This window comes from Pristis pectinata, chromosome 4 (assembly GCF_009764475.1).
Source record: "Pristis pectinata isolate sPriPec2 chromosome 4, sPriPec2.1.pri, whole genome shotgun sequence".
Lineage (NCBI taxonomy): Eukaryota > Metazoa > Chordata > Chondrichthyes > Rhinopristiformes > Pristidae > Pristis > Pristis pectinata.
In genome coordinates, this window is record NC_067408.1 from 15095019 (window position 1) to 15167107 (window position 72089).

The 72089-nt window shown below is 41.6% G+C and overlaps 1 protein-coding gene and 1 long non-coding RNA gene across 3 annotated transcripts; both read left to right on the forward strand.

Annotated features, from left to right (window-relative positions):
• The first annotated feature begins 10470 nt into the window (after positions 1 to 10470).
• atox1 (antioxidant 1 copper chaperone) lies at positions 10471 to 23075 on the forward strand. Of its 2 annotated transcripts, none has more exons than XM_052015111.1 (4): positions 10471 to 10569; positions 13066 to 13141; positions 15469 to 15624; positions 22385 to 23075. In XM_052015111.1, exons 1-3 carry the CDS (start codon positions 10510 to 10512, stop codon positions 15591 to 15593), a joined length of 261 nt encoding a protein of 86 aa, XP_051871071.1. In that variant the 5' UTR covers positions 10471 to 10509; the 3' UTR covers positions 15594 to 15624; positions 22385 to 23075. The 2 variants fall into 2 exon arrangements, with proteins under 2 accessions (XP_051871071.1, XP_051871072.1); XM_052015112.1 differs by having other exon boundaries at positions 15469 to 15612.
• Positions 23076 to 33597: 10522 nt separating this feature from the next.
• Positions 33598 to 36307, forward strand: LOC127569844 (uncharacterized). The gene is made up of 3 exons (XR_007956252.1): positions 33598 to 33721; positions 33865 to 33932; positions 36196 to 36307. It is a non-coding gene; the product is annotated as an uncharacterized LOC127569844 (long non-coding RNA).
• Positions 36308 to 72089: the final 35782 nt, after the last annotated feature.

The window sequence follows — 72089 nt, forward strand, 5'->3', positions numbered from 1 at the left end:
TCCGCATCTCAGAGTCATACTTGAAGCAAAGCTTCCTCATACGATCATGCACCACTTCCATGTTAGTGGCAATCCTGCATAACCCCTGAACATCAAGTCCATCAAAATAACTCACTTCCCTAGAATTTTCCTCAATAATGCTTTGACAACATTGGATTGAAGAGCCACTTCAAGGTTTTTACACTACCTTGTTTGCGGTTCACAGTGCTAGTAGGCTCAAATGTGTCCAGCCCTACCACAACGTCATCTTCCTCTCCTCACATATCATTGTGTTCCTCTGGTCTGTAAATTTTCCTGACCCTCAACAATATTGTTTGCCTTAAAGAACAATTGCACATGGCCATATACAGGGTAAATAGCTGATTCTTCCTGGGTTTTCCATAATCTTACATGTCCATTTTTTGCCATACTTATAAGCCATTTCTCTATTCAGATAACCTAATTTCCAGTTTTATCACACTGGATACCCATTTCCTATTACTGTCACAAGCAGTAAAATTCCATCCTCATTGGCAATGATGTATCTGTAGGATCCTTTGATGCGGTTGCTGGTATTATTATTGGTATTGGTATTGGTATTGGTATTGAACTTGATTAATTATTGTCACTGGTACGGAGGTACAGTGAAAAACTTGTCTTGACTACCGTTCGTACAGAATAATTCATAACACAGTGCATTGAGGTAGTACAGGGTAAAAAACAATAACAGAATACAGATTAAAGTGTCACAGTTACAGGGAAGTGCATTGCAGGTAGACAATAAGGTGCAAGGTCAAACAAGGTAGATTGTGAGGTCAAGAGTCCATAACATTGATTAAGGGAACCGTTCAATAGTCTTATCACAGTGGGATAGAAGCTGTCCTTGAGCCTGGTGGTATGTGCCCTCAGGCTCCTGTATCTTCTGCCTGATGGGAGCGGAGAGAAGACAGAATTACCCAGGTGGCTGGGGTCTTTGATTATGCTGGCTGCTTCACCAAGGCAGCGAGAGGTAGAAACAGAGTCTATGGAAGGGAAGCTGGTTTCCATGATGCGCTGGGCTGCGTCTACAACTCTCTGCAGTTTCTTGAGGTCCTGGGCAGAGCGGTTGCCATACCAAGCCATGATGCATTCAGATAGGATGTTTTCTATGGTGCATCGATAAAAGTTGGTGAGTGTAAAGGGGGACATGCCAAATTTCTTTAGCCTCCTGAGGAAGTAAAGGCACTGCTGAGCTTTTTTGGCTGTGGCGTCTACGTGGTTGGACCAAGAGAGGCTATTGGTGGTGTTCACTCCTAGGAACTTGAAGCTCTCAACCTTCTTGACCTCAGCACCATTAAACAGGTGCATGTTCACCGCCCCCTTTCCTGAAGTCAATGACCAGCTCTTTTGTTCTGTTGACACTGAGGAAAAGATTGTTGTCATGACACCATTCCACTAAGCTCTCTATCTCCTTCCTGTACTCCGACTCATCATTATTTGAGATACGGCCCACTACAGTGGTATCATCTGCAAACTTGTAGATGCAGTTAGAGCAGAATCTGGCCACACAGTCATGAATATATAGGGAGTAGAGTAGAGGGCTGTGGACGCAGCCTTGTGGGGCACCAGTGTTAAGAATAATTGTGCTGGAGGTGTTGCTGCCTATCCTCACTGATTGCGGTCTGTTGGTCAGAAAGTCAAGGATCCAGTTGCAGAGGCAGGTGTTGAGTCCCAGGTCTCGGAGTTTGGTGATGAGTTTGCTTGGAATTATAGTATTGAAGGCAGAGCTGTAGTCAATAAACAATAGTCTAACATAGGTGTCTTTAATGTCCAGATGTTCCAGAGATGAGTGTTGGGCCAGGGAAATGGCATCCATTGGCGTCTGCGGTAGGCGAATTGCAGTGGGTTGAGGTTGTCTGGGAGGCTGGAGTTAATGCATGCCATGACAAGCCTCTCGAAGCACTTCATGATGGTGGATGTCAGAGCCACTGGTCGGTAGTCATTAATGCATGTTACCTTGATTTTCTTAGGTACCGGGATGATAGTGGTCTTCTTAAAACAGGTGGAAACCTCAGATTGAAGCAGGGAGATGTTAAATATGTCTGCAAATACCCCTGCCAGCTGATCAGCACAAGATCTGAGCACACAGCCAGCGACACCATCCGGGTCAGATGCTTTCCTCGGGTTCACTCTGCGGAAGACTGATCTTATGTCCTTGACGGTGACCACGGGTTCTATTGCATTGGAGGCTATCAGGGTGGGTGGTGACAAGCCACTCCCTTTCTGTTCAAAACATGCATAGAATGCGTTAAACTCATCAGGAAGGGATGCGCTGTTGTTAACTATGCTGCCCGACTTAGTTTTGTAGCCCAATATAGCATGTAAGCCCCGCCACAACTGGCAGCTGATCTGGGACTCTATTTTGAACTATTATTACTCAGTGTAGACAGAGCTACTAACAGAACATTCTTCACTGAGGGCAGGTACTCTCAAAATAAAGAACAATGTCTAGTAGATTTTCTTTTGAGATTCAAGTGTAGTGCCCAGATTATTAGAAAGAGTGCATCCTGTGAACCACAATGTACTGTGTCATCCAAAAAATGAACATTATCTATCAGCAGATAGTGCTTGCAAAGCAACTCAATCACACAATATATTGTGCTTTTGTGGGAAATAAAACCAGGAGTGTATGTACTCAAACTTTAAATATGACAGTATAATTTGAACAGAGAGCTAACAAAAACAAACGGAAAATACTGGAAATACTTAGCAGATCAGGCTGCATCTGTGTGAAGAGAAACAAGGTCATTTTTTCAGGTTGTAGACCCTCCCCCAACTTGAAACGCCAACTATACTTGTTTTTCCACAGATATCGCCTGATCTGCTAAGTATTTCCAGCAATTTCTGGTTCTGTTTTAGATTTCCAGCATCAGACGTTTTTTTTTTGATTTTCAGTTAACAAAGCATGTTGTATTGACTTTATAAACATAGAGTATGAAGTAGTTATGTTGAAATTTTATAAAATGTGGTTAAATCTCAAATGGAAAGTCATACCAGATTTTGCTCGCTGTGACCAGTAGTTCCAAAACACATCATTAACATTCAGGCATTGAATCAGCATATGTCCAGAATTTATGTAGACATTCTGTGAGTCTGGGATTATAAAAGATCCTTACCACTATACTCCAAGGTGCACAGCAGATGAACTCCACATAAAGTCCAGTGGTTGAGTTCAGTATTTCTGGGATTCCCCAGCTCCTTACTGGGGTATCACCTCTCAGATCCAGTATTATCTGACACAGGGATGAACCCCCTCTCATTTCTGTGGAGATTCAAGTCCTACACATTAGGAGGCAGAGGGGAAAGGAAGTTATTTTCACATTAATTATTTCATTGACATTTTTAGTTATTTCTGCACCTTTATGTATTTTTAATTACCATTAATTTATAGAACATTTGGTGAGTCCTATTTTTAAAAATTATTATCAGATTAAACAGCTTTTAAACTTCTTTCAAAGGCTGTCAAAGATATTTCCAAGGCAAGACCTCAGCACTACTCCACTGGTCCCTTAGTCATTGCTCAGACCTTGTCATCCCACTCAAGAGAATAGAGGGTCAGCAAGAATGGACCTCCACATCTGGCCAAGTGCAGGCTTTCAGAACTATGGGAGGTGATTCTGGGCAGCAAATTGGTTCCAGGGAAATCTGGCCCATTGCATTCAAGCATCACACAAAATGAAGATTGCAGTGGCTCCAGGTGAGATTTTACTTGAATGTTATCAGTAATGAAAGACTTCAGTTACGTATATGAGGAGTCTGGTGAAGCTGGGGTTGCTCCCCTTTGATTATACCAGAAGGGAAAACATTTGCACATGTCTTAGTGAAGAGCAGGGAGTAGGAATATAAGGAAGTCCTATATACTCTCTCAGGTCTCATGGCCCTATTTCGATAGATTCAGGGGAGATAGCCTTGGTGCCCTGGTTAATATTTAATTGTCAAGGCAACAATATTAAAATTGCTGGTCGTTGCTCTTTGTAGGAGTTTCCAAAGAGACAATTGAATGCCGAGTTTCCTTCAGCACCTCAAATCACTTCACTTTGAAATGCACTGATGTTGTGGATGCCGTCCTTTCTTTCAACTTGAATATCTGTATCCCTTATCACACCAGCAGCCATGATCCCAACACTCTTATCTGCTGATAAATGAGAAACAGCTGCTGGTGGGGGAGAATGTATAGGGGTGCTGACAAGAAACAGAGAGTAGGCATAAATGGGTCTTCTTCTGGTTGTCAAGATGTAATGAGTGCTGCGTTACAGGGATCGGTGTTGGAATCTCAACTTTTTACAATCTGTATTAATGATTTGGATAAAGGCATTGAAGGTATGGTTGCTAAATTTGCTGATGATACAAAGATAGGAATACAAGTTGTGAAGGGGATGTAAGGAAGATATAATGTAATATAAGTAGATTCTGAGTGGACAACGATGTGGCAAATGGAGTATAATGTGGGAAAATGTGAATCTTTGGCAGGTAAAATTTAAAAAGAAGCATGTTATTTAAACAATGAGAACTTGCGGAGTTCTGAGCTGCAGAGGGATCTGGGTCCTACTGCCTGATTCACAAAAAGCTAGTTTGCAAGAACAGCAAGCAACTAATAATACTAACAGAATGTTATTGTTTACTGGTAGGGGAATACAAATGTTGGAAGTTTAGTTTCAGTTATGGAATGGGCAGATTGTCTTATGAGGAAAGGTTCAACTTGTATCCACTGGAATTTGATGGGAACTTGATTGAAATATTTAAGATCCTGAGATGTTTTGACAGGGTGTATGTGGAGAAGATGTTTCCTCTTGTGGGAGAATCCAGAATTTGGGGTCAAGGTTTAAAATTAAGGACACACCCATTGAAGTCAGAGATGAAATTTTTTTTGGTTTAAGGTTTTGTGAGCCTTTGGAAGTCTCTTCTTCAAATGGCAGTGAAAGAAGTTTTTGCATATTTTAAAGGCAGCGTTAGATATTTTCTTGATGAGCAGAGGGGTGAAAGGTTAAGAGGGGTAGACCAGAATGCAGAGTTGAGGTTACAATCAGAGTGACTATGCTCTTACTGAATGACAAGCAGTCTCAAGGGATTGACAGGCCTGCACCAACTACTATTAGTATGTTTGTAAGCTACACTGCCTAGGCATGCCACCTGCAACAGAGAGATCTTCAGAGAACCTGTTACACAGGAATGATGCTGACAATGATGTCAAGGTTACCATAATTGGGATCGTCTGCAGTGGCCACCAATGCATTACCACATAGCTATTGAAACTGTACTTGATAACTCATTCACCTTCTTTCCGCTGAACAGCAATAGAAACATGTTTGATTGCCTAGTATTGCAGATTTCTTTAAGTAATGGTGCAGCTTACAAAAATCCCACCCCACTGACAATTTAAGCATCTTTCATTTATTACTTATTTGAGCCTTGATAATTGTAATACAATTGTTCTTCTTTCTCTCTTCTCTTAACCATTATTTACATTGCTATGGATAATTCTCACCACTATCCTTCCACACTCTATTCAGGGATCCACAGTTGTCAGGTTCTTGAACCGACCTGAAAAACTCTAATTTTACCTCCGACTATATTTCCCTCAACTTGCACTAATGTTGTTGTGTCTATTTTTGTTTATTTTGTTGCGTAAGGTATGTATAATTTATGTTAATTTAAGTTTATGTAATTTGTGTTTGTCATGCTTGTACTATGCTGCTGCTGCAAAAAGCAAATTTTCATGGCATTTATACCCTGGGTCTGTATGCCCATGACAATAAACTTGAACTTGAATTTATGGGTACCTGCAACCTGAGTTATGGCACCAGCTAAGAATGATTCACACAGTGTAAACTGAGAATCAGACTCTGTCTATTTAAAACACGATGATGCTGGAGGAAATCAGCAGGCCAGGCAGCATCTGTGGAGAAAAGCAGGCAGTCAACGTTTCGGGTCAGGACCCTTCTTTAGGACTGAAGATTGGAAAAGAGGAAGCCCAATATATAGGAGGGAAAAGCAGAGCAGTGATAGTTTTATGGGGAAGGGGGGTGGGGATTACCTAAAGTGGGAGAATTCAACATTCATGCTGTTAGACTGCAGGGTTCCAAGACGGAAAATGAGGTGCTGTTCATCCAGTTTGTGCTTAGAATTCTGGCACTGGAAATCCCCACAAACACCCCCACCACCATGCTTCTTCTCTTCTTCCTTCTCCTAGCCTTTTTTTCCCTCTCTCTTCTTACCTTTGACCCATCCCCCGGTGGATCTGCTCTCCCCTCCTCCCCCGCACCTGCCTATCACTATCTCTTACCTGCATCTACCTATCACCACCCTGTGCCCACCTCACCTCCCCCTTTTTGTCCACCTATCACTGCTCTGCTTTTACCTCCTATATATTGGGCTTCCCCGTTTCCTGTCTTCGGTCCTGAAGAAGGGTCCTGACCCGAAACGTTGACCGCCTGCTTTTCTCCATGGATACTGTCTGGCCTGCTGAGTTCCTCCAGCATCATTGTGTTTTTCATCTAGATTCCAGTATCTGCAGTCCTTTGTTTCTCTGTATATTTAAAGCTTGTACAGTTCAACTACTCACTGGTACCCTGAAGGAACTCATGATACTGTCACACAAAAAAGTTTTATGTGCAAAATTATCGCCTTTCAGTAGGTGAAACAGCAGGTCTCTGCTGCCCACTGCAGGCTACACATGTGCACAGCTATTTGTGGATTCAGATAAGCCCAGAATCAGCAAGGCAGATTTATAAAGTTGCAAAGAAGTGTATGAGATCTCCAGATATATAAACATGTAAGTTGATGGAAAAAGCATTGAGAAAATGCTAAACCTACTCAAATCCTTTGTGGACTACATATGGATTAGCATGGCCAGTTGAGGGACCACTGATTTCAGAAGAATGCCAAGGTGATGATCGGCAGTGATTTACTCAAATGATACCAAGTATGATAAATGTTAAGATGAAAGAGAAACATGGTCTTTTTCAATAGAAAGAAGAAGGTTAAGCATCAAATTCTCATGTAGTATTCCAAACGATGAAAGGGTTGGGGCAAGGAAATTAGAACTATTTCAGTAATTTGGATTTGGGATTCTGAAATAAGTATAGGATTACTTAATGAATGGGGAACAGGTAGGAATGAACAAGTCATTTTCAGGTCATCTGGCTGTTAGTGGGTGCTACAAGGTTCAATAGTGGGACCTCAGTTTTGTTTCATAATACATGTTAATGATTTTAATGATTGAGTTCAGCGTAATGAAGCAAGGCTGAGAAGAAAATAAACAAGAAGATATATTGGTAATTGGCAATTGGTTTATTATTGTCACCTGTACCCAGATACAGGTGACATTCCAAACATAAGTACATTGAGTTAGTACAAAGGAAAAATGACAGGATGCATAATATACTGATACAACTACAGAGAATGTGCAATACAGGTAGACAAATAACATGTAAGGGCCATGACGAGGTAGATTGAGATGAAGAGTTTATCTTTATCGTACAAGAGGTCCGTTCAATAGTCATATAACAGTGGGATAGAAGCTGTCCCTCAGCCTGGTGGTATGTGTTTTCAAGTTTTTGTATCTTCTGCTTTGTTGGAGGGGAGAGATGAGGGCATGACTGGGGTGTGAGAGGTCTCTAAATATGTTGGCTGCTTTCCCAAGGCAGCCAGAATTGTAGACAGAGTCAATGGAGAGAAGGCTGGTTTCATGACAGACTGGGCTGTGTTCGCAACTCTCTGCAATTTCTATTGTAAAACACTGGTGCTAATGTAATAGATTTTCTGGATGATTGGATGTTATACATTACACACTTTCAATTAGTCAGTTTACATGTTAAGGGTTTGCCCCAGGTTATAAATGCCCAATTTACACACAGCCCCAACATACGTTCGGGCTCCCTGCAGGATGGGTCTGCCGGCTGCTGCATAGCTGCAAACAACTTCTGCCGCTTGGGAACTCTGTTCAGGCAATGAACAGTTCATAGGAAGGGAATTCAGCGGTAACCTGGGGAGGATCTCCACATGGTATTACAGTAAATTTCCCATTAACCTGTAGGGTTTCAAGGGTGCAATGGAACCAGGGTCCTGGTGCATTTCAAGGGTGCAATGGGAACCTTGTCCCGTTGAGTTTCAAGGGTGCAGTGGGAAACTTGTCCCAGTGAGTTTCAAGGGTGCAAAAAGAACCAGGGTTTCAGTGAGTTTTTAGGGTGCAATGGGAACCAGGGTCCCAGTGAGCTTCTGGAGTGCAATGGCAACTAGGGTCCCAATGAGTTTCTAGGGCTCAATGGGAACCAGGGTTCCAGTGAATTTCTAGGGCGCAATGGGAACCAGTCTCCCGGTGAGTTTCTGCAGTACAATGGGAACCAGGCTCCCGGTGGGTTTCTAGTGTGCAATGGGAATCAGGTTTCCAGTGAGTTTCTAGGGTGCAGGGGAACCAGGGTCCCAGTGGGTTTCCAGGGTGCAATGGGAACCAGGGTCCCGGTAATGAGGTTCTGGGGTGCAATCAGAACCAGGGTCCCGGTGAGTTTCTAGTGTGCAATGGGAATCAGGTTCCCAGTGAGTTTCTAGGGTGCAGGGGAACCAGGGTCCCGGTGATGAGTTTCTGGGGTGCAATCAAATTTAATAAATACTTTGGATCTATCTTCACGGGGGAAGACGTAAGAAATCTCCCAGAGGTAAGGATGGACAAAAGGCAGAGGGTGCCAGAGGAACTGAAGTGGATTGACATTAGGAAAGAAATGGTGATGGGTAGACTAATGGGGCTGAAGACTGACAAATCCCCAGGTCCAGATGGTCTGCATCCCAGGGTACTAAAGGAGGTGGCTCTAGAAATTGTGGATGCATTGGTGATCATTTTCCGATGTTCCTTAGATTCGGGGTCAGTGGATGTTGTATACCTCCACTTTCAGAAGGCATTTGATAAAGTGCCGCACAGGAGATTGGTGGGTAAAATTAGGGCTCATGGAATTGGGGGGCGGATAGGAAACAAAGGGTAGGGGTGAATGGATGTTTCTCAGAATGGCAGGCCGTGACTAGTGGGGTGCCACAGGGCTCGGTGCTGGGACCGTAGCTGTTTACGATCTATGTTGATGATTTAGATGAAGGCATTGTGAATAACATCAGCAAGTTTGCTGATGATACAAAGTTGGGTGGCAGTGCGACATGTGAAGAGGAAGTTAGGAGAATTCAAGGTGATTTGGATAGGTTGGGTAAGTGGGCAGATACTTGGCAGATGAAGTTTAATGTGGATAAGTGTGAGGTTATCCACTTTGGGAGCAGGAACAGGAAGGCGGATTATTATCTGAATGGTGTGGAGTTAGGTAAGGGGGAAATACAAAGGGATCTAGGAGTCCTTGTTCATCAGTCACTGAAAGTGAATGAGCAAGTGCAGCAGGCAGTGATGAAGGCTAATGGAATGTTGGCCTGTATTACAAGAGGAATTGAGTACAAAAGCAAAGAGATTCTTTTGCATTTGTACAGGGCCCTGGTGAGACCACTCCTGGAGTATTGTGTACAGTTTTGGTCTTCAGGGTTAAGGAAGGATATCCTGGCTATAGAGGGCGTGCAGCGTAGGTTTAAGAGGTTAATTCCAGGGATGTCGGGACTGTCTTACGCTGAGAGGTTGGAGAGACTGGGATTGTACATGCTGGAATTGAGAAGATTGAGAGGGGATCTGATTGAAACATACAGGATTATTAAGGGATTGGACAAGATAGAGACAGGAAATATGTTCCAGATGTTGGGGAAGTCCAGGACCGGGGGCATGATTTAAGAATAAGGGCTAGGCCATTTAGGACAGAGGTGAGGAAAAACTTCTTCTCCCAGAGGGTTGTGAATCTGTGGAATGCACTGCCTCAGAGGGCAGTGGAGGCCAATTCTCTGGGCACTTTCAAGAAGGAGCTAGATAGGTTTCTTATAGATAGAGGAATCAGGAGATATGGGGACAAGGCAGGAACAGGATATTGATTGTTGAGGATCAGCCATGATCTCAAAATGGCAGTGCAGACCCGAAGGGCCGAATGGTCTACTTCTGCTCCTATTGTCTATAATCGGAACCAGGGTCCCAGTGGGTTTCTAGGGTGCAACGGGTACCAGGGTCCCTGTGACTTTCTGGGGTGCAATGGGAACCAGGGTCCCGGGGGGTTTCAAGGGTGCAGGGGGACCATCCCCCACCCTCGGCGCCGAACCCTGGGAATCCCGAATAATCGGACGGCGGATTATCAGCGTTTACTGAACCCCAACACTCCCGGTGCCGGGGCAGGACTGCAAAGACACCCAGAGCCCGAGGACCATGAGGCAGAGGCTGAAGATGGTCGCGAACAAGAGGAAAGGGAGGAGGAGAACGACGGAACCCAGCCCGGACCAGCCCTGCGTCCGACCTGAACCTCCAGCTCCCCCGGGGGCCGGAGGGCCGAACCGCCACCGCTCCTTGCGGTGCGGGACTCGGAATGCCCCACGTGATCGGCGTCCACGCCTGCGCAGCGGACTCCTCACGTGACTGATCCTTCGCGCATGCGTGGTGGGCTGCACGCTGCTGGTAACGGTTGGCGGCGAAGCGGGGCGGAGATGTCGGTGAGGAAGCGCCCCCCCCCCCCCCCCCGGCGGACAGTTCACGTTGGTGGTCAGGGCCCGGGTGGAAGTGAGGTTTTTGGTGCTGGGGTTGTAGGCTGAGGTGGCTCGGCGAACCTTCGGGGCGCACGGAGCGGCCCAGGACTGGGGGGGCGGGGCTTACTGTGGCCGGGCCGTCGTCAGGTACTCGGTGCCCATGTCCCCCGACCGACCCCCCCCCCCCCCCGACGGGCCCCCCCCCCCCGACGCCCCCTCGACCGACCCCTCTCCCGCCCCCCCAATGTCTCCTGACTAACTACCCCCCCCCCCCCCCCCCCGGACGGGTGAAGACCCTTCTTCGGGACTGGAAAGAAAGAGGGCTGAAGCCAGAATAAAAGGGGGGGGAGGGGGGAAGAGCACAAGCTGGTGGGTGATAGGTGAATCCAGGTGAGAGGGTGAAGGTAGGTAATTGGGGGAGGGGGTAAGTGCTAGATGGAAGGGGCAAAGGGCTGAAGAAGATGGAATCTGATAGGTTAGGACAGTGGAACATGGAATAAAGGGAAGGAGGTGGGGAACCAGAGGGAGGAAGGTGTGAGTGATGGGCTCGTCACAAGCACAGGGGAGCAGAAAGAGAAGGGGTAAAGGGGCCAGAGGGATAAGGAAAAACAAAGGCGGGTGGGATGTTGATGCCGTCAGGTTGCAGACTATCAAGACAGAATATGAGGTGTTGTTCCTCTAATCTGTGTCTAGTCTCAATTTGGCAGTAGACGAGCCGTGGACAGGCCAGTGTCGAAATGGGAACTGGAATTAAAATGGTTGGCCACCAGGAGATCCTGGCTATTGTGGCAGATGGAGCGAAAGTGCTTGATGATGCGATCCCCCAAACTCCTCACCGATGTAGAGGAGGCCACACTGGGAGCACCAGATACAATAAATGACACCGATGGATTCACATGTGAACTGCTGCCTCATCTGGAAGGACTGTTTGGGCCCTGAATGGTGGTGAGGGAGGAGGTGTAGGGACAGGTGTAACATTTGGGACAGTTGCAGCGATAAGTGCCTGGAGGGGGATCGGTGGGGAGGGACGAGCAGACCGGGGAGGGACGAGCAGACCAGGGAGTCATGGAGAGAGCAATGCCTTTTGTGACCCTTTGTATCGTCAGACCAACCCCAACCTTGATATTGCCAGATCAAACCCCTAAAATCTCCTGATTGAGTCCACTCCTTCAACTTCCCAGATGGAGCCCCCCCCCCGCCCCACCCTGATGTCCCCAGACCGAGCCCATACCCCTCTCTTGATGTCCCCACTCAAGTGGATTGGCTATGGTTGTTTTGGATGGTAGGGGTATACTTGTGGGGACAAGTGGCATTCTCCTGCTCTTACTTTCCTGTTGTGCTAATTTCCCCACCATGTAATCCCCCAATCCACTCCTCCATCTCTCACTTCCTCTGCTACCCCACTCATACTGCATAAACCAAAGTTGTTGTGGACATTGAGGAGGATGGTAAAAGATTTAGAGAGGGCATGATTTTGTTGATTTCAGCAGGTTTCAGGAGGAGATTTAACAGAATGGTTCCAGGGATGAGTGTGTTAATGGCTTAGCAAACTATTTTTCAGGGAAAGTTAGGGATCAGAAATGAATGTTGACCAAGCTGGCAAAGTTTTCAAGGTTCAGAGTTGTGGCCATTGTCAAAAAGCGAGGTGATGTGGGAAAAAAAATTCCACAAGGTGTGATCAACATTAGTATTGGTTTCTAAGATGAAATAGGATGGTGGATACAGATTTAATAGGAAATTTGTTAGTAATCTGAATATATTCTTGAGAATGAACTACAGAGCAAGAGCATGGGAACAAGATTAATTGGATGCCTTTTTGAAAGCTGGCACAGATCTGAGATGTTGACTGGCCTCTCTTGGAGTCAAACAGTTCAATACGCCAGATCAGCTGACCCACTTCTTAACCTGGAAAGGCTGTTCGACTTGCCTGGGCCAAATACAGAGGCCTGTCTCACTGCACCCTGGAATCTGGTGTGGTCCTTGCAGACTTTGGGTAGAGCAATGAGAACGCCTTAACCTAAACTGCCTTGGACAGCTGGCAAATGAGGGACAGTGCTTTACATAATTGTGTTTTGATAGCTTTTAACTGTCTCTGGTATTCCATTCAGAGTCCAGTGGTAGAGTCAAATGATTTTTAGCATCCCAAATCTGTCAGTAGTCATGAATTTCTATATGCGTGGAAGTCTAGGATTTGCTCCGTTTTCATCATCTAAGCACTAAGGGCTTTGATCAGAACTACCAGCAAAAATCAGCATGACTTGATGTGACTACTCTGCATTGGTCCTCTTCAGGCTTCTGAGGCCGTGTTTTTTTGAACTTGAAACAACATATGGAGATGTACTTTGTTTTTTGATCTGATCTGTTACATAATTTGACAACCTAACAGTCAGAAATTGCTCTTTAAAGAAGCCCAATGAATAATTAGGAATGGTGATTCTTAAATCTTCATTTAATCTTCTGCAGAAGCACGAATTCTTTGTGGATATGACATGTGAAGGCTGTTCTAATGCAGTGACTCGAGTGCTGAATAAAGTAGAAGGTGAGCTGAAGGTTTTCACTCTTGAAAGCTGATTCAAGCATAGAAGATAATACTTCAATCTCGTTCATATTCAAATATTTTGATTTGGATGTTAATCTCTGAGGAATCAACCAGATGTTCAAGATTACTATTCAAATTTTATCTGTCGAGAAAAATATAAAATCATAAACTAATTGATTCTTACATTATGAGGGACACCAGTTGGTCCGTCTTTTATTAATGTGTGGCTTGTTGTGGTAACCATGACAAGATTTATTCCTTCTGTTAATTTATGCAGGAGTCAGTTTGACATGTTGATTGCTTCTGTTGTGAAGAAAGACTTGCTGAGATCAGTCCTAAATTTTGCCTTCACTGCATAGGAAAAAAGCTGAAGTGGACTCCTGTCCTTGTTTTTCCATTCAGTAAGATCATGGATGATCTTTTACCTGAGCTGCACTTTCCTGCACTAACCCTATATCTTTTGGTTCTTTTAATATCTAAAGATCTATTGATATCTGTCTTGCAGTTAAGTTTGTAGTCCCAAGTTGTTTTGTAATTTTCCAGATTTACCTTTCCCATGCTGCTGTTGTTCATGCTTATTAAATTACCTCACCTATCTCCCTTTGGTGCTGAAAAACCCTCATTTCTTATTACTGCAGCTTCTCTTCATTTGCTGAGTGGCTGAGTTTTGCAGTGTCCTTGCACAGCATTGGTTGTTTGATTGTCTCCCTAATGTCTTGATGAACAGAGAGCTTTGACAGCATTCTAATTTTAGAGGTTACCATTGAAGGAAGGGGTGAAGTAGGAATATTATCACCTCCATATATTCTCTTGTATTCTTTTGCATTTAGAAGAATGAAAGGAAATCTCAGCAAAACCATATACAAAATTCTTAAAAGGTTTGATAGGTCAGATGCAGGAAAGAGATTCCCCTGGACTGAGAAGTCTTGGACAAGGAGCCACAATTTCCAAATTATGCGTTGGCATATCGAAATGTGATAAATGTTTTCCATTTGAATTCTCTACCCTGAGGGCTGAGGGGACTTCCTACTCTTGTTTCTCATGTTCTTAAGATGCTGTTGTGCGTTGAATGGATTAGGCTTCCAAAATCAAAAATGACACTGTGATTGATTGTGTGTGAGAGTACCTTCCATGCACCATAACCTGAATCCAAACTCTTATTCCATCCTGAACAAAAAAAACAAAGTTGGAAGAATTCAGTGAATCAAGCAACATCTATGGAGGCACACAGTGTAAGTCAATGTTTCAGGTTTAGACCCTGTATCAGGACTCTGCAGCACTTAATCCTGATGCAGGGTCTCAACCCAAAACATTGACTTGTACCTTTTGCCTTCATGAATGCTGTTTGACCTGCTGAGTTCTTCCAGCATTCTGCTTTTTTGTTCTAGGTTCCAGCATCTGCGGTCTTACTTAATCCTGTTCATTCATTATCTCTGTGGTTGATGACCAGCATTGGCTCTTGGAAATTTAAAATTCTCATCCTTGTTTTCTGCAGCATCCAGCCCTACAACCTCAGATCTCCATGCTTCCCCATTCTGACCATTTCTGGCATTTCATATTTTCCTTCTAGGTGGCAGCAATGTCTTTGTCACCTGGGCCCTAGCCGCTGGAATTTATTAAGGCCTCTTAATCCTTTGTTCCCCTGTGCCTTCTTTGACCAACCTTTTCACCCCTCCTATCTCATGTGGAATGTTATCTAATCATGCTCCTGTGTAACTCCCAAATATTGAATTTAGGTTTGTCTAATTAAGCTTTTAGCTATTGGGAAAGATAACTAGGCTTTCTACTCAAAGCAAAGCATTTTATCTTTGTAGTTGTGCCTAACCTGTGCTTAAATTAATTTTCATTTTCTTTCTGATCACCTTACTTAACTGGATGACAAAATTTTGTATTTGTTAGGGAATGTCTGGAATTTGACTTGGCAAAAATGAAAAGATGCTGGTACATGTCCAAATTAGAAAGGTGTTGATTTAAAGGTTGACTTTTGCATAATTTTGCTGTTCTTGTGTTTCATTGATTCTCAAGGTTGGGCTTGGGTGTTTTGTTGAATTGAATCAAATGGTCACGGTTGAGCAGGATGTTTTTATACATTTGCCCATCCCAGCTTCTCCCAGCACTATAGAATGGCACTGCATTGTTTAGCAGTTGAAGTTCCTGACTAATTTATTTTAGTTATAATAATATAGTTCATTTAATCTGCTCTGTCAAAATGAAGGTGTGTGTGTGCCAGTTTTGAAATGATCATTCCTTCCTTTAGAACTCTTTTTTTCAAATAGCTAAAGTACAATGACCTGCCTTGATCATTGTTTTTCTTTCATTTATTGCAGGTATACAGTTTGATGTCGATCTTCCCAACAAGAAAGTCTTTGTTGAATCTAACCACAACGTAGAGATGCTGACACAGCTTCTGAAAAAGACAGGAAAGGATGTACAATATATTGGAAAAAAGTAGAGCACTTATGGTGGTTAAGGTAACTGAAAAGGTAACCACACAGCATACGTGAAATATTCACAGCTCTGTTCATGTTTCTGATACCTAAACTTTCATCCACGGATCTACAGACACTTGAGTCATAATTTTCACAAGTTATTTTTTTAATAACTACATTGTTAGTCTTTCCATGGGTAGAAAGTAGAATTGCATTCATTGATGTAAAAAAAAGTTTAGACTGTGTAAAATGTAACTTTGAGGGAAGTGATTATTGCTGCAGCCTGTCATATCAGTGTCCTGATCCACTCTAAACTAACATTCTACATGCCACAGACATGTCAACTGAAAGTGAGCAGCCTTGCACATTTGGTGGGATATAGAGGAGCCAGTTGGGGAGAGGTCCAGAAAACAGAAGGACAAGAGAAGGCTGGATTGCACGATTTGCCAACACACACCTGTAGAAATATGCACAGTTTGCTCATTTAAAATCTTGAGTAGAACTCATTTGCATTGTTAGCTGGAGCAGCAGTTGAGGTGCTACCAAGCATTGTTGCTTGGCATGAAACCCATGGATTTGGTGGATTTGGAATGATGGGGCTTTCTGGCTGCCGGGTGGTTGGGACAAACTACTTGCTTTATGATGTGTAATTAACTCTGAGATAATTGGAATTACTGAGTGGATTGAAACATTTGGTATTCTCAGCATCACTCTCAAAGGTACACGTTATTAACCTTTCTACATAAATTCCATTTACTATAACCACAGTTGTCTATCCCTGTTTTCAAAAGACAGGTTATATTTTAATTTGTAGTACTAGTGTAGATGAAACATAAGATATTTTGGTTAATTATTTACTCCCGTGGCATTGTCTCCTCTTGAAGTTTGTACAAATAACTACTATTTAGGATGAACTTTAACAGTAAAATTTGGAAGGCCATTTAACATGGGGGTTATTGTAGCCTGATTTGAGCTGGATTTGTGGATATTTTAATTTCACATTTTGTACTCTTGTTTATGGTCATGTCATGTACAATGTTTTTAATTGACAGTGATTGGAGGCTAAATGCTAATTTGACAAATTGAAACAATTCTAAGATTATAGTTTTCTCCCCCCTGCACCCCCAATGAAAAATGAGTGATGGCTAATTTTGTTTACCAGCCCTTATACAGTAGCTTGCCAGGTTAAAATCATTTCATCTCAATTGTTTTGACTTTAGGTAGGATTTAAGATTTTATCCAAAAATAACAAAGAAAACATCCTCTAAGACCTACTTAAATGTTTATTCCTTTACATCTTTGTAACTCCATTATATACTTCAAATCAGGAATTTTGGTTTAAGAATGTGGCTTTCAAAATGTGATTATTTGTTCTTGGAATACTGATTAATCACATTTGTTTGTGGACATCTATTAAAATATGGTAGTCAGTGTGTGATTCTAATAACTTGGTGGTGGGGGGGAGAGCAGACCCTGGAATCATTAAAACACAGGTGCCAGTTGACAGCTTTAAATATGCAAGTATTTTTATTGCCTTTGCCAGTTTAGTTGCACTTTAATATTGAAACCAAAAGTCGATGCATTTGCCCAAGGCTTCTTAATAACTGAGAAAAGCCAGCTTTGACAAAGATTAAGAATTTTTAAAAAAACTGAACTGAACAAAAGATAAAATCTGAATAATTCATGCCTCAGTGATAGGAATGAAATCAGGACACCTTCTGATAGAATACTGCAGCTGTTGGAAGGAACAGGGTTGACAATGGAATGAGCAAATGGAGGCTTCTCTTTGGAAAGCCCCCGAAGGCAATTGCTTGAATGTGCTTATGGTAGTATGTTAATTTTGTAATGAATGTACAGTATTCAGTCACCATGCTCCTAGAGGATTAAACACAAAGTATTTCTTAATTACAGTGTCTACTTAATATTTGATCCAGATTCAGTTCCTTTTTAAAGATGTAAGCTGACAGGGCACCACACATGTAAATAACCACAGCTGGCTTTGAGGGCCAAGTTACCTGGAAAATTTAATGGATCACATGATACAAACCTTTGATAATCAATACTGGTGTGTGTTTATAATGTGTAGACAATTACTTTCATAAATCTTTCCATGTTGTAACATTTTAAGAATAAGTATTAGCTTTCATGGGAGAAAGGGCTAAAATGCATGACAGCCCATGTCAGCCTGTAACTGAATCTGCTCCCTCCAGCAAAAACCACTGATTGACAGCTTTACTGTCGTTGTGAAATATAAGATTTTAAAGGGAATTGACGGGGTAGATGATGAAAGGATGTTTCCCCAGGGAGTGGAGGAGGGGGTGTTTCGGAATAAGAGATTACCCATTTAAGACTGATGAAGAATTTCTTATGTTAGAGAACTTCAAAGCTCTGAAATAACAGAGCTGTGGAGGTGGAGTCATTGAATATATTCAAAGCAAAGATTAAAAGATGAAACTACAAAGAAATGAGAGGCAATGGGGAGAGAGCAGGAAGTTGGTGCTGAGACCAAGATCAGACCAGTCATTGAATGTCTCGATGGGCTGAGTGGGCTGCTGCTTTTACAAATGGACATAATTAGTCAAGTATGAATCACATTCGGGCAGCTTTAATAGCATAACAACACTGTTTAGAATCGTCACTCTGCACCGCTATGGTATGTTGTGCAATGGTGAGTGGTGCAGAAGCCACACAAGCCTTTGGCTCCTACGGGATACTGAGGAGTACATAGGCAAGAGCTACAGGGAGGCAGTCACTCCGAAGCTGGAGGAGGCAGGTAGCTGGGTGACTGTCAGGAGGACAGAGAATAAGCAGGTAGTGCAGAGTACCCCTGTGGCCGTTCCCCTCAATAACAGGTATACCGCTTTGGTTACTGTTGGGGGGGACAACCTACCTGGGGAAAGCCATGGTGACCAGGTCTCTGGCACTGAGCCTGGTCGTGTGGTGCAGAAGGGAAGGGGGGGAGAAGAGGAGAGCGGCAGACAGGAGATTCTGTGGACATGAAAGAGACTCCCAGATGGAATGTTGCCTCCTGGGTGCCAGAGTCAGGGATGTCTCGGATTGGGTCCACAGCATTCTGAAGGGGGAGGGTGAACAGCCAGAGGTCATGGTACCTATTGGTACCAATGACATAGGTTGGAAAAGAGATGAGGTCCTGAAGAGGGAATATAGGGAGTTAGATAGGAAGCTGAAAAGCAGGACCTCAAGGGTAGTAATCTCTGGGTTGCTGCCTGTGCCACGTGCCAGTGAGGGTAAGAATAGGATGATTTGGCAGATGAATGCGTGGCTGAGAAATTGGTGCAGGGGGCAGGGTTTCAGATTTGTTGATAATTGGGATCTCTTCTGGGGAAGGTACGACCTGTAGAAAAGGGACAGGTTACACAATATTCTTGCGGGCAGGTTTGCTAGAACTGTTGGGGTGGGTTTAAACTAATTTGGCAGGGAAATGGGAACCAGAGTGATAGGTCAGAGCTTGGTTCTTTTACTGCACAAGTAGATGCAGAGTGTAGAAAGACTGTGAGGAAGGATAGGCAGTTGAAAGTGCAAAATTGCAGTCATTTGGATGGGCTGAAGTGTGTCTACTTTAATGCGAGAAGTATCAGGAACAAAGCTGATGAACTTAGAGCGTGGGTAAGTACGTGGAACTGTGATGTACGTGGAATTTGGCTGTTGTAAGGGACTTGGTGTCACAGTTGTAGAAAGGGAGTATGTCCTGGAGGAATCATCCACTGAGTCAGTGTGGGTGGAAGTCAGAAACAGGAAGGGAGCGATCACTCTATTGGGAGTATTCTACAGACCCCCCAGTAGCAGCAGAGATGCTGAGGAGCAGATCAGGAGTCAGATTTTGGAGAGGTGCAAAAATAACGGTTGTTGTTATGGGTGACTTCAACTTCCCTAATATTGATTGGCGCCGTCTTAGTGTAAAGGGGATAGATGGGACGGAGTTTGTTCGGTGTGTACAGGAAGGATTCCTGATACAGTGTGTGGACAGGCCAACTAGAGGAGAAGACGTAGTGGACCTGGTACTAGGCAATGACCCTGATCAGATTTCAGATCTCTCGGTGGGAGAGCATTTTGGAGATAGTGACCATAATTCCTTGACCTTTACCGTAGCCTTGCAGAGGGATAGGAGCAGATGATATGGGAAAGTATTTAACTGGGGGAGGGGGAATTATGATGCTATTAGGCAGGAACTTGGGAGTGTAAATTGGGAACAGATGTTCTTGGGGAAGTGCACAGCGGAAATGTGGAGGTTGTTTGAGGAATTCGTGCATGGGGCTCTGGATAGGTTTGTCCCATTGAGGCAGGGTAAGGATGGTAGAGTGAAGGAACCATGGTTGATACGAGATGTGGAATATCTTGTCAAGAGGAAGAAAGAAGCTTACCTGAGGTTTAGAAAGCATGGATCAGACAGGGCTCTGGAGAGTTCCAAGGCAGACAGGAGGGAGCTTAAGAATGGACTAAGGAGAGCTAGAAGGGGGCATGAGAAGTCCTTGGCAAGTAGGATCAAGGAAAACCCCAAGGCGTTCTAAACATATGTGAAGAATAAGAGGATGACTAGAGTGAGGGTAGGACCAATCAGATAAAAGAGGAAACATGTGCCTGGAGTTGGAAGAGGTACAGGAGGTCCTTAATGAATACTTTGTTTTAGTATTCACCAGAGAGGGAGACCTTGACATTTGTGAGGGTGGCATACGACAGACTGATATACTAGGGCATGTCGACATGAGGAAAGAGGATGCGCTGGAACTGTTGAAAAACATAAGAATAGATAAGTCACCAGAGCCAGATGGGATATATCCAAGGTTATTACGGGAAGCTAGGGAAGAGATTGTTGCGCCTTTGGCGACGATGTTTGCGTCCTCACTGGCCACAGGAGTAGTGCCAGATGATTGGAGGGTGGCAACTGTTGTTCCTTTGTTTAAGAAAGGGAGTAGGGATAACCCTGGGAATTACAGACAAGTGAGTCTTACTTCAGTGGTGGGCAAATTACTGGAGAAGATTCTTAGAGACAGGATTTATGGGCATTTAGAGAAGCATAGCCTGATTAGGGACAGTCATCATGGCTTTGTGAGGGGCAGGTCATGCCTCACGAGCCTGACTGAATTCTTTGAGGATGTGATAAAGCACATTGATGAAGGTAGAGCAGTGGATGTGGTGTACATTGATTTTAGTAAGGCTTTTGATGAAGTTCCTCATGGAAGGCTTATTCAGAAAGTCAGGAGGCATGGGATCCAGGGAAACTTGGCTGTGTGGATTCAGAAGACAGAGGGTGGTGGTAGATAGAGCGTATGCTGCCTGGAGGTTGGTGACCAGTGGTGTTCCGCAGGGATCTGTTCTGGGATCCTCTGCTCTTTGTGATTTTTATAAATGACTTGGATGAGGATGTGGAAGGGTGGGTTAGTACTGTAAGTTTGCTGATGATACAAAGGTTGGTGGTGTTGTGCATAGTGTAGAAGGTTGCTGTAGATTACAACAGGATATTGACAGAGTGCAGAACTGGCCTGAGAAGTGGCAGATGGAGTTCAACCTGGATGTGTGAAGTGATACACTTCAGGAGATCGAATTTGAAGGCAGGATACAAGGTTACTGGCAGGACTCTTAGCAGTGTGGAGGAACAGAGGGATCTTGGGGTCCACGTCCATAGATCCCTCAAGGTTGCTACGCAGGTCGATAGGGTTGTTAAGAAGGCGTATGGAGTGTTGGCCTTCATTACTTGGGGTATTGAGTTCAAGAGCTGTGAGGTGATGTTGCAGCTCTGTAGAACTCTGGTTAGACCACACTTGGAGTATTGTGTTCAGTTCTGGTCGCCTCATTATAGGAAGGATGTGGAAGCTTTAGAGAGGATGCAGAGGAGATTTACCAGGATGTTGCCTGGATTGGAGAGTATGTCTTTTGAGGATAGGTTGAGTGAGCTAGGGCTTTTCTCTTTGGAGAGAAGGAGGATGAGAGGTGACTTGATAGAGGTGTACTAGATGATAAGAGGCATATATCGAGTGGACGGTCAAAGACTTTCCCATTGCGACAATGGCTAACACGAGGGGGCATAGTTTTAAGGTGATTGGAGGAAGGTATAAGGGGGATGTCAGGGGTAATTTTTTTTTCACTGAGAGTGGTGGGTGCGTGGAATGCACTGCCAGCAGAGGTTGTGGGGGCAGATACATTCGGGACATTTAAGAGACTCTTAGATAAACACATGAATGATAGAAAAATAAGGAGGCTATGTTGGAGGGAAGGGTTAGATAGATCTTAGAGCAGGATAAAATGTCGGCACAACATTGTGGGCCGAAAGGCCTGTACTGTGCTGTAGCGTTCTATGTTCTAAACGGTGGATTTTGGGAAATTGTTTGGGTGCCCAGCTGGAAGTATTAGTTTTTGTTTTTTTTCTGTCCTCCCTTTCCACTCTAATCTCCTCTCTCCTACCCAAATCCCCTCCCAGTTTCAACTTCTCGCCCATGTATAGATTCCTTGCCTGTTTTCTGCCATATGATCTGTCTTTTGATTGCTTATAGCTTCCTGCCTCCAATCCTCTACCCCTCAATCTTTTGTTTCCTACCCAATTTACCCTCCCATTCCTTTGTTATCCTTCTCCCTCCTATTCTCCTGCTGTTCTCTCCGATTCCCAGATCCTGCCCTCCTCCTCCCCACTCTGATTCCCCTGTCCTCTTAATTACCCATTCTTCACTCCCCCTCTCCTGCCACCATCAATTCACCTTTCCTGTAAGGCACTTCCGTCTACTTGTTATTCTCATGATAACTTAAATTGACACTGCAGCAAGTGAGCTTTGTAATGCTGATTGCATTTCTCTACTTTCAGGAACACTAGCCAGATGGGTGAAATCAAAGTGCTTTTCTGGCAGCAGATTCAATTGAAGCAAATTACAGGGCAACAACAGCTGGATTCTTTGTGAACATAATTAAAAGCTTTAACTCTAATAATTATTAGCCTCAGACTGAATGGAAAGCAAAGTGCTGTTTGGATTGTTACATTGCTGAAAATGCCTTCATTTATAATATGTTTGAATAGATCTATAATTATTTTATTTTACATTCATTTACGCAATAAATAAATGTCTGTCTCAGTAACTGGTAAAGTAACTGCTATGAGCTTTGCCTCTTGCTTTTGTCTTAATCATTAAATTATTAAAATTGTTGGAAGTTTCAGCATGTTGTAACTCGCATAGCAATTGTTCTTTGTCTTGCCTACCTGATGATATCAGCAGCTTCATATAATTGGTGTCACATTCTGTACAGATGCTGAAATATGCATTTGGTATTATTTCAAAGTTCTGTCATTTACATCTTTTGAAAAATTGTAGCCAACATATACTCTAATAGTGCAACCTTCATAGAAAAACTAATCAGGACTTCAAAATCCCGAGCTGACTAAAAGAACAGCTCAGGCGTACTTTTAATGTAAAATGGTTGGGATCATTGATTGGAATGCTGTGGTGTTTGTATTGTAATGTGTGTAAACAAAATCCACTGTATAAAAATGTAGAAATTTGGCCACGTGTGTGTTGAGGGTGTAAATGATGATCTGCCTGTGTCTCATTGAACTATAGCAATTTACAACACAGGAGGACACTACTCTGCTGATTGTTCCCATGATGGTCATGAAAGAGCTCTCCATCCTTCTCTTGATCCTTAGCCTTGTAGATTACAGCACTGCAAATAATCACCCAAGTACTTGTTAAATGTGATGAGGATTCTGCATTTTATCCTATGGGAAGAATTCACACTGACACCGTGATCTTGCTGCAAACATTTTTCTTTTGCCCTTTTAAAGTTACCAATTACTTTAAATCTGCTCCCCTCATTCCAGCAGAGTGGAGGTTAACAAATGTAATTGCTCAACATAATGATCAAGAAACCATCTCTTATACACCACATGATTTCATTCTCTTCTCTATTATGGTACTTATACATAGACTAAAGACCCTCTTGGTTATTGTTTGCCCTTGTTACATGCACATCTAATTCAATGTATACCATGTCTTTCATTACCACTGTTGTTTATATAACTCTACCCAAGGTGAAGCACATTGCCATAAAAGTTGCAAAATCAAGTTAATTGCAGGTTCTCAGAATACTCAACAGAAATAGCAAATGCTGCAAGTATTCAACAGGTCAGTACGCATCTGTGGAGAGAGAAACAAAACTTTTTGAGTCAATGAGTAAAAAACTGTACCTGATGTGCCGGAATGATTAAGTAAGTTGAAACTTTGTGTTTTAAGACTTAAAGAAGCAAGTATCTGGTAAATATCATTTTGGATTTGGTTGCGTTCTATTGAGAATGAGAGTATGTTTGGGCAGTTTTCACTATTGGTTGCAGTTTTTCTGGTGTAGCTCTGGATAACGCAATGCAAACTTGGGCTGGGATTTGATTATACCATAGTTTTTAATTCATGAAGTATTCTATGTGTTCTGCTCACTGTTCTGAATGGAGAGGAGCTTGAACTATTCCATTTTTCCAGTCATAAAGTCCAAAAGCTTGGCAAAAATCTGGCACAGAGTGAAGTAAAAAACAGGAAGATTAATCAGAAAAATAACACAACCATTAAATAAAAAATCCTGTGCAGCTAGTTGTGTTGGTGCTGCAAGTTTTATGGCTGCCATGAAGACCTGTCTGTTCTACTGCATTCAATTTAGTCAGAATCAGATTTATTATCACTGACTTGTATGATGTGAAGTTTGTTGTTTTGTGGCAACAGTACAGTGCAAAGACATAAACTTGTTATAAATTATGAAAATAAATAAGTAATGCAAAGAAAGGAATAATAAAGTCATGTTCATGGACCATTCAGAAATCTGATGAGAGAGGGGAAGAAGCTGTTCCTGAATCATTGCATGTGGGTCTTTAGGCTCCTGTACCTCCTTTCCGATGGTAGTAACGAGTATTATTGTTCATTCATTGATTCATGGAGTGATACAGCACAATTTGACCCAACTCGTTCATGCTGACCAAGGTGCCTATCTAAACAAATCCCATTTGCCTGCATTTGGCTCATATCCCTCTAAACCTTTCCTATCCAATTTTTAAATGTCGTAAATGTACCTACCTTTACCACCTCCTCGGGCAGCTTGTTCCATATACCCACCACCCTCTGTGTGGAAAAACTTGCCCCTGAGATCCCCTTTAAATCTGTCTCCTCTAGTTTTAGACTCCCCTATCCTGGGAAAAAGACTGTGGCTATCTATCTATGCCCCTCATGATTTTGTAAATCTCTGTACAGTCATCTTCGCTCCAGTGAAAACAGACCCAACCTATTCAATCTTATAGCTCAAGCTCTCCAGTCTGGGCAATATCCTCGTGAATCTTTTCTGCACCCTATCTAGCTTAATCACATCCTGCAGCATGGTTGTTGCAGCTGTACAAAAATTTGTTTGGACTGCACTTAGATTATCATGTATACTTGTGGTCGCCATGCTATAGGAAGGATGTGATAATAATAGCGCAGAAGAGATTCACCAGGATGTTGCCTGCAATGGAGGGCTGTAGTTATAAAGAGAGATTGGATAGGCTGGGTTTATTCTCACTGGAACGGAGGAGATTGAGGGGTGACCTTGTAGAGGTTTTATAAAATTATGAGGGGCATAGATAGGATAGATAATTAGAGTTGTACCCAGAGAAGGGGGAGTCTCAAACTAGAGGGCACAGGCTTAAGGTGAGAGGGAAGAAATTTAAAGGAGATCTGAAACTTAAGATTTGTATCTGGAATTAGCTGCGAGAGGTGGTGGTGAAGGCAGATACAATTAATATTTAAAAGGCATTTGGTCAGGTACGTGCATAGAAATGGCGTAGGGGGATACATGCCTAATCCAGGCAAATAGAATTAGTGTAGATCGGCACCATGGTTGGCACAGAAGAGGGTGGCTGAAAGGGCCTGTTTCTGTGCGGTACAGTCCTATGACTACACCAAAACCTGCAGGAAAATATTGTCTTGGTGATGAAGGACTAAGGGAAATAGAAAAACATGTCATTGGCCAAAATAAAAGAAATGGAATTCAAAAATTAAAAGCTAGTGTTGGTGGGCCCAAATCAGATACTATGAAGATCTGAATAGATTGTTTTCAGTAAATACCGAACCAAGGCTTGAATACAGCGATCTTGATGCACAGTTCTGCACATTCAATTGAGAAAAATAGTGGAGGTCTTCTGGAGAGAAAGGAGACAACAGAAAGCCAGCCAGAATAGAAAACATGGTAAACTACAGCATATGGTCCTTGAGGAATTGTAGCAGGCACATGCTTAAACACTCATGGCAGAAGTCTACTGAAACGGTGAAAAGTGTCTTTGGATTCGTCCATAAAAAGTGGGTAGGAGATTCTGCTTTGATAACAATTGGTAATCCAAGCACAAATTGTACTCAAAGCGTGGCTAGCTTTCAACTTCTTGCTCAAAGTTGGTGGTATACAAACAAATCATGCATGAACCAATGCAGTCAATCAGAGTGTTAGAACACTTTCATTACATGAAAAGTTATTCTTTAGATTAATTTCTGGAATAAAGGAATGAAAGGCTGAATTGGTTTGCCCTGTACTCATCTGATTAAGATATAAGATTAAGTGGACTTTACACCATAGATGCTGAGATGACGTCTCCTGTGTCATGGGGAATTATAAAACTAGGGAATAGAGTTTCAAAAGGGGTCATCCATTTTAGATGGAGATGAGAGGGAGTTGTTGAATATATTCAAGGTTGAGAGTGACAAATGTTTGGTCTTTCGGGGCATCGAAGGCTGTGGGAGCAGCAGGAAAGTGGAATTGAGGCCAATATCAGATCAAGTGTGATTTTATTGAATGGCAGAGCAGGACTTATGTCCTCCAGTTCCTATTTTCTTAATATGACGGCACGGTAGCGTAGCGGTTAGCGTGACGCTATTACAGTGCCAGCGATTGGGGTTTGATTCCCGTCGCTGTCTGTAAGGAGTTTGTACGTTCTCCCTTGTGTGCGTGGGTTTCCTCCGGGTGCTCCAATTTCCTCCCACATTGCAAAGATGTATGGGTACGTTAATTTGGGTTTAAAATGGGCGGCGCGGACTCGTTGGGCCGGAAGGACCTGTCACCACGCTGTAAATAAAATTTAAAATTTTAAAAAGTTTAATTTAAAAAAATTTAATTCTGCAATTGATCCAGACTCATGGGTTTGAATCCAGCCATGCAGCTGGGGAATTTAAATTCTAACAATTAAATATGAAAAATATGGAATTAAAATGCTTTTCAGAACAATGTTGATCATGAAGCTACAGAACTGTCGTAAAAAGCTACCTGGTTCACTAGTGTCCCCCAGGGAAGGAAATCTGCCGTCTTTACCTGGTCTGGTGTATATGCAACTCCAGACCTAGCAACGTATTGTCTCTTAACTGCTTCCTCATTTTGGGAGCAGTTAGGAATGGCTAATAAGTTTTGGGATTGCTAATTATGTCCACATTGCATGAACGAATACAAAGAGTGGTGTTGTATCATTACTGCTGAAAATTTATTTAGTACAAAAAAAAGTGGTCCATCACCTGTGAGTAATATTAAGTGACAATGACAGTACATATCTGCACAATATCTCTAACACTGCTGGTGGTCTGTGCTAGCTATTAAAAAATATTTTCAAAACTTTAAAAATATAAAAATGTCTTTGCACATAAAATAAGATCTATTTTTGTTTTAAACGAAAGCACCATCAAGAGAACACAATGGCTCAATTCATAAATATCCACTAATCTCAATCATTCAATCCAGTGTGCATTCTTTCAGTGTGATGAATTTTTAAAGATTGCAGAAATGCTTTTTACAATTTATGTATATTGTACTAAAACTTTCTTGTGCTATGCAAGTTTAGCCAATTTCTGTAAATTCTCTGATCTACTATTTTCAATCCAGTGCTGATAGGCAACTAAATTGCATTCCCAAATTCAACATTTAGTGAAGTATGTTAAACCCGAATGTAAGATTTCTTTATTAGTCACATGTACATCGAAACACACAGTGAAATGTACCTTTTGCATAGAGTGTTCTGGGGGCAGCAAGTGTTCAAGTGTCGCCATGCTTCCGGCACCAACATAGCATACCCACAACTTCCTAACCCGTACATCTTTTGGAACGTGGGAGGAAACCGGAGCACCTGGAGGAAACCCACGCAGACACCCGGAGAACGTACAAACTCCTTGCAGACAGTGACCAGAATTGAACCCGGGTCCCTGACGCTGTAATAGCGTTATGCTAACTGCTACACTATAATTCTGCAGTTGTTTATTGTTTTGCATTTTAGTGTAAAAGTTCAGAAAAGTTCAAAGCAATTTTGATCGAATATTTCCATAGTAGTGGTGTTACTAAAAGCAAAATTTTCAAATTGAGATTTTATAACAACCTCCTTTGGTACAACTTTTACTGAAAACTACTCTTTGTGAACTAACTCACTTTTTCAGTTTCTGTATATAAATAACTGAATCCCAACTACAATATTATTTAGAATACATGACAAAATTGAAAAAGACCCATTATGAGTCATTTCTAGTAGTTCATGTAGAACCTGCCTGTAGTATATAGAATTCAGAAAAATTAGAAATTATCTCAAAAAAAATGCAAAATTCTTGAAGGGCTTGAAGCGTTGAGAGGTATGTACCCTGACTGGAGAAGCAGGAACCAGTCTGAGGATAAGGTTTGCAATTTTGGATTGATCTAAGGAATTATTGTGAAACCTTGGCATTTTTTTTATCTCAGAGTTCTGAGTTTATTCAATCATTGAGTGTATACAAAATTGGGTGCTCGATTTTTATACTGTAGTAGAATCAAGGGGATTGGAATAAGGTGAGAACATGGAGTTAAGGTAGACGTTCACCACAGTCTTATTGAATCATGTAACAAGCTGGAGGAACCAAATGACCTGTAACAACTACACTACAGGTCCTTCCCAGCTCACAAGCTCCCAACTTATTACAGCCCCTACATACAAGTGAGCATTTGGGAGACTGGTGGGATGGATTTGCTGGCTACTGCCGGGCTGAAGGCATCTTCTGCTGTGTGGGAACTCAATCCGCAGCCACATTTCTGATTTGCAAACTGTTTGGGTTACGATTAGTTCACAGGAGCCAAACCCTGCCGTAACCTGAGGAAGACTTGTGTCTTCTCATGTCTTCCACTGCTCACTTGCCTTCCCTTAAGCTGGGTCTGTTCGTCCCTCTCACTACTTGTGTACTTTCTTTGCAATGGTACACATTGGCCTGTTTTTGGAGTTGGCTGAAGGTAACAATAGCATTCCACCCTATCCTCATTTTAATTTACAAAAAAAAGAATTTTGGTTACTTTAGAAGTTTTATTTTCCCTAGGGGTTTATATTCTTAATAATCTTTGGCTGAGATTATTATCAGCAAGTACTGGGATGCTCATGGCATTTAAAAACTAGTAAAGTTGTAAATAATAAAAAAAGAAATTTAAAAAAAACTTAAATCAATCTCTCTTCCACGGACTGAAAATCCCTATTCAAGCGAACGAGGTCTCCAATCCTATGTCAGGTAAATCGCAGAGATTATTCTCCAGTGTATTGTTGCAGAATTTAAGCAAGATTGGGCTCCACCACTGGCCTCTATTTGAAGATCAATGACCAATAGACACAGAGTGGGCATCCATCACTCATAAGTCTTGTAGTGGAATGGCTGAGTGTTTCCCATGAAGTACCCACAGTCAGGGAGACTTAGCTGAATAATTTGATGGGGATGGTGTTGGAAGAAAGAAAATAAACACTATATGGTTTCAAAATGATCTGATTTTATGTTATTTACTAGCTCATATTGTGATTAATGAGCATACTTTAAGCGTATGTTGCACTGTTGAATGAGACATCAAAATAAGGTTCCACCTGCCTTCTCAAGAAGATATAAAAGATCTCATGACATTATTTTGAGTGAAAACAATGTGGAGTTATCCTCTATGTCCCAGCCAATATTTATCCTTCAATCACCAACATTAACACAGGTTATCTAGTCATTTGCACATTGCTTTTCCTGGGAGTTGCAATGTGCAAATTGGCTACTGTAAAAATTAGTACAGGATAAACACTACTTCATTGACTGTGATAAAAACAGAAAATGTTGGACGTAGCCGGTCAGGCCATACAGGAGACCCTTCGTCAGTTCTGACCTCTGGTCTGAAACATTGACTTTGTTTCTCTTCCCACAGATTTGGCCTGACCTGCTGAATATTTCCAGCATTTTCTGGTTTTGTTTTTAAATTTCCAGCACCAGCAGTTTTTTTTGATTTTCACTTCATTGACTATGAGGTGCTTTAAGATATCACAGCTTAAATTTTAGCTGATGGAAATTCTAATTAGTTTAGATCATGTTTAGATCTCAAGCAATCCTGTATAAATACCAGTCTTTATTCTCTCTGTGCATTTTTTCTGGATTCCACAGGGATGATTCGTCAGATGCAGAAAATATGCTGCAGCAGGTCTTCCAAGGGAAAGACACAAACCATTCCTATTGAAATAAGTCCAGATTTACACAGGTCCACTGCAAGATCATTGACCTCCCACAACACCACCCTCCCGCCCCCCACCACCATCCCTTCCACAACCTTCACATTTTTCCTTTGAATCATTTTTCCAAGAGCTCTGCAATTTGACATAAGAATACTTTTGGAAGAATGGAGGATGATGGAAGTAAATCAAATTATGAGTTGGAGAGAAAAAAATGTAAGTGATATTCATTTGAAACATGATATCTTCTTCAAGCAGTTAATTGGTTTAAGGAATGCATGGCTCAGAAATGTCAACAGCAGCAGGATATGTCTGTTGTAGAAACTTGACCAAGTTTAACCAAAGTTGTCTGCAACAGACATCTTGCAACCACTTCAGTGAGCACATTGACAGATGAAGATCTCTTATCAAAAAGTATGTCTGTTGGCCATGAAAACTATCTCATTGTTCCTTTTTTTTTTGCACTATTTTTTTTTGTAATTTATAGTTTTTTAAATGTCTTTGCACTGTACTGCTGCCACAAAACAACAAATATCACGTCATATAAAACAGTGATAATAATTCTGATTCTGGTGATTGAAATAGTTAGAGCCAGGAGGTTCGCCTGCTGGTGGTTTATGGGGATCACTATAGCTAGGGCAAATAACTGAAAGAGGAACTGTGTCCAGCTTGATATTACATGCAAGTAGGAATTCAATCAATATTCAGCCCAATCTTACTTTGTTTGCTTACAACATAATATTCAATACACACAATAATCAATGTACCATCAAGAGTATGCTTACGTTTATACATGGAACTAAATAAAAATGTATAAACATGCCTTCCTTATTAAAATGCTACTTGTAAACTTTTCTCACAACACCAGTAATTTGAATCCATTTTATGAAATGCTGACTTTAGCACTTACAATGATTCCTGCTTATTCAGTACCCACTGACCTCATCTGTTTGAACTAATTGGAATCACCATCAGCTAAAATTTAAGCTGTGATAGTTTGCAAATAGCATGCTTCAGAGGCACTATACTGAGGCTGCATTTCCTGTTTCCATTCATCCAGATGTAATAGATTACAGATAACATTAGGAATATGAATTTGGGTTGAAACAAGAGGAAATGAAGTTCAGAGAACATCAGTTTATCCCTGACTAAACTCACTTTAATGACATATTAAAACAATTAGCCAGAAAACACATCTGGGCACGGCAGAATAAGTGCCACTTAATAATGTTAAGATGTGTTGAGATGTTATTAACTGCAAATCATTTTGTTGTGAATACAACTTCCAGTGCCAAGGGATAAATCAATAATCATCTAGAATATAAAATGATGTGGAAATGCCTGTAACTGAAAACTGTACTGAAAAATATACTTGGATTAACATCAAATGAGAAAAAAGTTCTTTGCTGGCTAAAGTAAGGATAATATGCATCCTTGCCAAAGACCTTAGTTCTCCATGAGTCAATGTCTACGAAATTTATCCCCTGCTGTTATATTTCTGTTACAACTTTCCCCAGCCAAATGTTAATGTACAGGTGTTAGCTACTGGTGTTAGCTTCTGCTGTCCATTGGTCTTCGAATATTGTTCATAATTTATTTTGAATATCATAATTTCCATTATATTTCAATTTTCTTACATCCCCTTTAAGTAAAAGGTATACCATTGAAGAGTTTAACCGCAACTGACAGATTACCAAACTGTCAGTGATTCATGCCAATTGAAACTGAGATGCTAGATGCTGTTCAAATATACCAAATCATGATTTTTGTCAAGCTTGATCATCTCCAATGCCTGTATGAAAAGTAAGAAATTGAAGTATTAAGTGGTAATCACTTCTGTTAGTAGTTCTCTACTGCACGGCAATCATTCTATACAGGCAATCATTCTGGCCTCGAGTTAATTATAATTTTGTGGTGTTTCAAAAATATTACATTGAAATATCTCTACAATTGCTGCAGAATATTCACTGATCATAAACTAAATACCTTGTTCCACTTCTCCATGGATTGTCGCCTTGTTGTGGTGGAGAAGCTTGTGTGGTCCTGAGATCCTGAGAGCGATTCCATCTGGAGCTATGCTCCTGGTAGGGTCATCCATGGCGGTAAGGTTGATGGTGAGGTCCCTGACAAAGAACAATCCAACCAAGACCTCAACAGTGGAACAGGTGGACGAAGTTACTTCAAACTCAACGGCTGTGAAGGCGGATGAAGGCTGCAACAAATCCATCAGCTCCAATCGTCGTGGTTTCCATGCTATTGGAATCAGTTGGTTGATTTGTGAAGTATCGTGTGCTTTTTGTAGTGCAGCATCAAGTACACGTCAAACAAATACATGCACAGGCGTCTTTGCTCTGTGGGCTACTTCCAAATAGATCAACAGAATGAAGGCCATCATCCTCAACCTCGAGAGATAGCCACGACCTTGTTCCATTTCTATACCCCTCATCAATCTATGCTTCAAATTAAACAAAACTGTTTGGAACTTGGTGTCCTATTTACTGCCAAGCTGAGCTTCCAACCCATATTTTCTCCATTAAAAAGATCACTTACCTCTGGCTCCATTGCATCACTTGACTCTGTATTTAGTCTATTTCTCAAAGTACTGGTTGGGTTCTGCCGACAGTCTTTTGGCTCTAAAACTCATTACAACCTTGGACTAATTTGGAGAAAAAAATCTGAGTTCCAGGGATGAGACAGCTTGATCACTCTTGACACCAATGCAGTATTTGATTGATTGTGCCATGAAGGACTCCCAGCAAAATTGACGTCCTTTACAATCAGGAAAGACAACTTTCTCCAAGATAGAGTCATATCTCACACAAGAGTGGTTGTGATTGTCAGTGGCTGATCATCACAGCCCAAAGTGGTGGTAGAAGCAGCACAACAGTGGCATTTAAGAGGCATTCAGGCAAGCACATGACCATGCAGGGAATGGGACATGGATTATGTGCAAGCAGATGGGATTAGTTTAATTTGTCCATTGGCATGGACACTGTGGGCCAAAGGGCCTGTTCCTGTGCTGTACTCTTCTATGTTCTATGTTCTAAGACATCACTGAAGGGAGTTCCTCAAGGCAGTGCTCTGGACCCAACCAGTTGCCTCATGAGTGACTTCCATCAAGGTGAGAGATAGAAATGTTCACTGATAATTTTATACTATTCAGTTCCATTTGCAAATGATTTAGTCTGTCTTCATACAGTAAAGCCTTGACAACATTCAGCCATGGGCTGATAAATGTCAGGTAATGTCCGTGCTACACGAGGACCAGGCAATTAGGGATGGATTAAGTGATGGCCTTGCTAGCAACCTGTGCATGAGTGGATAAAAAAAGCCTCTAGTTTCTCCATGATTTGTTTTTTCTAATGCCCTCTGCTGGCAAATGAGTATCAAACCTTTCTGGGTCAAGATGAGAAATCATATTGCAAGCTTGTAAATAGCTCTGAAATAAACAATAGATGACTCATCGAGAGCCCACAAGAAATTATAAATAGCACATTATTTAAAGTATGAACAGCTATTACCAAAAAACATGGTTTCTGGAAGCATATTGAGCATGATATATTGATTTGAGAATATGATATATTGACTTTAAGTGTACTTTTGCTTAGGACATCAAATTACTTTTGAGAAATGGTACGAGGATTGCTCTAGGAGAAAGGAGATGTCTGGTGAAATTTGACAAAGGTAGGTTTTAGTTTGATCTGCTAGAAGAGACTGCAGACAGCTGTGTGAACAGATACTAATTAGAAATAACCTCACCAAGTATCGCAAAGTAAAGATGTGTGGGCAAGTGACCAGAAACACTAACTGTATTTTTCAACCATTAGATAATACATGATTGATCTGCGTGTTGGAGAATGGAGCAGATGAAGCGCCTCAACAGCTGGAATTTGAGGTGAGACTGGAAGCAATGGAAGGAGCAATGGCCAATAAAATAATGTAATGCAACAGGTTAAGACTTTCTCCAACCCTCCATGCAATGAGATGGTGGATAGTTACAAGTTTTTCATGGGATATTGAGTTAATGGGCAGATATTCTGAAGTTGCTGACTGCAAATGGTAGCTTTGGAGATTTGAAAGACTTATTGATCCATGACAGGATGGTATTCAAGATGCAGAATTGAAAGAAGCAGACTTAAACCTGGCAAAGTATATTAAATCCTGTAGGGCATCTACAGTGTTTTGCTCCTCCAGCTTGAATCTCACAGATCCAGTACTGTTTTTATGCTCCCCTCTTCTGTCGTCATTCATCTCCCTTCTACATCTCCTCTGGAGAGATCATCTGCGACTAATGAGCCTTCACCACCCTCCCTCAGCAGCATCACCTCCATTTATGTTTTCGGCCTTTTTTTGGTCTCCACCCCATCACAGACATTGGCTCTGATCACTCCACCATCTCGCTCTTTTGCAACTTAATATTTGTTTGATCTCTAATTTTTCTCTCTCCACAAGTGCTGATTGACCTGCTGAATATTTCCAGCATTCCCTTTTTTATTACTCAGAGAGCATTTTTACATCAATGGTAGATGGAAGAGAGGTCCAGCAGCAGCTAGAGAGCGGTGTGATGTGTAGCATCATTCCTGAGAAGTTTAAACATGGAACTGAGTTTCAAAGAAACTTATGAAAGATGTTCTGACAATAAACAACTGCAGTATGACTGCGCAAACCTAAGCCGAAAATGAAGAATGGGAAAAAGCACCAAGAAGCATTGTTGCACTTGAAGAGAATGTGAACCTATCATTGGTGGTCAAGCAGCCCAGCAAAGAAAGCAGCACTGACAGAGAACTGCTATGTGAGAGAATCTCATGGATCATTCCATGGCCAAGAATGAAAGCAGAACTGAAAGACTTCACAATGAAGTGTGATGTGTGCAGATTTGAGGGAATTCATTGCTAACTAAAACACCTTGTGGACTTTGTGCTGGAGTAGATATGTTTGTTGGATTGGGATTTTAGGCTGACAGTACAGAGGTTAAACTGCACCATTGCTAATGCATGTTTATTCATTTGGGGTTTATTAGGATACTAAGGAGTATATGCTTTCCATTCTACTCATTGCTAAAGAGCCATCTCAGCAACTGAGTACCAAGATTTTCTGGGTCATAGGATGCAGTCGGGATGGAGGAAACACATTGTGGACTTATAGATAGTTCTGAAATTAACTTAAAACATTGCATGCCAAGAACCCACAATATGTGGTAAGTAATACAATAGGTCAAGGAAGAACAACTAATAGAGAGAACAAGTTGCAACACCCAACAACTCAAGTAGTCAGTCCTGAAGTAGGGTCCTGTCCCGAAACGTTGACTGCCTGCTTTTCTCCACTGATGCTGCCTGGCCTGCTGAGTTCTTCCAGCATCATAATGTTTTTCATCTAGATTCCAGCATCTGCAGTCCTTTATTTCTCAAATGTTCATCCATGTGATTATGTTCCTTTATGCTATCACTTCTTCCAAACTTCTTCTGGCAACATCACCTTGCCCCGAGAACTGTAAGTTCCTTTGACTCCCAGTCTCCTCATCCCACCTATGGTGGCAACACTTGGATTACACAGTCTAGAATTCCTTCTCTAAACACTACCACTTTTCTTTAAAACTTACCCTCAATCTACCTCTTTAATACACAAGTTAAAAAAACTGCAGGTGTGGAAATCTAAAATAAAAACAGAATTTGCTGTAAATACTCAGCAGGTCAGGTCACATCTGTGGGAAGAGATACAGAGTTAAGGTTTCAGGATAAAGACCCTTTATCAGAACTGGGAAGGAGACTAAGAAGCTGCAGGGAGGGTGAGGGAGTGAGGGTGTCTCTGATAAGCGAAAACCAGGCTGACCAGGGTGATAAGCTGTAAACAAGGTTATCTACCCAACTACTGAACAGAGCAGTTAGAGAGTAAGAACATAGATAAATGAACGGAGGCAAAAGAATGTAGGAGTTGCAAAATGCAGAGCAGGGACACATGCCTGGCAGGTCAGGCTGGACATACCCTCCACTTCCAGAGAGAAAAAGAAATAAAAGGAGAAAATAAAACCAACAAGCTGAGCCAATATCAGAGATGGATGACTGATGCAGACAGAGAAATCAAGTTACTTGAAGTTGTATAATTCAATATTGAGTCCAGAAATTTGGCTTGTCCCCTTTGACTCTCACCAACTTTTACAGATGCACCATAGAAAGCATCCTATCTGGATGTATCACGGCTTGGTACGGCAACTGCTCTGCCCAGGATACAGGAGCCTGAAGGCACGTACCACCAGATTTAAGGACAGCTTCTACCCCACTGTGATAAGACTATTGAACAGTTCCCTTATACAACGAGATGGACTCTGACCTCATGATCTACCTTGTTGTGACCTCGCACCTTATTACACTGCACTTTCTCTGTAGTTGTGACACTTTACTCTGTACTGTTATTGTTTTTACCTATACTGCATTAATGCACTCTGTACTGACTCAGTGTAACTGCACTGTGTAATGAATTGACCTGTACGATCAGTTTGTAAGACAAGCTTTTCACTGTACCTTGGTACAAGTGACAATAATAAACCAATACCAATATACAATATATCTTAATATATGATGATCTTTCTTTCATATATCACACAATATATCTTTTGGTTACCCCTTTTAATACCTCTCACTTCAGGAAGCCCATTTTCCCCTTCTTCTTTGGAGTCTCTTAGGGATATTTTTCATCGAGGGTACAGTATGAATATAACTAGTTATCATCATCACCAGTCTTGAGAGCTTGCCAAATACAATAAGCCCTGACTTTGTTATTGATTGAAAGTCAAAATCCAGTTCACAGCCCTTCAGTAAGAAAGCATTAACTCTACAAAAGAGGTCTGCAGTAAACACCGGAAATGCTGTAAGTAACCAGATACTGTACAGTAAATTATTATCATCCTCTGCTGTGGAAGTTTCCCTCCACCAGATGGTGTATCATTCTACGATCAAAGCCAAAAACATTCTCTACTGACAGAGATTCACTTAATTTGACGGATGTTGTAATTTAGTATTCAGTCACCATCAATGCTGATTTAAACAACAGGCTGTTTTAAATGTGCAGTAGTTGGCTCATTTCAAGTCATGGGATTACAGAAGCTCGAGAGAAATGCATGCCAAAACAAAGCCAAATGTTTCAGTAATAAAACTGCTCAGTGAAAACGAATTTAACCTTTCATGTTCCTTTCAGAATACCCCAGAATACTTAAAAACAATATTCATTAAAAGCTCAGACCTCTTCCAAGGAATCCTGCAAAAAGTTATTTTAAGATATTGGATATTAACAAAATACATTCACAATAAGTATCTCATTGCCAAATACCATGATATTTAGCAGGGAGTGTGCAAAAATTGCCTTTTTCTTATGTTGTTGTAAGGGAAGAATGATATATTTATATAGCACCTTTGAAGACATCCTTACCAAGTCTTTCTTGAAATGAAGTCACTTTTGTTATCTAAGGGGTCCAGTCACCATTTACACACAGCAGGTTCCCTCAAATAGCAATGTGACAATGAAGAGATATCCTTTTTTTAGTGATGGATTGAAGAATAAATGCTGGCTGGGATATTGGGAAGAGTTCTCACTTTCCAATTCAAAACAGTACCATTGTTTAATATTCCACTGAGAGGACAAATAATAATGCACCATTCTCTCAGTATGGAGCATCACCCTTAATTTTGTGCTCCTAGTCTCAGGAGTGGGACTCAAAACATACAACCTTCTCAGTCGAAGGCAGAGAATGCAGCTCCTGAACTACAGCCGACACTGCCAATTTTGAACACAGTTTGGGCTCCTTATTTTCCAGATGACTGTATTGCATTTGAGCCATCACCAATTATTACCAGTTGATGTGTCAGTTGTACAGAACAGAGGCCACGACATGCTTGAAGTTGGTGTTCAACAGTGAAGGAAAATGGAAAATTATGAACAGGTACCTAGCTTTACTCTGACTTCCTTTCCACTGAAGTCTAAAAATTACTGTCAATTATCCAACATCCATTTCTCTCAATACCAATTTCAGTCATGTCACTCTTGAAAAGCAACTGGATCTCTTTTCTGAGGTAAACCAATTGAACTGTGACACGTGGGCAAATGAGTTCCATCTTTCAGCGGGAATCCAGGATGACTGAAACTCAAGCAACAAACATTCTGCTGGAGGAATTCAATGGGTCAAGCAGCATCTGCGGGAGTCTGAGCAGTGGGGAAGAAGCTGTTCTTGAGTCTGTTCGTCCAGGTTTTTAAGCTCCTGTATCTTCTCCCAGAAGGTAGAACAGAGAAGAGGGAATAGTCAGAGTGGCAGGTGACAATATATCGGCCTTCCTGAAGCAACGCACTGTGAAGATGGACTGAATGGAAGGAAGTGACAAGTCTGCGATGGACTGGACAGTATTTACAACTCTCTGCAGGTTCTGTCAGTCCAGAGCAGAGCAGTTACCATACCAGGCAGAGATGCAACCGTCAGTATACGTTCTGTAGCATATTTGTTGAAGTTTGAGAGAATCCTCATGAACAAGCCAAATCTTCTCAGATGCCAAGGAAAATACATACGCTGATGTGCTTTCTTGATCAGCACACCAGTATGGAGGGACCAAGTGAAGTTGCTAGTGATATGGATGCCTGGGAACTTGAAGCTGTCAACCATCTCTACAGCTGCTCCATTGATGAGATCAGGGTTGTGTTCAACCACAACCCCCCCCCCCCCCCACACCCACCCCTGCCCTCCCCACTTCCTTAGGTCAACAACCAGTTCTTTCATTTTGCTGACGTTAAGGGCTAGGTTGTTGTTCTGATACTTTGACACAAGGTTCGCGATCTCTTTCCTGTTCTCTGCCTCATCATTGTTGTTGATCCGGTCAATAACAGTGGTATCATTGGTGAACTTAAAGATCGAGTTGGCACTGTATCTGTGCTGTATCTATAAGGATCAGGGTGGATGAAATGTTATGACCAATTCTAACCAACTGAGGTTTCCCAGTCAGAAAATCTACAAGCCAGTTGCAGATAGGAGTGTTAGGTGTCATGGTGTCGAAGGCTGAGCTGTAATCAATGAATAGCATGCTAACATATGTATTCCTATTGTTGAGGTGATCCAGAACTGAATGTATGGCAAGGGAGATGGCATCCTCCATAGACCTATTTTTCTTGTATGCAAATTGCAGGGGGTCTAGATTGTCTGGGAGGTTGGCGCTGATGTGGACCATTACCAATCTCTCAAAGCACTTAATTATGGCACTTCTGTTAAGTCCAAATGAAAAAGATAGTGTTATGGTCTGGTCTTTGAGGCTGAATCAAATCGATCACAACCATAGCTTCCTATAAGATCCGAAGCTTCTACCTATAATCCTTCCTTTAATCAAAAGTTCCTTCTTCAACCTGTCTTTGCCTTATTGCAGTATGCCGATGAAACCTACATCTCTGCCCTTGTTACCCTCAGAACCCACTATTCCAATGCTTTTCAAATCAATCTCCCATCTACTACTCTCTATAAATTTACGCTCTCTTAGAAGACTCCTGCCCTAACTTGCCTTCAGTCCCAATATTGCAGCAGTTAAACAGTGATCTGCCAAATCCTGACTTTAAAATTCTTATCTTGTTCTCAAATCCCTCCATTGGCCTTACTCTCCATATTTCTCCCCTAGCCTTAAATCCATGATACCTTGGTGTGCTTCCAATTCAGATAACCTTTATTTGCCCATATGTATTTTTAGCACTTTGCACCATCTATTAGTGCTTTGAATAAAAACATAAGATGCCAGAAACTTTCAGCAGGCAGAGTTAAATCTGCAAAGAGAGGCAGAGTTAACATTTCAGGTCAAAAACCACATGTCAGAACCGGAAAAAGAGAAAACAAGTTAGCTTTAAGTTGCAGAAGGTTTGGGTGAGGGGTTGGAGTGGGGTTTAGTATTAAATAGGACAAAGGGAATATCTCTGACAGAGTGAGGCCAGAGACACCCTGGGGATATGTTGTAGAGCTCCTCTGGTCAGTGGGTTAATGGAAGTTGATAGGGAGAGAAAAATAAGGAACAAAATCTTGTGGATGAGATCAGGTAGAGAGTGAAATACAAGAGAATGCAAATCGGTGCAAGATGCAGGGCAGTAAAACATGCCCACCAGGTCACACTGAAGTAATGGAGAGAAAAGGCTGAGCCAACATCACAGATGGAATGACTGACAACAAAGACAGCCATTCTCATACAGATGGTGAGGGTGAGCTACCTGAAGTTATAGAGTCATAGAGCAATACAGCACGGATACAGTACTTCGGCCCGACGAGTCCATGCTGACCACGGCGCCCACCCAGCTAGTCCCAATCTCCTGCGTTCGGCCCATATCCCTCTAAACCCTGCTCTTCCATGTACCTATCTAAGTGCTTCTTAAATTATACGATTGTACCTGCCTCAAACCACTTTCCTCTGGCAGCTCGTTCCATATACTCACCGCCCTCTGTGTGGAAAAGTTTCCCCTCAGGTCTCTTTTAAATCTTTCCTCTCTCACCCTAAATCTATGCCCCCAGTTTTGGACTTCCCTACCCTGGGGAAAAGACTGTTACCGTCCACCTTATCTTTGCCTATCATAATTTTAAACATTTCTAATAAGGTGGCCCCTCATTCTCCCGCATTCCAAGGAATAAAGACCTAGCCTGGCCAACGTCTCCCTATAACTCAGGCCCTCTAGTCCTGGAAACATCCTTGTAAATCTTCTCTGAACTCTTTCCAGTTTAACCACATCTTTCCTATAACGAAAACTTTACACAGTACTCCAAGTGCGGCCTCACCAGCAATTTAAACAACTGCAACATGATGTCCCAACTCCTATAGTGTCCTGACTGATGAAGGCCAGCATGCTAAATGCCCTTTTCACCATCCTGTCTGTCTGTGATGCTGCTTTCAATGAACTATGCATTTGTACTCCAAGGTCCCTCTGTTCCATTACACTCCCTGGAGCCCTACCATTCATGGTATAAGTCCTACGCTGGTTTGACTTTCCAAAACGCATCACCTCACAGTTACCTGTATTGAAATCCATTTGCCACTCCTCGGCCCACTTCCCTAATGATGCAGAGCCCCTAGTAACCTACCATAGCCTTCTTCACTATCAACAATACCTCCTAATTTCGATGCACCATAGAAAGCATCCTATCTGGATGCATCACGGCTTGGTATGGCAACTGCCTCTGTCTGGGGGCCGCAAGAAACTGCAGAGAGTTGTGGACAAAGCTCAGCACATCACAGAAACCAGCCTCCCCTCCACAGACTCTGTCTATACCTCTCACTGCCTTGATGAAGCAGCCAGCATAATCAATGACCCCACCCACCTGGGCCATTCTCTCTTCCCTCTTCCCCCATCAGGCAGAAGATACAGGAGCCTGAGGGAACATGCCACCAGGCTCAAGGACAGCTTCTATCCCACTGTGATGAGACTATTGAATGGTTCCCTTATATGATGAGATGGACTCTTGACCTTACAATCTACCTCATTGTGAACTTGCACCCTATTGTCTACCTGCACTGCACTTTACCTGTAGCTGTGACACTTCACTCTGCATTCCGCATTATTTTACCTTTACTACCTCAATGCACTGTGTAAAGAATTGATCTGTACAAACAGTATCAAAGGCAAGTTTTCACTGTACCCTCGATTTAATAATAAACCAATTCCAATTCATTTTCTGTAGCATTGAAGCTAAGTTCAGGAATTCCTTTGCTGAACCTCCCTATCACTGCCTCTCTTCCTCTCCTGTACTAATAACTCAGATTTTTTGGCCAGTGGTGAGCAAACAGTCCTTGCTGTTGAACCCACTGACAGCTGCTGTAGAAATTTTATAAGCTTCTAAGCAGCATTTTATTCTCATAAGGTGTCTGATCATGCAGCATCTCTACAGAGGATCTGTGGTAGAGAAAATAATAATCAAGCTCTTCACCCAACATAATCAAAGTCCCCTCCACGCCCCCCAGTCATTCTCTCTTCTGCCCCTTCCATTGGGCAGAAGATACAAAAGCTTGAAAACATATACCATCAGGCTCAAAGATAGCTTCTATCCTGCTGTTGTCAGACTCTTGAACAGACCTCTTGTATGATAAAGATGAATTCTTGATCTCAACCTACTTTGTCATGACCCTTGCACCCTATTTGTCAACCTGCACTGCACTTTCTCTGTAATTGCAACACTATATTCTGCATTCTGTTATTGCTTTTCCCTTTGTACTACCTCGATGTACTTATGTTTGGAATGATCTGTCTGGATGGCATGCAAAACAAAAGCTTTTCACTGTATCTCAGTACACATGACACTATTATACCAAGTACCAACCTATGGAGACTTTTAATTCAGTGGCTGCACACTTGAGATTATTCTGACTGCTCCTTCATCAAGAAAACGTGCCATCAGATAAAATATTTAATTCTTTGACTTCCTTTGATGGTATGAATGTGCCATATTTATTCTGAATGACATACTCGCCATGTTAGTTTTGCTGCTTTTCTCCAGTTTTGCTTTGTCAACAACAAAAGTTCTTATTGCAGGCAGACAAAAATCTCCTTCAACATGCCAACACAAGTTGCTTTAATGTTTCACCAGTTAAGAAACTGTAGCATATTCTGTTTGTGTTATCACTGTGTACAATGAACATGCCAATTAACAAACACTTCAGTAGGTGCTTCATCCGTGTATAGCAGGTACAGAGGTTTTGATCAGTAGTTCTACAGCTGTGCACAGTGACTGCAGGGGTTATCACACAGGTACATTCATGGCCTGCAGCTATGTATTTTTGGACAGGGAGCTGTTTTTCCTCTCAGTTGGCTAGGATACCAGCCAGGATTTGACATGCAAGCATTTTTCAGGCCATAGTTGTATATCCTGTGCATTGGGCTTCACAGAAGAGTGCGTTGAATTTTGTTTTTTTATTATTGCCAAAGTTAGGGAGAGACATGAGTCATTGCTTTATATAGATCACAACATAATTAATGTACAGTCTATAGAACAGTCTGAATGACTAAAGAGGAACATGGTGTTCACTCCTCTCTGTAATTTCAGGCATATTTAGGAAAAAGCTCAGACAAACCTCATGGAGTGAAACAAGAGGTGGACAAAGTTTACTGTGGGATTGAGCAGATGCTGATGAAGGGTGGAGTTCCTCCTTTTCAAATAAACCACAAAATGTTTTCCTTCTTATTAACTATAAGTCATTGGAGAGTTGGTCTACGAGTAAGAAGTACTTGAGGTGAAAATCCAATGCAGTTCTAAAAGGAAAGAGATTAAATATTTAAGTGTATAGTATCAAAACAAAACATGGTTTTAAATAAAATGGCCTTGAAGCTCTTTTTTTCTTATATTTAAAACTCAATACAGCAATATACAAACTATATTACTAAAATAATAATTATGCTCAGAAAGTCTGTAGTATTCCATTTCAAAACTTATTTTTGAAAGCATATTTAGATAACAAGTACCTTTATTCAGTTTAAACATATTACATCCTTCCAAAAAAGAGTTAGTGTTGGAAATAATTGACAATTTTCTTTTCATCAGAAACATTTGTATTTCAAGTCAGAGTATCAAATGGGGTTATAATTTAATAAAAGTAGATTGCTAATTAACTTAAATATTTATGAATAATTGCTTTTTTCTAATTTAAATGTGGACATAAAATTGTATCTGCTGTCTGCATGCTGTTTATGGGAGGGAAAAATTGCCTAGTCCTGGTACAAAGAAGGTTTGCTGACAGGACAATTAATTAAAACTGACAAAGACAAAAGAAAGTACAGAACTGAATTTAGAAGTCTAATTAATATTCCCAAACACATCAAGTCACACAGCATGCCTGCACATCACTCGTTCCCTGGTTCGCTCACTACCCGATTTATCCCGCAACTCCTGCTGGAGTTACATTGGGAACTCTTCAGAATGTCTGAGAATGTTTGGGATAGAGGATCAACAGTGAAACTTAACTCAGCCCATCTGGTGAGAAGCGGAGGGATAAGGAATGAAAATAAACCAGGCAGCCTACTTTATGTTCTCAGCATTGCTTTTCCCACCACTACTGCCTTAACATTACCAGTTTCTAACTGGATGCAATCGTTTGCCCCAGGTAAATGAAGAGGTCAGAAGGTCAAAGCTGTGTCCCAAAGGCATCGTACTCAGTCTTCCACACCTTCCTCCACCCTGCACTTAATTCCAAATCACAGCCAAATCTCTGATGTGGGCACAGGAAATCCTGTGGCATATTCTGATGAACAACAGGAGAGCTTCCCCAGTGTTCTGCAAACATTTCTGTTTTTAAAAAAAAATCACTAAAGTGGGCCAACTGGTCGTTATTGTTGTTTTGTAGGAATTTCATGTGCATATTGACTGCTATGTTTCTTACATTACAACACCTCAAATGTCCTTAATTAGCTGCAAAACACTTGAGTAAATTGTGTAAATTCGAGCCTATAAAGTAAATAGATAAAAAAGTTCATAAACTCAAAATGATAAAAATCATCTGGTAAATAAAATCATTTATACCGAAACATCACTAACAGATTTGTCTGGTCATAATGAAGACACACGAGAGTTTTAGGAGCAAATGAGCTGACGCAGGGTGGTCAGATAATGTCACAAATATATTAATGATAGTGTTCATGATGGTGGAAGTACATGGATGGAAGTTCATTCTGGCATACCATGTCTGGAGGAGCCTCAGTTACACAGATAGGGATGGAGTCAGTGGTTAAAGATCCAAGCTTATTGCAAGGACCAATGTCCAACATAGATCTCCAACTTTGTGGAGCACATGCATTCAGTCTGCAAGGATGACTCAGAACTTCTTGCTGCGTGCCACTATAATTCTCCACCCCACTCCAACCCTGACCTATTTGTAACTTTGTCAATTGAACTATTTTAATGATTCCCAAAGAAAGCCTGAGAAATAGCACCTCATCTTCCTTCTGGGCACATTGCAGCCTTCCTGATTCAATACTGAATGCTACAACTTCAGGTCACTCACTTCCTCAATCTGTATCTGAACTGTCTGTTTCTGCTGCAAGTCAGCCATTTGTGATATTGGTTCAATTTTTCTGTTTATCAGCACAGTCTGGGCTGCTGGGCATGTCCCATATTCTGTATTTTGCACTTTTTCACGTTCTTTTATTTGTCTTCTTACTCTCTAACTGCCCCACCATTTAACACATTGACTGGATGATCTCTACAGCTTATCCTCTTGGCAATCATGGCTTCACCAGAGATATTTACTCTGTCCCATTTATCACTCCCTCACCTGCTCTGCAACTTAAAACTAACAACTGTTCTCGCTTTCCCAGTTCTGATGAAGAGTCTTTAACCCTAAACATTAACTCTGCTTCTCTTTCCACAGATACTGCCCAACCTGCTAAGTATCTCCAGCACGTTTTGTTTTTTTTCCAGATTTTCAGCATCTGCAGTTTTTGTTTTATTTTCTTTCCATGAAGGGATTAGTTCAAATTCTACAGCTCTGCTGGAAACTACAAAGATGACCTCTCACCACCACCCCACAACCTTAATCTTGCACTATTTCTACATCAAGCTTATTTATCTGTTAAACATTGTAAGCTAACACTTACCTTGAAAGACTTGACATATCATTTATTCACCGATTATTCTCTTTAAAACCATTGAACAGAATAGTAATTTATTTTAATTCCTAAAAACATCACACTCCCTACTCCATCAGTCCATCACTCATACACTCCTCCCACTGGGTCTGGTCATGTCTGGTGCCGTCCCGTCCCTTCCCGTGCAGTCCTGTCAGGTCCTGTCCCGTCCCCACACATTCCTACCTGCCCACCATAGCTCCCTTATTTGGTTGCACTCTTCAACTTCCTTTCTTATCGGATTCCATCATCTGCAGCCCTTTGTTGCCTCCACCTATCACCTTCCAGCCTCTGTTGCTACCCAACCCTTCCGTCCCCCACTTGACTCGATCTACCAAACAACGCCTCCTCACTTGGATCCACCCATCACTTTCCAGGTCTTTCTTCACCCGCCCCCCCCCCCCCCCCCCCCACCAACCTCTTTATATTGGCTATCTCCCCTCTACTCTTTCAGTCTATTATGAGCTGTGGTGTTTAATCAGCACAATTTTATCAGCCCCTGTCAATGCATTGAGTAACCAGGAATTATATATACGGGAATGATTGCAGCTCAAAAGAGTCATAAATTCTGAATAATTATAGAAAACACACAAGATATAGAAGCTGTAATTGTAAGTAATTGCAGTGAACATAAACCTCAAAGGATAAATACAGAGTGAGACATATCTGATGGACTGTTTAGAAGGGATGTCATTTAAAAATCTGTCTCATGGAATGACCAGGAAATGTTACTTATAGTAACTAGCAAAACGAATTGTCCTTTAGTTAAGGGACCTCAGATAGGAAGTGCCACACAGGAGATCCAATCAGTTTGCCAGAAAGCACACTCACATAATATGACTGGTTTCCTCAGCTTCATTCAGAAAGCTCGGTAACAGTAACCATAGGAAATACAATTTAAGGTAAAGGAAAGACTTGTGTATATGGAGTGATACAGAACCTTGGGCTATTCCAAAGTGCTTTACGGCTAGTGAAGTGCATTTGAAGTATAATCACTGCTATGGTGGGGGAAACATGGCAGCCAATATGCACACAGTCAGCTCCCACAAACAGCAATGCAATAATCCATTCAAATGATGTTGGTTTTGGCCTGTCCAATCACTTGCTCATCTTCAAAATAATGCCCTGGGGTCACTTCTGCACTTTCAGGAAAACAGTCAGCACCTCAATTCAACACCTCATTCAGAAGATGACACTCCAACACGGAGGCACTTCCTCAGTAGAAGATCATCAATAAAATGAATAGAGAGACCATCTCTCAAATGAGTGACCATAAAGAAGTATTATGCAAAAGGGCGAACCTGCAGTAACCTTAAGGGAGTTAAAAAGCAAAAATATTGCTGACTGAATATCTGAAATAGGAACAGAAAATGCTGAAACATGTGAGGCAGCAGAGTGGAGAGTGTCACAGAGTCAATGTTTCAGATCGAAGACCTTTCATCAAGCATAAAGAAGTTCCTATCAGGGACTCATAGGCTCATGTTGGAATTAGTTAATTTCACAGGAATTAGTTATTTCCAGTCCAAGTGGAAGAATGAATCTCACAGAATTTAAAAAAATGTTATCAGCTGAAAGCTAACTCGATAACCTGAGTTGCATTGTCCACCGACTGGTGGAACTCAAGTACTTCTCTGCTATGTGTGTCTCAGGAATTAGTTATTTCCAGGCCAAATGGAAGAACAAACCTCCATCTTCATACATCCTCCCACTTCTCTTCCACTTTTCTCCCACCAAATCCCTCTGCAGCCCTTGCTCATAAATTCCCAACACCCCTCTTGTGTGTGATCCTTCATCTGATGCTGGCCAATACCCCCTCAAGCATTTGCTTCCCCACCCACCACTCAAACAACCTCACATCTCCACTGGCTAGTGCCATTGCCCCTTTACTAGATAATTGATTGGCAGCATGCAACACAAGCTCCGTGAGTTAAGCTTATCTGATCCTCATGCCCCAAGGTGGGGGTGAGAGTAGCCAGTGCTGCTTTGTTGATCGCTTCTCCATAGCCTGTCTGAATGCTGCTGCACTGAATTCCACTCTCTCAGGATCCCTAAGTCCTGGATGAATGAGAAAAGAGGCTGACTGTTTCTCATGGACTGCTTCTGTGCTCAGGACCTGCAAAGACAAAGGCTTCTACTGGCAGCTATTGGAGTGTTCCCCGGTGTTGCTTCCCAGGAATGAAGGATTCCCTGAGAGACACATAGCCAGAGAAGTACTTGAGTTCCACCAATCGGTGGACAATGCAACTCATGTTATCGAGTTAACTTTCAGCTGATAACATTTTTTTAATTCTGTGAGATTTGTTCTTCCACTTGGTCTGGATAGCAAAGCCCCCTTTTCTTCCCTAGTAACATTATTTAATGACTCAGAGAAACAGAGCAATGACTTCACGATCTGGTCTGATATACTTAGCAATCTATCTGAGAATGACATCTCCAAATAATCCCCAAGTACCTGCAATCTTCCAAGAAGCAGCAAAATGTCTGTTTCCTGCTCTACAGCTCGTGAATGAAATAAACACTGTTGTTCACCCTCATTTACAGGTGCAACTGTTACCTGAAGTGTCTGGATTTCTTATGAGGACCTTCATAAGAACTTCATATGGAGTCAGCATTTCTGAACTGTATCTTCACTCCACAAGGCAGGCAGCTTCTCACAAGTTCTATAACACATAGTGCAATTGGTCACACAAGAAAGATTGCAGATGCTGGAAATCTGGAGCAAAATGCTGGAGAAAATCAGCGGGTCAGGCAGCATCTATGGAGGGAAGTGGACAATTGATGTTTCGGGCCTATGCTGGACTGGTCCTCATGAAGAGTTCTGGCCCGAAACGTCGACTGTCCATTTCCATCCACAGATGCTGCCTGACCTGCTGAGTTCCTCCAGCACTTTGTGTATCGAGCAATTGATCACATGGTACAACTCATAAAGGGCCACCCTATATTACACACACAACATGTGTTACAAAAAGCACTTCAAAGTATGCAACCCACCCACCTTTACAGCCCTCCTGATTATTTTACTATAGATTAACTACAGAGTTTGTGTAACCTTAGTTCTAGGGTGTAGTTATTTGTAGGATGGACAGTTGAACAGTTTCCTACTATTTCTGAAGGATAATCACTCCCACAAAACATTTGTTGGAGGTGAAATGCAACATTGGGCAAGAAAGATTGAGAAAAGCATTGTGCCAATGACACACCCTTGTTTGACCTCATCCTTCACTGAGAATGGCTATGTTGCAAACCCATTGCAGACCCATAAGTTAAAATAGAGTTTGCATTACATTGTGAAATAAACTTAAGATGGAGATGAATTTCAATGGGCAGCAGAATTTGAGGAGGGTGTGCTACAGGCCCTCCTGATTGTTGGAGTCAAAGGCTCTACTGAGGTTGGAAAAGGTCATGTATAGTTGGTGCATCTCCCCACAATTTTCTTGGAGTTTCAACTTGCCAAATAGAATAGAGATACGGGACAAAGCTGTTTTGTTTGCCATTCCTTGATTTTCCCAAGCATTCCTATGGGATTAGTCTATGAATAAATATCTGTGAACACATGTTTCATTTATATTTTTGGCTGACTGTTTTTGATTAAGTTTGCATGATTGGTCATGTCTGTTCAAATCATCTGCATGGCTTCACACACTCATGGACTATGAGGGGTTGCCTTAATGACAGATCGATCACTACATCTCTCTCTATTTAATAACAAACAATTCCAGCAAAATGAATCCATAATTGCATGCAGAACGAGAAAGCTATTCCTATTATAATCGATACCATATGGCATTATAAATTCTTACCAGTTGATAGTATTCATGAGTCAATCACACACTGCCAATCAGTGATCAGGTTGTGGCATGGTAGAAGGTTGTGGGTGAAGTCCAATTCCAGAGCTCTGAGCATAAAAATCTAATCTAACCTCTCAGTGCAGTGGTAAAGGAGTACTACACTGCTGGAGGTGCTATCTTTTGGATGACCTGTTAAACTGAAGCTCAACAAAACAAAAGAGCTGGTCATTAACTTCAGGAAAGGGGGCGGTGTACATGCACCTGTCTACATCAGTGGTGCTGAGGTCGAGAGGGTTGAGAGCTTCAAGTTCCTGGGAGTGAACATCACCAACAGCCTGTCCTGGTCAAATCACGTAGATGCCACGGCCAAGAAAGCTCACCAGCGCCTCTACTTCCTCAGGAGGCTAAAGAAATTTGGTTTGTCCCCTTTGACTCTCACTAACTTTTACCAATCCACCATAGAAAGCATCCTATCTGGATGTATCACGGCTTGGTACGGCAACTGCTCTGCCCAGGACTGCAAGAAACTGCAGAGAGTTGTGGACACAGCCCAGCGCATCACGGACACCAGCCTCCCCTCCTTGGACTCTGTCTTTACCTCTTGTTGTCTTGGTGAAGCAGCCAGCATAATCAAAGACCCCACCCACCCGAGTCATTCTCTCTTCTCTCCTCTTCCATCGGGTAGAAGATACAGGAGTCTGAGGGCATGTACCACCAGACTTAAGGACAGCTTCTACCCCACTGTGATAAGACTATTGAACAGTTCCTTTATACAATGAGATGGTCTATGACCTCACGATCTATCTTGTTGTGACCTTGCACCTTATTGCACTGCACTTTCTCTGTAGCTGTGACACTTTACTCTGTACTGTTATTGTTTTTACCTGTACTACCTCAATGGACTCTGTACTAACTCAATGTAACTGCACTGTGTAATGAATTGACCTGTACGATTGGTATGCAAGACAAGTTTTTCACTGTACCTCATTACAAGTGACAATAATAAACCAATACCAATACCAACTAGCTTTGCAAGATGAAAAGATGAAAGATCTCTTGGCATTATTTTGCAGAAGAGCAGGAAGTTCTGCCATGTACCCAGGTCACTATTTATCATAACATTAGATTATCTGGCTATTGTCAGATTGCTATTTATGGGAACTGGTGTAAATGTTCCCCACATTACAACATTGACTACACTTTGAAAGTATTGCATTGGCTCTGCAGTCCTTTGGACTGGAAGAGAAAGGAATAGGAAAGGCTCGATATAGTGGCAATGTTTTCTTACTTACCTTCTTTAGCTTTACATCTCAATAGGCTTAGAAAAAATAATTTAAAATTAAAGGAGTGCATTATGAACTGTGTGAAAACATTAATTTTAGATGTCAACTAGTCATTTACTTATTGTGCAATACCATTTCTTCAAAGCCTCTTGGCATTTTCTAAGAAGCCAACATTTTGTTTGCATTAGGACTGTAAATCTTGATCTTTGTTCTAATATTCCAGCTGTTACACATCAAACCCAATGTATAAACATATTTTAACTCATTCTGACATTGCAAAGAAGGATTTTCAGCTCCTGACACCAGTTTGAAACTAACCCCAGAGCAAAGAGCTTTGGCAATCTATATAGATCCATCAGTCATCTGATTCACCTGATGGAAGGAATATTATAACCCAAGAAACCTGATATTGCTCCTTGCCAGATGAATATGCCTGTTGATGGTTCAGTTAGTAACAATAACTCAAGGAAACTTAGTGCAATGTGAGACACTAATCTCATTCTAAACATATTGAAATTAACATTTCAGTGCAAGCCAAAGACTGCAAGCTCTGTTATGAGTAAACTAACTTTATTCAGCTAATGCTCCTGGGTTACTCGATAATAATGGCCTAGAAATTGGATTGCCTGTTATTCAGGCATGAAAGAGGCACCTGGGCAGGCAGGCAATATGACAAGCCTTGCATGTGTCATCCCAAAAAGCTTGTCAAATTTAACCAGACACCACTGTAGCATCTGCTGCAAATATTCAGAAAACTCATTATGGGGAAAAAATTAAGGATCCTACAATGGTTTTATGAACAACTGATTAACCGTACCTTTAATTCCTGACTGAACATATCACAAAAACCCTCTGCAAATCCCAATTTTGTCCATCAGCAGGATGTCTATTTAAATATAAGCCCTTCCACACATGGTCATTGCTAGTTGATGCTGTTACAATGCTGATCAGTTGCTGGCCCTTTTTTTGTCTATATTCCCTGTTCCAATCCTGATTTTGGGAGCTCTGCAAATAGCCTTTTCCTTCAGCTGGACTGTTTGTCTGTCTTGCAAATATTTTGTTTAACTCATGGGTGGTCTGTCAGGTCCACCTCTCAGACTGGAGGGGAAGCAGTGAAGAAGATGACAGCAAGCAGGAGCAACTCAGTGAAGATTTACTTAAAAACCTTCTTCTAAAACACAATGCTGCGATATATTCTGGTCACATCTGCCAAAATCACACAACTAGACATCTCCAGACTAAATCTACACACAATCTTCTGCTTTGCAACTCTATTAAAGTCACAGTAAGTTTACTTTTAAAAAAGAATTAATTTGACATCTTTGAATCTTGAAATAAACATCGAGTATGTGTTGCATAACAGCCCTTCATTAATATGGTAATGTAGCAGCTAGTGAAAGAGGAGATGGTTAGTAGTCTATTTGTGAAGGTTCTCATGTTTACCCCGCACTTGGCTGTGAAAAAATAAGATACTTTGTTAACGAGAAAAGATGAATCAAAAAAATATAGAGCTCAGTCTGTTGAAGCAAAGCCTGGATAATTCATGTGTTGACTCGATTCAATGGAAGCTTTCCAGATCTCCTGAAAAAATAGGCCACATACAGGAAATGGAATTTGCAGAAGAAAGTAAGGACCGGTAGCATAGCAACCATCAGGGCTTTTTATAACTTGCAGTCAGGAAAAGAGGAGCCGCTCCTAGTAAGATGAAATCAAGAAGAGAAACCAATTAACAAGACAACATTTTAAAATGAGTGCTGTATTCAGTGTAACAGTTTAACTAACTGGCTCTCAATGTACTCCCTTAAAAATAGTGTTGCAACAAAAAACTGCAACCAGTTTGGTGGAGAAGGACTCCTGGCAGCTGACAACAGACAGACTGCAGAAAGAGCCATTTGATTCCGAGCATTGCTGTGAGATTACATAACAGATAATTTTTTTTTGTATGGAATTTTAACCATGATTAGCACACCTCATAGTCTGCCTCTCTCGTATTCATGCATCAGTACCCTACTCAGACTCCTCGTTCCTTTGTTCCCAAAACTTTGTTTCCCCACAGTGATTCTTTCTGGGTCAGGATCCCATGGAAGGTAGCAACTCGTGGGGTGCCGCAGGGTGACTTTCAGATATTCATGTTATAGAGCAGTGATTTAGATAGGGATTGGAATGTAATATTTCCAAGTTTGCAACAACCATTAAACTGGGTGGGATTCTGAGGAGAATGCAAAACAGCTTCAAGGCAAGATATATGGCTTGAGCAAGCAGGCAAAAACATGGCAGACACAGTATCATGTGGATGAAGATGAAGTTATCCACTTTGGTTGGAAAAGCAGAAAATTACATTTTTTAATGTGATGTTAGAGTTGGGATGTGTTGATGTATAATGTGACTTCAGTGAGCCTCGATGAGCCTCAAAATTTTTGAAAGCACAGGAGAAACCTAGAGGAGAAAGAGTCTTGTCACATTACAAAGCAGGACAGTATTTTGTGGCACTTCCCACTTGACCACAGATCTGATCATTGGCTCTCATCAACGGTTCAGTTGATAGCACTCGAGCCTCTGAGTCAGAAGATAATAGCATCAACAGTAAAATGACATATTCCGATTGTGGTGATATTTTTTTACCTCAATTGTCTGAAAAACGTTATTTGTTTACTCACACAACAAACTGCTTTTACTAACCCCACCTCCCCTGAAAATGCACTATTCATAGAGCCAACATTCAAACTGCACCTTTTGCCCACATTGAAGTCCATGACCTCAAACTCTGATAAGTTCTAGCATTGTCTTACCTGTGTACCTGAACATGGAGGTCAGGGGCATTTTCACTCTCAGCTTTTAGCCTTAGGTTCACCCCAGACTATTGTTGGTAACTTCCACCATTTCTCACAAGTTGATGCTCATTCATTGAGTTATGGAGAGAGGTTGAGCAGGTTGAGACTTTTTTCATTGGAGTGTAAGAGAATGGAGGTAATCTTATAGAGGGGTATAAAATCAAGAGGAGCATAGATGGGGTCAATGCACATAGTCTTTTTCCCAGGATTGGGGAATCAAGAACTAGAGGACATATGTTTAAGGTGAGAGGGGAGAGATTTAATAGGAACCTGAGGGGCAAGTTTTTCACCCAGAGGGTAGTTGGTATATGGAATGAGCTGCCAGAGGAAGTGGTTGAGGCAGGTACAATAACAATATTTAAAAGGCACTTGGATAAGGGCATGGATAGGAAAGGTTTAGAGGGATATGGGCCAAATGCGGGCAAATAGGACTAACTTAGATGGGAATCTTGGTCAGCATGGACCAGTTGGTCCAATGCTGTATGACTCTATGACTCTATTATTGCATTAGAGAGCTCCCCCAAACTCCATCTTGAAATGGGCACACATTCCCACCACCCTCCCATTCACTGCAACATCCATTTATCCAGCAATAACACTCCCCAGTAGTGAGACGAGTGCTGCATTCATGTGTTATATCCCTTTAAGAACTGTCTTCAGAGATCACATATGCCACGCTTTATATTGACATCTGCAAGAACTTGTAACAATATCAATGAGAAATGCCATACTGAGGTCATCAATGTCAGTTTCAGAGTTTACATTACTCCAGGAAACCCAACAACAGTGTTCTGTAAGCTTAGCAATAAAGATCTCACTCTTTATCAAGCACTAGGGTGACCCAACAAAATGGTATCTAGTAATTTCTGATCTTTAAGTTCAAATGTCACTCCAGAGTCCTGAGCTCCAGCCTATCACCTCAATACAGCATTTGCAAGTGTGCTACACTGTTGGAGGTGCCAATTTTAGTTTGAAAAAATAGACTAGAACTTCCACTCCCACACCGATGCAAACATGGGTCCAGTGTAGCACCAGACGTGGTGTTCCGCACACCCTGCAGACTTCCTAGTGTACCTCATTGGTATGGACCTGCCATCAGGGGTGTCAGCTGCCCCTCTGGTGCAATGGTGGGCTTGTCTTGGAATCCAATGGGGCAACACAAACTTCTACAGTTTTCCCAGCACACAGACTGGGAAGCTTGCCCTCTGAGCCCTCTCCAGCTGAAATACAGTGCCTATTCATACTAACACAAGATGTTAGTTGTCAGGAGAAAGGAAATTATCATAGAGTCATACAGTACTGCAGCACAGAAATAAGCCCTTCAGCCCATCTAGTCCATACCAACCTGATCTTCTGCCTAGTCCCATCAACCTGCACCCAGACCATATCCCTCCAAACCCCTCCCATCCATGTACCTATCCAAACCTTTCTTCAGTGTTACAATTGAATCTGCATCTACCGCTTCAGCTGGCAGCAAGTTCTACACTTGCACCACCCTCTGAGTGAAGAAGTTCCCTCTCAGATTCCCCTGAAATATCTCACTTTTCACCTTAAACCTATGACCTCTAGTTCTAGTCTCACCCAACCTGAGGGGAAAAAGCCTGCATGCATTCACCCTATCTATACACCTCATAATTTTGTATACCTCTATCAGATCTCCCCTCATTCTCCTACACTCCAGGGAATGAAGTCCTAACCTATTCAACCTTTCCCTATAACTCAGATCATCAAGTCCTGGGAACATCCTTGTAAAATTTGTCTGCACTCTTTCAAGCTTATCGATATCTTTCCTGTAGGTAGGTGACCAGAACTGCACACAATACTCTAAATTCGGCCTCACCAATGTCTTGTACAACTTCAACATAACATCCCAACTCCTGTACTCAATAACCTGATTTATGAAGGCCAAAACGCCAAAAGCTCTCTTTATGACTCTATCTACCTATGACGCCAATTTCAAGGAATTATGGATCTGTATTCCCAGGTCTCTTTGGTCTACCACACACCTCAGAGCCCAACCGTTCACTGTGTAAGTATTACGCTGGTTTGTCCTCCCAAAGTGCATCACCTCACATTTGTCTGCATTAAATTCCATCAGCCATTTTTCAGCCCATTTTGCCAGCTGGACAAGATCACGTTGCAAGCTTTGATAGCCTTCCTCGCTGTCCACTATGCCCCCAATGTTGGTGTCATCTGCAAATTTGCTGATCCAGTTTACCGCATTATCATCTAGATCATTAATATAGATGATAAACAACAACAGGCCCAGCACTGATCGCTGTGGCACACCACTAGTCACAGGCCTCCAGTCAGAGAGACAACCATCTACTACCACTCTCTGGCTTCTCCCACTAAGCCAATGTTAAATCCAATTGGCTACTTCATCCTGAATGCCAAACGACTTAACCTTCTGGACCAGCCTCCCATGTGGGACCTTATCAATGGCCTTGCTAAAGTCCACGTAGACAATGTCCACCACCTTTCCCTCATCAGCCTTGTTGGTAACCTCCTCGAAGAACTCTATGAGATTGGTTAGACATGACCTACCATGCACAGAGCCATGTTGACTATCCCTAATCAAGCCCTGTCTATCCATATACTAATATATCCTGTCCTTCAGAATACCTTCCAATAATTTACCCATGACTGATGTCAGGCTCACTGGCCTGTAATTTCCTGGCTTATTCTTAGAGCCTTTCATTTGTTGGCTTCATTTGTGGGTTCCTCATTAGTATAGTGGTCAGTATCCCCGCCTGTCACGCGGGAGACCGGGGTTCAATTCCCCGACGTGGAGAAGGTTTACCAAAGAATTTTGGGGGTGGCACGGTAGCGTAGCAGTTAGCGCGACGCTATTACAGTGCCAGTGAACGGGGTTCGATTCCCGTCACTGTCTGTAAGGAGTTTGTACGTTCTCCTGTGTCTGCATGAGTTTCCTCCGGGTGCTCTGGTTTCCTCCCACATTGCAAAAAGACGTACGGGTAGGTTAATTTGGGTTTAAAATGGGCGGCGCGGACTCGTTGGGCCGGAAGGGCCTGTTACCACGCTGTAAATAAAATAAAAAATTTAAAAAAAAATTCAATGCTCTATTTTTTTTCTTTTAATGTGTGTGTTATTTATTGTGTTAAATCTAAAAATAACATACTTTTTACAATATTTTCTTTTATTTTGTACAGGTTCCTTGTATAAGTGAATGTTTGTTTATTTGATTGCTTCAATTACACAGACGGTTTTGACAACTGTTGAGCTGGTGGCTGGGCTCTCACCAGCTGTCAATGCTTTTCCATGAGTGCAGCCGGCTCTCTGCTGGTACTTGGGTTCTGGGTGGAACACTGCATCTGGTGCCACGTTGATACAAACAGTTTAGTTCAGGGTCATTGGCCAGTGTTTTGTGGGCAATTGTGGACCTGCTCCACTAAACCACGGTCCTATCCCAGCTGAACATAAAAATACCATGGCACAACATCAAACATAAGGACAGCTTTCCCCTGGCAGGATATTCCCTAAACCTCAACATCGTTACAACAGATTAAACATTTCTACTTGTGAGAGTTTGCTGTATGCAGGAAATTGTAAAGTTCCTTGCTGCATTTCCTGCATTATAACAGTGACTACGTGTCAAAAGTACTTCGTTGGCTTTGAAATGCTTGGTGATATCTGGTGATCAAGAAAAACTCTACCAACAGTTTATTTTTTTTAATAACAGCCCACATGTTAAATTAAAATGATACTTTTCTTTGAAGTTTAATAAAGCAAACATGATAACTTAGTTTTTTAATTTAACTGCTGTCTAAGCAGTATGATGGCTGAGCAGTGAAGGAATTTTCCTTTGGGTTTCATAGAATCATAGAACAGTACAGCACAAAACAGGCCCTTTGGCCCACAATGTTGTGCCGACCTTTAAAATCTCTCCTAAGGCTATCTAACCCCTTCCCCCCAAATATCCCTCTGTTGATCCCTGCTTCTGGTAGTCTGTTGTTCAGTATGTTCCCTTATAAAAGAATCATCACCTAGGAGATATAGACATTTGTTAATTAAAGAATCGGAGGGAAGTTGAGGAAAAATACTAGTCATTCAAGGAGTAGTGGGACTTGTGACTCACTTCACTTCATGAAAGAGTGGCTGAGGCATCACATTTAAAAAGTGTCTGGATGTTCACCTGAAGAGCAATAAACAGCAAGACAATGGATCAAAAGCTGAAAAGTGGGGTTAACCTAAAATTGCTCCTCTTTTAAGATTCATGAAGTCATAGAGAGATACAGCATGGAAACAGTTCCTTCAGTCCACAGTCTGTGCCTACCACCCATTTTTACATAATCCTACCCTAACCCGTTTTTATTCTCCACACATTCTTATCAACACTCCTGGCCTCCAGATTCTATCATTCATCTACACACTAGTGGCAATTTACAGTGACCATTTAACCTACCAACACTCATATTTTTGAGAAGTGGGAGGAAACCGGAGTACCTGAAGAAAATATGTGGTCTCAGAGAGAACGTGCAAACTCCAGAAAGATCCGGAGGTCATGAATGAACTCTGACTGCAGGAGTTGTGAGGCAGCACCTCTACTGGCTGTGCCACCGTGCCTCCTGGTGTGGACACAATGGGCCAGATAAGTTTCGTTCCAATTTTGATGAAAGGTGCCTCAGGATTGGAGTCTCTGAAATTGTGCAGTCGCTGAGGCTTAAAGTTGTCATTCCATTGGCATTTCATTCTCCACACTTCTCTTGTCCTTCCTGTCTGATCTTTCATAAAGCTAATTGGGAGATGAAGTAATTATGGACTGATTACTAGCAATGTACCTAAGAGAGGCAAACCTATCTTTGTCACCAGAAATGCAAATGCAGGTTAAATCAAAGCACTTTGCAAAGAGAAAATGAGAAGTTTATTGCAATGTTTAAAATAACAGTAATTCGTTATATAACTGCCAGCAAATAGCCACAACTATTTCAATCTCCTCAGCACGTTTTCCTACTATGTTGTTTGCCTATCCTGTTGGATGGCTACACTGGCCTTTTTATATCTTACATAAGGTTGAAAGTATTTATTGATCAGTCATATTAATGACATCAGGATTTTATGCACTGTTGCACTCAACACAATCACAGTCTGGTATGGGGGCTTCAATGCACAGGATCATAAGAGGCTGCAGAGGGTTGTGGACTCAGCCAGCTCCGTCATGGGCACAGCCCTCCCCACCTTCAAGGACATCTTCAAGAGGCGATGCTTCAAGAAGGACCATCCATCACTGAGGACCCTCACCATCTGGGACATGCCCTCTTCTCATTACTACTATCGAAGAGGAGGTACAGGAGCCTGAAGATCCACACTCAATGATTTAGGAACAGCTTCTTCCCCTCCACCATTGGATTTCTAAATGGTCCATGAACCCATGAACACTACCTCGTTATTCCTTTATTTTGCACTATTTATTTATTTTGTAATTTATAGTAATTTTATGTATTTGCACTGTACTGCTACCACAAAACAACAAATTTCATGACATACAAGTTAGTGATAATAAACCTGATTCTGATTCTGATTCTGAGCTCCCCTGAAGTTAAATGTGACAAATTAGGAAACCAAGCAACAATAACTTGCACACCAGTAGCTCCTTTAGTATTGTGGAACATCCCAAGGCGCTGAGCTACATTAGCGGATATTAGTACAATTGAATAAGATTAAGGATGTTTTGAAGAAGGAGGAGACAGAGACTTAGAGTTTTAGGAAAAGAATCTTAGGTCTTAAGAGCAAAATAGAATGGCTGTTTATTTGGTCCATGCTAGAGTAGATTTAGGGAATTGCTTATGGAATTGGCATCAGAAACTAAGGGTTGAAAAGAGAAATTTAGGCCAAAAAAGAATGCTGATCTTAATTGCTTTCTGACTCAGAATGGCAGAAGAGTGTCAGCGTGGAAGGAAGCCATTCAGCTCATCAACTCTGTGCTAGCTCCATGCAAGAGTAATACAGCTAGTCCCGCTTCCCTGTGTCTTCCTGAGTCTTCATTCATTTTTCCCTTTTAAGTATTTTCCATTTCCCTTTTGAATCCCACAACTGAATCTGCCTTCACAATCTCTGGAATGCCTTCCTAGAGATTCTAGTGCATTCTAGATCCTGAGCAGCTGCTGTATCAAAATGCTCATATCTCATTCAGTTCTTTTATAAATCACCTTCGTTCTACACCTGCTGGTCCTTGGGAACAGTTTCCCTCTGTCTAACTCTGTCCAGACCCTTCATGATTTTAAATATTTCTCTGAGGAGAATAACCCCAGCTTCTCCGGTCCATTCATATAACTGAAGACCCTTATCCCTGGAATCATTCCCGTAAATCTCTTTTGCACCCTCTCTAAACACTTCACTCCTGTTCTGCATTGCGGTGCCTGACACAATGCTCCAGTTGTGGTAGAACCAGTGCTTCATAAAGATTCTTGACTTCCTTGCTCTTCTAGTCTACACCTCAGTTTATAAACTTGATGATCCCATATGATTTTTTAACCACTTTCCAAACCTCCTCTGCTACTTTCAATAACTTATGCATGAATACAACCAATCCTTCTACTCCTGTGCCTCTTTTAAAATTGTGCCTCTTAATATAACCAAAGACTTGCCATCACTGTCTCTTTTCAATGTCATTCCACATTCCCAGAATTAAGTCTTGGTGAACCTCAGCTGCCTTGTTCTCTGCCCTTTTGATAACTTTGCATTGTTAAAACACATTACGCAGTGAATGTTTGCTGGCTGTATGACTCTGTAGCAAGTCTGATTATATTATACAGAGTAGAAACCCTGGTTAATTTTTCCACCCTCTGGATGGAATTACTGACATTAGTTATAGAACATACATTGTCATCCCAAGGGAATGAAGAAGAATTTAAATTTTAAGGAAAATTGGATAAATATTTGAATTGGAATCAAATACAAAGCTACAGGAGCATTTGAATGGATTTTGGAATGTTCTAACTTTCTGGCGAAGAGATTCAAAGAGCCAAGTAGACTCCTTCTGTTAATTTCTATGGTTTAGTGAATAATATGTTTCATGGTGTAATATCTAGCTATGACATAATCATATTAATTTTATGGTCCTATATTTTTATGGCATCCAGCTGACTCAGTTGAGATTAATAAGTGAACTCAGGAAAAAAGAAAGGGACAAGAAGAATAAACATTATTTTAGCAGGTGTTTTTCAACTTGGGATTTGAAAAGTAGTGGAAATCATTAACAAAGCTTCAGGCTAGAATGAACAATGCAGGGTAGAAGGGAAATTGCTGCAGAATGTGAGGACACAATTGAAGGATTTGCCAACAGTGATATAGAAGTAGGAGCAAGGAGATCTTCAGGTGCCCAATCCTCAATCAATACAGTTTTCAGCCCATTTGCTTTAGTTCAGTTGACAGCACTCTCAGAATCAGAACTATTTGCATTCATATCCCACTCCTGAGACACAAGCTCAAAATTCCAGGCTGACTCTTATAAGATCTGTCTATCTTTCACTAACCTTCCCCTACAAGAGAACTCAGCATTGTTGGTAGTGACATCTTTTGGGCAAAATGTTAAAGTGACATCTTGCCTGCTACTCCTGCTGTATGCAAATACAGGGACTGTTAAACAAAGAGTCCCCTCAGTCTACATTACTAAAACTGTTTATTTGCTCATTATTAAGAGCTATTTTGGAAGCTTATGTTTGCTATTTTACAGCTGTTACTACATTCAAATGCACTTCATTAGCTGGAAATATTTTGGAACATTCAAATGTTACTGTACAGTGAACTGTATAAATGCACGATTCCTTTCTTCAAGCTCTGTGGTCCCACTCTACATTGACCAGGCTGACCAGTCACTTATCTATACACCAATATGATCCTCAGTCCATAGTCTTCAATCTCTTGAGATCTTAGTCTATACAAGTTTCATACTGTGCTGTTCAAGCCTTACAGGCTTTGGAATGTATGGTCACAACTCTGTGTAATCTTCAAATTGTGTGGTCCTCATTCTGTAGTCTTTGGCTTGCGTAGTCTGGTCTACATAACCTTCAACCAGGTAGTCCCAGTCTATAATCCTCAGCCTCTGTACAGTCCGACATAATCCGTAGGCTATTCCATCCCCCAAATTTTTGAGTGCTGTCCTAATTTACCCAATTTCTTTTTGGACAGTTTACACGTTGTAATTTTCAAGTTATACTTTATTCAAGAAACAAAGAGTCCATCAAACTCAAGGTTAAGGATTCCTGCTGTGCTTCTCGAGTTATTGATGCAGTTGTTTGGCCTGAGCTGGTTTTGGGAATTTGTGTGAGGAGTGTTGCTATGACTCATGCCAAGGTTACCAACTGACACGTTGGCTGTTCTGTAAATTCGGACTCTTTCCCAGTGTTAGTAACAGACATGCGATGACTCAGTCCGTGCATATCATGTGACAAGTTGGCTCTGCGATAAATTTGGATAGTTAAAAACTGAAGTTAATTTAATTGGAAAACATAAATTGAACAATCTCTGAAGCAATACTTCATGCTTTAGGTTTATAGCCTCCTGGATATGTTTTATTTAGAAATGTACATTTAAGTACATTTCATAAAATTCCCTCTATCTGTTCATTAATAAGGTTGCCAAAATTGTATGACATCTAATCATTAGATTCAATATCTATCTCGCTAGGTCAGCAGGATGTTTATGTTTTCAACTAGTGACTGTGGGACAAGACAAAGATTAATATTACAGTAATTCTAAAATGTCAGCAGTTGGTTTATTACTGTTGGATTAATTTATAATTCTGATAATAGAAAGAAAACTTATATTTCAGTTTTACTCATCACATTGTCCTATACCTTTTACCAATTTTTCATCTGACCTAACTTAAATTATTTTAAAATTACCTACTTTTTATCTTCCCTGTTCCTTTCTACTTTGTTCTCTTATAATCCAAATTAGAGAGATTCAAGAAACAGTTTTTGAGAATGATGACATCTTTGATATAAGCATGGTAATTTTGTGATGAGAATAATTTACTGAAATGAAAAAGACTAAGATTTCCAGAGGCTTGTGTAACAGAGGCAAGTCTTATTTGGTTCTTCTGTCTTTTACAAACTGTAGACCTTGATCAGTCCAATTTCCAAACATTTTCTCATGCATACTACACAAAGCACATTCAGGCCACAGTATACACCACCCACAGAACAAGAGTACTTATTTTTATCTGTAAATCAGGCACAAAAGCCTTTATTGAACATGTTTGAATGTGACACTTCCAGTGCAAATCCTGCCCATTCGGAAATTGTCAGGATATTTCTGGGTGTGACTCCCCTTTGTGAAACTGCTCTTGATCTGTCGTCATTAGGAAATATGATGATGTCATCAATGTGTACAATGATAGAAACTGCAGCAGTAATAAGCGACCCAGAACCTTTGTTTGTGGTAAAACAAGGAGAAAACCCTGCATCAATTTGGCATCCATAAGGTAATTAAAGGGACCTGTATGATTTGCCTCTGTCACCCACATGTATCACGAACAAAGACCACAACATTTCTATATTATGCACCTCAGTCTAAAGTACTGCAATCACTGGTCCCTTCATGAGCATCTACCTTGTTGTGGATTAGGGCCACATGGCACAGGAGCTGATCAGGCCAGACCCTTGCTTGAGGATATACATTCATGTTGCAGAGCACCATTTCACCCACTCCGTCCTCCCCATTTTTTCTCACCTCCAGGGCAGCTTTTACACTACTGTACTATCAGAGAGAATGTATTTTAAGAGTCTGACTCTTTCCGAATTATCAGTACAGAAATGTCAGAGCAGCTGTAATCTCTGTAGGTTTCTTGCCATCAAAAAATGCACAGACAGAATTCTAATGAAGCAGTATGGGTGAAATCTACCCTAATGATTTCTCTGCCAGGATTTTCACTAATGTAGTGAATCTTTTACAGGTCATTGGTTTGTGATAGGGACTAAGTGTAGCTCCGAAAGTGCACGAAATGAGGATGAAATCTAATTCCTGGGCACATCTTTTGTCTCTTCAACAATCAGCTGCCATTCAACATGAGGTGAGATGATGTCATCACTTTTTCTTTCTCTGTCCTGATGTGGAATTTGTGTCTGGGCCTCAAATGTGACTCATGAATTGTACAGTTGAATTTTCCAAGTCGCAGAAAACAACCCTGAACGGGTTGTTAAAATTCTTGACACATAATAAGTAAATTGCATAATGCTGAAAACATTTGATTTTCAACCAAAAAGAAATTCTAACAGGGGTTTGGCAAGATAGATTGTTCACAGGGCGACATGGGAAAGAAAGTCAGTGTGAGACCAAGCATTAGACCAGCCACAATCTTACTTACATAGGTTTCTGGAGTCAAGTGACGTACACTAGCTCTTATGCTCTTCAATTCACAGTCAAATAGCCTGTCAACAAACACAGCTTTGGCTCTTGCATAAAAATGTCCATTCAGACAAATGGTGGACCATGACGTGGTGACAGGACAACTGGTCAATCAAGTTCTGCAAATAAAAAAAAGTTGGGTTGACAAATCAGGTTTTTCAAAAGTGAAAACAGTAGGTAAGGATGTTTCTGTGAGGTAAAAAACGGTGGGGAGAAACAGATGCCCATCCTATGGATATGCCTCTGATGCTATCCCAGATCTGTAGCCTGTGGATGTTAGCCATTTTGGTATCACTAAGCCACCGTGGCACAAAGTTGCAAGAATATTACATTGATATCTCTGTGCAAGAAAAGCTTAAAAGATTAAGTAATATCTCTAATTTTAGAATTTACTACTTCCTCTAGAGGTGAAGAGAAACTAAAGAAAGGCATAAAAGGCCGTAGGCCACCGGTAAATGAGAACAACCTCACACAAAATGCGGAAGGACTCAGCAGGTCAGGCAGCATCAATAGAGGGAAATAAATAGTCAACGTTTCAGGCCGAAACTCTTCATCAGGACTGGAAAGAAAGAGGGCAGAAGCCAGCATAGAAGGATGGGGGAGGGAGAGGAGCATGAGCTGGGTGGGTGATGAGTAAATCCAGGTGAGAAGGGGAAGGTAGGTAGGTGGGCGGGAAGTGGGAATGACGTGAGAAGCTGGGAGGTGATAGGTGGAAGAGGCAAAGGGCTGAAGAAGATGGAATCTGATAGGAGAGGATAGTGGACCATGAATTAAAGGGAAGGAGGTGGGGAACCAGAGGGAGGCAGGTGTTGGTGATGGACAGGTCGTGAGGCCAGAGCAGGGGAAAGAGAAGGAGTAAAGGGGCCAGAGGAATAAGGGAAAACAAAGAAGTGGGGGCAGTCAGAGGAGAGTGGTTACCGGAGATTAGGATGGTACAACAGACAGCATGGACATGGTGGGCAAGGGACCTGTTTATGTACAACTCTGTGACACTAAATATGACACTAAATAATCTGTGCTTTTCACAACTGCAAGACATCCCAAAACATTGTACAGCCAATGAGATTCTTTTGAAATTTAATTGCTCCATGAATGATAGAAGAACAGTCGCCAGTATTGGGCATAGCAAATTCCTACAAATAGCAAAGAGAGAGAAACTAACCAGAAGACTGGGGAGAACTTTTCTGCTCTACTTTCAAAAGTGCCATTTATGTCCACCTACAGATTGGTTATTTTAGCTTCTGATCCAAAAGATAGCACTCCAGTGCCATAATTCTTCCTCATTATTCAATTGATGTGACAGCTTAGATCAGATACTCAGCTCAAGAGTGAGCACTGATCCATTATAATCTTATGACTCAGAGAAAGAATGCTACCAATGAGCCCAGGATTGTAGCCACCCTTTGCAAATCAGCAAAAAGGTAACAGGTTGGTTCCGGAAATAAAAAATGGTGTGAGATTTAAAGTGAACTGCCAATTCTCTATCCCCATTTTACACAGTCTGGGTCAGTCTGGGTCAAGTCTCACCATATGTGAAAATGATATCATGCTTTTGACAGTCAGATAACTTGCCAACACCAACTTCAAGCACACCTGTGCAGAGTGGCCACTTGGGTGAGGTGCCAGGGTCAGCTTCGCTCCTGTCAAAAAGGTGCTGTAACTTCTGACTGATGTCCACAGGAAAGGGAGATGGAAGAAACGTGGAGAACTGGTGAAAAAAATTATTGTAAAAAACATGCACTGTTTCCATCAATTGAAAAATGTTTTAAGACCAGAAAAAAGCTGAGGACATAAATTGTACTTGTATAACAGTACTGAGATTAGTAATCTTGTATATGATACAGTATAGTTCATAGTTTTTCATGCAGTACCAGGTAGAATATTCTATACTGTTGACTCCACACAAATGGTTACCTCATCCAAACGTAACTATAAGCCAACCATGGTATTTTAGAGCATTAAACCACTTCCTATTCATCCCCTATGTGTAGAATTCCTGATCCAAGAATAATGTTTATGTAATTCCTGATCCAACCACAAAACATTCCATGATTTTTAACAATTTGCTCACTGAATATAATAATTTTGTTGCCATCACCTAAAAATATCGTATTTTTAGATTTGTTGCTCTGTATCCTACTCTTTAAAAGTGCTTTCTGTTTAGTCTTTTGAGATAAAAGTCTGCAAATGATCTATTTTGGTCAGAGTTATAGAAGAGATCAAAGAATAAATGTTCTTTGCAAACTACCCCCGTCCTTAAGAATACCAGTGAGTGAAGATTACGGTATGGGACTAAAGCCTTCATTTAATTATTGTATTTAGTGGGCATGAGGTTATTGTCTGCTTCTTTTATTGTGCTTTGGGGTGTTAAATTTTGTTCTGAAGTAGAGTCACACTCAGAATGTTCATCTGCAATCCTTTTCCAGGTGCAGACAGACACACAGTGCACATTCAGATATCTGGGATGGTTTGCTTTACGCCATGCAAGTAAATAAGCACATTGCTTGATGCTTACTTAATGTTCGGCCTTGACATGGAAGGGCTTTCATGGCAAACCCCAGGGGGATGTGAACCCCTTGCCAAAATAACAAAGATGCTCATTAAATAAAAGATGGTGCAGTGGGCTAGACACTGGCCTTCTTTGTCGTTTGGAAATGAGTTGCCTACTTTAAACAAACCAATAGATTAACCCGGTTTGACTAACACAAGTGCAACTGCACAACTGCTTCTTCAGTGCACTGAAGTTGAATTTCAGCCCAGAATGGTTTTCCTCTGTCTGCTGGCTTTACCAACTTCACATGCAGTGAGATTAAAGTCTGGTTTGCAACTATAATTTTGATGTATTCTCTTTCATTATAAACAATTTTCATGCATACTAAATATAAACATGTCTATAATAGAATCTGAAGCAATCCTTGATATTCTGGTCACCATACTTTAGGGTTATCTTTAGATCTTATCTGGTAAAACTATGAACAATGTAGTGTGCATTATCTATATGTGTATATACAAACATCAGGTTGACAGTCAAGGCAAGAGTAGCTGGCCCATCAAACATTATAGGTAAATGCTTCCCTCCATTTCTTTTCAACTCGACCTCCTCAATGTACGCTGCTAGTTGAGGCAAACAAAAAGTCAAGAAAATTGAGGCAGTAAGGACTAAATAATATGGAACCCTAAATTCCTCTCTGATTGGCTAAACCTTCCAGGAGATTAGGTGAACCATGTATTTTTCTAAAAAGTAATTTCACTTCCATATGATGTGAGCACTGCTCCAGTCAAGACTTGGTCCAGCTATCTCTTCAATGTATACAAACAGTGCACCATCCACCACCGCAAGTGGCAATGTATTCCAGTGGTTGCTTCCATTATTAGTAAATAATGAACTTTTCAGCTTCTTCTCCTTAGGCAGTCCCTTGAGGTTGTGGATGCTATTTTTGCACTACAGTGAAGGATGGAGAATAGCCATGCATAAAACAGCTGCCAATGGTCTGGGCAGTGTCAGGACTCATTCCAAAGACAGGGAGGTTAAGACAATTGGAGACCAGCCTCCTCTGCAAGGACTTACACACACACATACACAGATAGACACACACACACACGCACACAGAGATACACACACACACACACACACACACACACACACACACACACACACACACACACACACACACACACACACACACACACACACACACACATCTGAGTGACTTCTGTCTCACCCAGAGACACTCTACCCAACACACTGATGTGTACGAGTACACACACTCTTGCCACACCCTGTTCCTCAGTTCTCCTTCCTCATCCCTATCTCCCTCCCTCCCTCCCTTTCGCTTATTCTCCCTTTGGTTTCCCCTCTCAATCCTTGCTTCCCCACTTACTGAGGACTGTTATGGCCAGTGCAGCATTCTTAACCCAAATCTCAGTACTTCGTGAATGGTCTGGGGAAACCACTGCAGAGACTGTCAGCTCTGATGTAAACGGAGCCCCAGATCCAATGTGAGATCTGCTTCTTTGCCAGTTCCTTGAGGTCAAGGATGACTTGCTTTCACTTGTCACCTTAAGATGCCAGTGCATGAGTTCTTCTAAGATTTGGGTTCTTTTAAGGTGGGGATGTGCTGCTCATAACTTACTACATAGACCTGACACAGCAGGACCCTGGCTAAAAGAATATAACATGATTTGTGAGTATCCTCTGCTGCAGCCATATTGCTATATTTCCTAATGACATAGGAGTCCATTCAGCCCACCAGGTCTATGCCAGCTCACAGAGCAATCACGTCCCCCACAAATTTTCCCTGTAACGTATTCTCCCCCCATTCCCATCAATTCCTCCACAATTTAACACTTACCTATGCCTAGAGATATTTGGCAGTGGCTAATTGACCTGCATATCTGTGGGATGTGGGAGGAAACCCAAGCACCCAGAGGAAACCCAAGCACTCTCAGTGAGGATGTGCAACTTCCACACAGATTGAAACCAGGTGGCTGCACCAGTATTCTGCCCTTTTCTGTTTCCGCAGCCTCTACACACGTACCTATCTACTTCTGTCTAATGTGTCATGATGGGTTTTTCAGCAGCGCTCCAATAGCCTGGCATTATTTGGTTTCCTGAAAGGTCTTCACAGATACTGAAGCAGCACAAAGTCATAGACACTGGTGTAATTCATCCTGTCAGGCTGTACCTCCTTTGCCTAGTGTCCAGAGACATACCAGTTCTTCAGAATAGTTTGGTATAGGATATCGCTATTGCAAATAACACAAGAACAAGTATTAGTTATAATAAATTCTATCACTCTAATCTCTACCACACCCACTACTCACAATAGATATAAACCAAAGGCTGTGTTGAAGTGTGCTTGATGGATTGGTTTTCATAGGTAGTCAGGTCAGTTTTAAAATCTACATCACCTGCTTCTTCACTCACAGATCAGTGGACCTGATGCAGTTAATATTCCTGAGAGGGAAGGTGGTGGACTTGAGGCTTATCTTGCTTTAGTTCAGCTCTAACCTACATAAGGGAAGCTGGACAATGGATATATGTGTTGGGGATGATCACCCAACCTTCTTGCATTCGTATCTTTTCCCAAGGTTGTTTTGGACTCTGTGGTGCCATCTATGCATTAGCACTAAAATCTGATTTGAGCTGGTCCAAATTCCTCTGAAAAGGTTGCGGGAGCATAAAATCGTATTCACTTGCATCACTGGGTACACATTGAAGGCACTAACATTGTTCTAATTTCATCTGAGAAGGAACATCCAATAGAACAAAGATTTCCCTCCCAACCCTGTTCAACATTGTTCTTCAGCAGCTGAAGTGCAGGCAGTCACAATCATTATGTTGCATTCTGAGATTAGCATATTGTGATGCTGAATTTAGACGACCAACTTCAAGATCACTTTGACTCCATCTTTAGCATTGCTGAGAAGTAGAACAACTCTGTGATGGTATCTAAATGAGTTCTGTGACACATGCAAAATACTGTACAGGTTTTTGTTGCCCATTGCTATAAAACAAGCCATGAGGACACAGAAACCTTTTGCCTCCACCTGGAAAATATGGCTTAACCCTCAAACTGCTAATCAGAAATGTTGACCCAGAGGAGAATCACTTGGGGACATTTTGTCTGGGTACATGGAAACTAATGTTTACCACAACAGACAAGAGCCTGTAAAATAAGAAATAAGAATGATTGTGGCTGTAATTCTAAAGAGGTTAGAGAAACAGAAACACAAAATCATCTTGGAACATGGGAAACGTTGGATGAAAAAGGGCCAAAATTGTTCCTAACATCCTGGAAAGACAAAAACAATGCATTAATATGGCACCTTTCACAACTACATATCACAATGCATTAAAGGACCAATCTAGTGCTTTTTATTGTAAAGTCATACTTGTAATGTAGGAAATGTGGAAGCAAATTTATGCACAACAATCTCCCACTAATAGTACTGTAATAAAGGCCAAATAACCTAACCTAGCAATATGAATAAGGGGCCAGCCACAATATGGCCCGAAGGGCCTGTTTTGTGCTGTATGGTTCAAACTCCATCGCTATTTTACAAAATAGTGTCAGAGGGTCTTTTATGTGCACCTGAGACAGTAGACGTAAAAGGCAGAACATGAGGTGATCTCCAATAACACAGCAACCAACTACAGCACCTCCCTAGCTTACAACCGCCCGACTTATCTACAGCTTGCACATATGAACAAGCTTTTGGGAGACCAGCGGGATGGATTTTCTGGCTGCTGCGGGCTGCAGGCATCTCCTGCTGTGCGGGAACTTGATTCACAGCCCAATTCCGACTTACAAACTGTTCATGTTATGAATAATTCTCAGGAACAGAACCCTGACTTAACCTGGGGTGACCTGTAAATAAATCTGGAGTTTAAGCAGATCTCATAAGTGGTGAAAATACTAGATTACTGTTGTTAAAAACAACAGTTTGCTCATGTCCTTCATTATCTGACCTGACCTAAACATGAATCCAGATCCATCACCCTGGTTAATTCCCTCCTTGTTTCTTTGGTATTGGTATTGGTATTAGTTTATTATTGTCACTTGTAACGAGGTACAGTGAAAAATTTGTCTTGCATACCAATCGTACAGGTCAATTCATTACACAGTGCAGTTACATTGAGTTAGTCCAGAGTGCATTGATGTAGTACAGGTAAAACCACTAACAGTACAGAGTAAAGTTTCACAGCTACAGAGAAAGTGCAGTGCAATAAGGTGCAAGGTCACAGCAAGGTAGATCAGAGTACATCTCATTGTATAAGGGAATCGTTCAAAAGTCTTATCACTGTGGAGTAGAAGCTGTCCTAAAGGCTGGTGGTACATGCCCTCAGGCTCCTGTATCTTCTACCTGATGGAAGAGGAGAGAAGAGAGAATGACCCGGGTGGGTGGGGTCTTTGATTATGCTGGCTGCTTCACCAAGGCAGCGAGAGGTAAAGACAGAGTCGGTGCTGGCATTTCTAGAAATGTGCACATCCTGTCAACCAAGAAAGTTCTGCCCTGACATAAGTAAAATGTACTGCAGAGGGTCCACATTGTCTTGAGTACAACAGTGCCAAATAAGTGCATTGTAATTAAATGTTATATAAAGGGATTTTATGAAATTGGTTCAATAGTTCGAAAATGTCTCTGTTTTATACTGCCACGGTCTATAAAATTGCCTGGAACTATAGTTCCAACCTTGCTGGTGTCATACATTCCATAAATTACTGTGACTTTTCTAAATGCAAGTTACTCAATTACAGGTGTATTTTCACATTTATAATCTAGGTCTGACCTTCATGTCTTCCTGGATGTGACAGACCATTTATAGAGCATTGAAGGGAGACTTATGACTATTATAAGTCATACTTGCCACAATAGATAGTAACACTGCACCGTGAGCAAATTCAAAGTAAGATAGTTTTTATAAGAATGTCCAAATGTTAAAATTATTGAGCTTCAGCTTCCTATTTATCGTATGGGGTAGTAAATGATAAATAACAACTGTTTGATTTCAACTTGGAAGTAGCAACAGAGTTCAGCATACCTGTTAAAGACATACATAGAACATAGAACAGTACAGCACAGGAAGAGGCCCTTCGGCCCACGATGTTGTGCCAAACCAATTAAACTGGTAATTAGAGAAAGAAAGGACTGCAGATGCTGGAATCTAGATGAAAAACACGATGATGCTGGAGGAACTCAGCAGGCCAGGCAGCATCCGTGGAGAAAAGCAAGCGGTCAACGTTTCGAGTCAGGACCCTTCTTCAGGACTGAAGATAGGAAAAGGGGAAGCCCAATATATAGGAGGGAAAGGCAGAGCAGTGATAGGTGGACAAAAGAGGGGAGGTGGGGTGGGCACAAGGTGGTGATAGGTAGATGCAGGTAAGAGATGGTGATGGGCAGGTGCGGGGGAGGTGGGGAGAGCAGACCCACCGGGGGATGGGTCAAAGGTAAGGAAGAAAAAAGGGGCGTAGAAGAAAGAGAGTTAGGCTAGGAAAGGGAAGAAAAGAAGAGGCATGGTTGGGGGTGGGTTTGGGGGTGGGGGAGGTGGGATCTTCAGTCCTGAAGAAGGGTCCTGACCCAAAACGTTGACCACCTGCTTTTCTCCACGGATGCTGCCTGGCCTGCTGAGTTCCTCCAGCATCATAGTATTTTAAACTAGTAATTA

Bases quoted from the DNA above. Each gene is read 5' to 3' on its own strand.
- atox1 (XM_052015111.1), top strand. From the start codon at position 10,510: ATGCGTGGTGGGCTGCACGCTGCTGGTAACGGTTGGCGGCGAAGCGGG. The intron at 10,570-13,065 runs GTGAGGAAGCGC...AATCTTCTGCAG, and splicing joins GAAGCGGGGCGGAGATGTCG to AAGCACGAATTCTTTGTGGA. The intron at 13,142-15,468 runs GTGAGCTGAAGG...CATTTATTGCAG, and splicing joins AGTGCTGAATAAAGTAGAAG to GTATACAGTTTGATGTCGAT.